We start from the raw sequence: 61,810 nt of genomic DNA, 5'->3' as shown, positions 1-61,810 counted from the left end.
ATATATTTATTTGGTCGAATTTGTGATAGCTACCTATGCGGTAAAAAAATTGTGAAAATATGCGGTTGAGTCTTTTGCTATTGTGGTTAGCTAATAGAAATACATATTGTGTTTTCGCTGTAAAACATTTTAAAAATCGGAAATGATGGCTGGATTCACAAGATGTGAATCTTTCATTTGGTGTCTTGGACTTGTGATTTCATGATATTTATATGCTAGTATTTACTTTGTGGCGCTATGCTAGGCTATGCTAGTCAGCTTTTTTACTGATGAGGATGCTCCCGGATCCGGGATGGTGACTCGTGAGAAGTTAATATGGTTCTCAATCAGAGGAAACGTAAAACACCTGCCCCTGATTGAGAACCATATCAGGCTAATACAATGAACCCAACATAGAAACACATAACATAGAATGCCCACCCAGCTCACGTCCTGACCAACTAAACAAGGCTAAACAAAGGAAATAAGGTCAGGAACGTGACAGTATGCAGCTGGAGGTTGAATGTTTGAAGGGGTACGGGACTATAGAAAGTTTGGGAACCACTGGTGTAGGGAAATGTAACAACTCTCAAATTCATAGACAATGCTCTGATAGTCTATGACATCCACATGATAATGTTTGACTTATTTTAAAGCTATATTGTCACACCTTGATCTGTTTCACCTGTCTTTGTGATTGTCTCCACCCCCCTCCAGGTGACGCCCATCTTCCCCATTATCCCCTGGGTATTTATACCTTTGTTCTGTTTCTGTTGCCAGTTCGTCTTGTTTGTCAAGTCAACCAGTGTTTTGTCTCAGCTCCTGCTTTTCCCCAGTCTCTCTTTCTCGCCCTCCTGGTTTTGACCCTTGCCTGTCCTGTCTCTGAGCCCGCCTGCCTGATCACTCTTCCTGACCCTGAGCCTGCCTGCCGTCCTGGACCTTTGCCCCACTACTCTGGATTATCGACCCCTGCATGCCTTGACCAGTCGTTTGCCTGCTCCTGTTGCTGTAATGAACATTGTTACTTTGACGCAGTCTGCATCTGGGTCTTACCTTCAAACCTGATAATTATATTCTTCAAGATGAATTATCAAGTAATTGAAATGACCACTGAACAGATGCTAGAATGTATCTTTAAGAAACCTTTCAAAGGATTTGACAATTATGGCGCTATCATTCATGTTTAATAAAAACTCATGAGAGAAAATAACAAACCCATTTTATTGACAACAAACCACAAAATCATTACTCAACATTTATGTACAACAAGTAACTAAAACCTTCATTTTACAGAAACAAATAATCTTCAAAAAGTATTTGATTTTACCATAAAATATGTTCAGTTAGGATGCTGATACTACAGAGTAGAATTTTTGGTTTCATTGATAGTTTGATGGCTTGAACAATTTCTTATGGAGCACACAGAGGGAAATCTCCTTCCACATAATTCATCATTCCAGGCATGTTTATCTTAAGAGGAAACACAGAATAGAAATTACCTCTCAAATCAACTCAGATATACACACAAAAAGTTTAATAAAAGTGTGTGTGTGTGTCAGATTTATTTGTTATACTTACTATGAATAACGTTTAATTTGATGAATGGATCAGTGAATGATAGTGGGCTTACTGTACCTCCAAAGTTCATCTGAACACATGGCTCTCTGGCACCCTTATAGTTATTGGGCTCGTCTTTCGCCCAGTTCTGATGATCAAATTTAGATCCGTCACTCCAGAACCATAGCCTGTCCTGTGGGGAAGAAGTGAGGTCTCAGTATCAAAGAAATTGCTGAATGTGCAGACTGGCACTGATACCGTTGCTTGAAAAAAAACATATTCTTCCACATTTTCAAAAATCCCAATGAATTTCAATGGCCATAGACTTCAATGGTCAAAATGATGGTCATAACATGTCTACAACCGTTTAAAGATGGAATCCGCAGTAGGGACTGACCGCCCCACCACCATTGTTATTGTTTTTGTAGCAGAGCTGAGGAGCGTTGTGCAGCATGTTAAAAACATTGCAGTGTTGGTTGTTTGCAGTAACATCTTTGTTGTTGTAATATCGCAAACGAATGTGGCTGTTTCACCATTAATGATTCCAGCTTTAAGATAACGACTTCCAAAGAATAAGAAATGACTCTCCCTATCACATTCCAATTCAGACATTGTTTCTTCAACAAAGTACACTATGCCACTGTAGGCCTGCTGGCCTAATAACTGTATACCTGTAAGAAATATAAAGGTTTATATTGAGTTTTATCCCGTTGTTCTATTAATAAACAATGGAAAAGTTACCCTTCACTACCACGAACACGCTAAAAATAAATAATAAATATATAGAATTTGTGAAACTTTAAATTACAACATGGTTCGATAAAAAAATCCAACACAATCCCAATTTATATAGTTTCAAATGTCAAATGTGTAGCCTACAGTTCAAGAATATTTCCCTTTCCACTCTTGATAAAATCCTTAAAGGTCCAGTGCAGTAAAAAACTAGATTTCCCTGTGTTGTATATGTACAGTTGAAGTCGGAAGTTTACATACACCTTAGCCAAATACATTTAAACTCAGTTTTTCACAATTCCTCACATTTAATCCTAGTAAAAATTCCCTGTCTTAGGTCAGTTAGGATCACCACTTTATTTTAAGAATGTGAAATGTCAGAATAATAGTAGAGAGAATGATTTATTTCAGCTTTTATTTCTTTCATCACCTTCCCAGTGGGTCAGAAGTTTACATACACTCAATTAGTATTTGGTAACATTTCCTTTAAATAGTTTAACTTGGGTCAAACTTTTCAGGAAGCCTTCCACAAGCTTCCCACAATAAGTTGGGTGAATTTTGGCCCATTCCTCCTGACAGAGCTTTTGTATGACGGCTGCGTGGTCCCATGGTGTTTATACTTGCGTACTATTGTTTCTACAGATGAACGTGGTACCTTCAGGTGTTTGGAAATTGCTCCCAAGGATGAACCAGACTTGTGGAGGTTTACAATTCTTTTTTGTCTGATTTATTTTAATTTTCCCATGATGTCAAGCAGAGGCACTGAGTTTGAAGGTAGGCATTGAAATGCATCCACAGGTACACCTCCAATTAACGCAAATGATGTCAATTAGCCTATCAGAAGCTTCTAAAGCCATGACATAATTTTCTGGAATTTTCCAAGCTGTTTAAAGGCACAGTCAACTTAGTGTATGTAAACGTCTGACCCACTGGAATTGTGATACAGTGAATTATAAGTGAAATAATCTGTCTGTAAACAATTGTTGGAAAAATGATTTGTGTCATGCACAAAGTAGATGTCCTCACCGACTTGCCCAAACTATAGTTTGTTAACAAGAAATTTGTGGAGTGGTTGAAAAACGAGTTTTAATGACTCCAACCTAAGTGTATGTAAACTTCCGACTTCAACTATATATATACACTGCTCAAAAAATAAAGGGAACACTTAAACAACACAATGTAACTCCAAGTCAATCACACTTCTATGAAATCAAACTGTCCACTTAGGAAGCAACACTGATTGACAATAAATTTCACATGCTGTTGTGCAAATGGAATAGACAAAAGGTGGAAATTATAGGCAATTAGCAAGACACCCCCAAAAAAGGAGTGATTCTGCAGGTGGTGACCACAGACAACTTCTCAGTTCCTATGCTTCCTGGATGATGTTTTGGTCACCTTTGAATGCTGGCGGTGCTCTCACTCTAGTGGTAGCATGAGACGGAGTCTACAACCCACACAAGTGGCTCAGGTAGTGCAGTTCATCCAGGATGGCACATCAATGCGAGCTGTGGCAAAAAGGTTTGCTGTGTCTGTCAGCGTAGTGTCCAGAGCATGGAGGCGCTACCAGGAGACAGGCCAGTACATCAGGAGACGTGGAGGAGGCCGTAGGAGGGCAACAACCCAGCAGCAGGACCGCTACCTCCGCCTTTGTGCAAGGAGGTGCACTGCCAGAGCCCTGCAAAATGACCTCCAGCAGGCCACAAATGTGCATGTGTCTGCTCAAACGGTCAGAAACAGACTCCATGAGGGTGGTATGAGGGCCCGACGTCCACAGGTGGGGGTTGTGCTTACAGCCCAGCACCGTGCAGGACGTTTGGCATTTGCCAGAGAACACCAAGATTGGCAAATTCGCCACTGGCGCCCTGTGCTCTTCACAGATGAAAGCAGGTTCACACTGAGCACATGAGCACATGTGACAGACGTGACAGAGTCTGGAGACGCCGTGGAGAATGTTCTGCTGCCTGCAACATCCTCCAGCATGACCGGTTTGGCGGTGGGTCAGTCATGGTGTGGGGTGGCATTTCTTTGTGGGGCCGCACAGCCCTCCATGTGCTCGCCAGAGGTAGCCTGACTGCCATTAGGTACCGAGATGAGATCCTCAGACCCCTTGTGAGACCATATGCTGACATATGCACATTTGTGGCCTGCTGGAGGTCATTTTGCAGGGCTCTGGCAGTGCACCTCCTTGCACAAAGGCGGAGGTAGCGGTCCTGCTGCTGGGTTGTTTCCCTCCTACGGCCTCCTCCACGTCTCCTGATGTACTGGCCTGTCTCCTGGTAGCGCCTCCATGCTCTGGACACTACGCTGACAGACACAGCAAACCTTTTTGCCACAGCTCGCATTGATGTGCCATCCTGGATGAACTGCACTACCTGAGCCACTTGTGTGGGTTGTAGACTCCGTCTCATGCTACCACTAGAGTGAGAGCACCGCCAGCATTCAAAAGTGACCAAAACATCAGCCAGGAAGCATAGGAACTGAGAAGTTGTCTGTGGTCACCACCTGCAGAATCACTCCTTTTTTGGGGGTGTCTTGCTAATTGCCTATAATTTCCACCTTTTGTCTATTCCATTTGCACAACAGCATGTGAAATTTATTGTCAATCAGTGTTGCTTCCTAAGTGGACAGTTTGATTTCACAGAAGTGTGATTGACTTGGAGTTACATTGTGTTGTTTAAGTGTTCCCTTTATTTTTTTGAGCAGTGTATATATTTCCGCTCTATGAGGATTGGAATAATTCTGTGAAAAATATGATAATGCCCTTTTAGTGTAAGTTCTGTTTGAAAAGTCCGCTGTTTGAAGTAAGTTCTTTGTTGTAATATCGCAAACGTAAGTGGCCATTTCAATATTATGGATTCCAGCTTTAAGCTAGAAATGCCATACAAACTTCAAAATGGGCAGACCGGTCTGGAATAGCTTACTTTTTGATACCATTTATACTTTTTGAACTATAAACGTTTTAAATTCACATAAAAGCTCCAAAGGATTCAGTGGGAACTATTTGGATTATCTACTGCTCTTGAAATGTTAATGCTACAAACATTAAATCAACATTGACATGTACAGGCTGATGTACAGACGGACTCAAATTATATAGATTGCTGGTCAAAAGATTGTTGATACTTCTTGTACTTTTTGAACAATAACCATTTAAAATGTGCATAAAAGCTCCATAGACTTCAAAGGCGCATTCAGATTAGCCAGTGCTCTTGATCCATTTACGATACAAGCACCAACTCAACATGGAAATGTGCAGACTGACTCAACTTACATTGCTTCAAAACAGCTTTTTTCTTCCATTAAATTTTTTGAAAACTATATAGCTTGTTCTATCCCCATTAATTTAAATGGTGTAACGCAGACTTCAACAATATAAACTGAAATCACTGCCAGATAACTTTCAGAATGTTAAAACTTAAACATATTTAGATATTAAAACAATTAATGACTTATGATGCCATAGTACTCACTATAGCCTACTATGCTATCCCACTACAACCCACTGTGTGTCAGTGGCTACTGCAGTGGGCATCTATAAGATCTTCCAATCCTAGATCTGGGGCCATATCCACAAAGCGTCTCAGAGTAGAGTATTGGTTGTAAGTTATGAGAATAGAGACATTTTACTCCTACTCTTATGGATAAAAATAAAAGCTATACATGAAGCCTCATTAGTCATAAGAGTCACACCTAGTCGGCAGATATTTAGGACACCTCATGAGCAGTCCTAACCAGTTAGGAGTTGTTACCAGCAGGTGTCTTGATAATAGAAAAAGGCAGTGAGTCAGTGCTTCCTCCACCATAGACAGGACATTGCTTTGGAGTTGTTAGCATAATGTTATGATATTTCTATATGATCAACCCACAAATAATCTAGACCTACATGCAACAGTATCTCTTGCGCTTTAGACAATGATTTCACATGAGGCCTTATTCTCATGAAATGCCTAAATACTTCTAACCACTAGGCTAATAAATAATCAGATATTTTTCTTTTGATTATTTCATTAATCTACATCATGTTATTTCAAGCGGAATATCATGTTTGGTAAAAAAATATGCAATTCTTTGAAAAGTTGGGCAATTGACAGCATCTAGGGGCTATGTCAACTTCAATAGTGTTCAGTAAAAAAATATATATATTCAAAAATATATATATATATATTATACTGTGTGACTCAGTGCAGAATGCCTATCACATTATTCAAAATATCAGAATTGGTAAAAAAATCTAAATAATTATGCATGCCAAGATATTAGGCAAGAATTAAGAGTATGCAAAGAGATACTACAGAGGGCAGTACATCACTGGGGCCAAGCTTCCTGCCATCCAGAACCTCTATACCTGGCGGTGTCAGAGGAAGGCCCTAAAAATTGTCAGACTCCAGCCACTCTAGTCATAGACTGTTCTCTCTGCTACCGGCAAGCGGCTACCGCATGGCAAGTCTAGGTCCAGGAGGCTTCTGAACAGCTTCTACCCCCAAGCCATAAGACTCCTGAATGTCTAATCAAATGGCTACCCAGACTATTTGCATTGCCCCCTCGCCCCCTCTTTTACACTGCTGCTACTCTCTGTTGTTATCATCTATGCAAAGTCACTTTAATAACTGTACCTACATGTCCATATAACCGGTGCCCCCACACATTGACTCTGTACCGGTACCCCCTGTATATAGTCTCTCTATTGTATTTTGCTGCTGCTCTTTAATTACTTGTTACTTTTTCTTATTCTTATCCGTATTTTTAAAAATGTCATTGTCGGTTAGGGGCTCGTAAGTAAGCATTTCACTGTAAGGTCTACACCTTTTGTATTCGGCGCATGTGACTAATAAAATTTGATTTGATCGTGTCAGGCGTAAATTATATGGTCCCTGACTTCACAAGTGGCCCTTGACATATTGATGAGCATACCAAAAATCCTCTAAATCTGTGAGTATACTCTAGCTGAACTGTCCAGGGAGAGTAAACATTTCACTTTTACTGTAGTAATTTTCTATTAAGGTATTTTAACTTTTACTCAAATATGACAATTGGGTACCTTTTCCACATTTGCCTGAACAGCATCATATCCTCCAATCCAGGTCAGAGGGAAATCGCCAGTCTTGATCAACACCACCGCCTGTAGAAATTGGTACTCCTCAGAGCTGTGCACAGACGCCAGGTTTGCTTCAAGGTACTTCACAGTGTTCTGCACTGAGGGGACGTGTCCTCCTCACTTACAGTGCTTTCAGAAATTATTCACAGCCCTTGACTTTTTCCACATTTTGTAGAGATTAACATGGATTTAACTGTCAGATTTCTTTATGTAATGTCAAAGTGGAAGAAAAATTATGCATTTCTTTTAAGGTGAATGAAAAATTAAAAAGTTACATGTCTTGATTAGATAAGTATTCAACTCCCTGAGTCAATACATGTTAGAATCACCGTTGTCAATGATTACAGCTGTGAGTCTTTATGGATATGTCTCTTAGAGCTTTGCACACCTGGATTGTAGAACATTTACCATTATTCCTTTTAAAATTATTTAAGCTCTGTCAAGTTGGTTGTTGATGATTGCTAGACAGCCATTTTCAAGTCTTGACAAAGATTTTTAAGCTGATTTAAGTCAAAACTGTAACTAGGCCACTCGGGGACATTCAATGTCGTCTTGGTAAGCAACTCCAGTCTATATTTGGCCTTGAGTTTTAGGTTATTGTCCTGCTGTCTGTTGGAAAGCAGTCAGAAGCAGGTTTTCCTCTAGGATTTTGCCTTTGCTTTATTTTTATTCCCCCCCAAAAACTCCCTTATCCTTGCAAATGACGAGAATATTCAGAACATAATGCAGCCACCACCATGGTTGAAAATATGAAGAGTGGTAATCATTGATGTGTTGTGTTAGATCTGACCCAAACATAATTCGTTGTATTCAGGACAAAACCTTTATTTTTTTGCCATTTTTTTCCCAGTATAACTTTAATGCCTTATTGCAAACAGAATGCTTTTGGAATATTTGTATTCTGTACAGATTTCCTTCTTTTCATTTTTTCAATTAGGTTAGTATTGTGTAGTAACTACAATGTTGTTGATCCATCTTCAGATTTCTTCCATCACAGCAATTTAACTCTGTAAATGTTTTAAAATCATGGGGCAATCCTAGAGAGGTTTCGGAAGAACTTAGTATTGTGTTTTGAGCAGACTATTGGCGATTTATCTATTTGACAATCGTTCCGTACAATTGAAATAAAGTATTTCCTTGTTTACAACAGCAAATATACTGTGGTAATTTACCCAACACGTTGTATGAATGGTAAACTAATGTTGGTGTATGCTTCTCTTATTATTTTATTTGTTTCCAATCTATGTAATCCATTAAACTGTAAAAAAAAATAAAACTGTTTGGTTTGGTTTGGTAATTTCTTATCAAGATTGGGTGTAAAATATTCCTGGACGGTGCATATTTGAAATGTGTAGCTAAATCAAGTCAATCGTGATTGAGTTTTATGATCTATATTGTTTTTATCAAATGAAAATGTAGGCTAATGAAGTTACATGTATTTCAAATGGCATACGTTATATTATATTGCCATGTAAGGTGAACTGTTTGAATAAAATATAGGCACTATAGGACTTCTATATTCGTATATATTGTTATTCAACTTTTTTTTTTACATTCATCAGCCTTACAGCTTCTGATGCTCCTGATAGGTCAATATTTCATTGTGGGCAGGAGTAGAGGATCTAGAAGCAGCTGTCTGGTGTTATAATCACTTGACATGGTAGCAAGGAGAGATCAACTGCTCTGCTAGTTTATTCTTGTGGGTTTTTGGTTGCGAACAAGCTTGCTTTAACATGCAGGTGCATGTAATCCCCGTTAGTAGTGTCGTGTCTTTGCTATGCCGGATTAAGTGATATGACATGCTATTCTATAAAATAATTTCTCTGTAATTAATATTACCTGATTGAACTAATCATGTAAATGTAATTAAATAGAAAGTCGGGCCACCACAAAATAATGTTTATAGAGCTGTTATCTTCCGAATAAACTCTTAAAGACCTGGTAATCTTTTACATCAAAAGCGGTCCATTTTTAATCGTCACCTTATTCAGTCTCATCTGAAGTCGTAGATTTCTTGGTTATCTTCACGAACCCTGGCTAACAAGTTGAATCAGCAATACAAAATTTGGTTTAATTATTTATTTACTAAATACCTAAACAATCACACAGAATTACACATACACAGGATTGGTCATACATTGATTACTAATTATGTCATAAAAGAAAACGGCCCTAGCAGACGGAACAGATATGACGGCTGGTTACACAAAAAAATGGGTTTTGGGTTTTGAATGAAAGCGCTGGAAGACTGAGGAACAAAGGAATTTGGTCTCTGATCGGACCTTGTAAAGCTATGCTATCGTAAATACAGAATCTTATGCATTCTAAATAACCGCCCATTTGGAAAAGGAAAATGCAAGGAATATTTACTCTGAGCTGTGCTTCAAAAGGTTGGTCGTAGATGGAAGGCCGTGTTGCCCAATGGAGATCTTCCTGTCCTCTGAAGAATGTCTGGTGGACGGATGCGTTGAAGTACCATCGTGTGTTTGGTAGAAGAGATACTTTGTCCGTCCCTTCCTAGCCCACGTTTACAGCTGCTGCTGCTCACTCACCGGCTAGCAGGTATCACTTCTTTAGTGAATAAGAGTTCAAAGTTCATACCAAGTTGCCATACTTTACGCTCACGCTGAAGTTGGCTTAGTTCTGTAGTTTGATATATATATATATATATATATATATTTTTTTTACATTTCACCTTTATTTAACCAGGTAGGCAAGTTGAGAACAAGTTCTCATTTACAACTGCGACCTGGCCAAGATAAAGCAAAGCAGTTCGACACATATAACAACACAGAGTTACACATGGAGTAAAACAAACATACAGTCAATAATACATTACAAAAATAAGTCTATATACAATGTGAGCAAATGAGGTGAGATAAGGGAGGTAAAGGCAATAAATAGGCCATATTAGCCCTTTCAACGTATGGACCGTCGTCCTTACGTCCTCGGGAACACAAATGTTACATTTTCGTAAAGGGCTTATATAGTGGTGGAGAGAAGGGCGTGTTTCATAGTTTACAACCAATGTCTGTTCACATGGGCGGGGCCACTGAGTTGAGCCTTGTTCACTTATGAAAACCAATTCTCTTATTTAGAAGCTAAAATTACATTTAATCTTTTCACAAATAGTTTCATATTTTAACATTTAAATTGCACAACAATTCCATGTGAATCTGATAACTAGAATGTGTAGACTATCCAAGATACAGTTGATGTTATCCTATCATCAGTAATAATGTCTCAGATGACAACTGATCTGATATCATATTCTTTAAGTACCAATGCATATTTTCAACTCGTTGGATTACCGAAATATGGTTCTGGTCCTCACCCTTTTGATGTTTTCAGACTCTCTATGTTAACAAAAGGCTTCCCAAGAGACACTCTGTAGAGTAGAGAGAGAGAGAGGAACAGGAGAAAGGTATTTATTGGGGTCATAAACCTCACCAACATGCCAACGTCATGACAGTAGTGTTTTAAGAAATCCAGCGGTAATGTGTAACACAGCTCTACATTCCGCCTGTTGGTTGCAATGCACTCACACTGTATAGCCTTAAAACATGGTTAAATAATGTTGATATTATGGATGGTCAGTCCATGCATCCATAGCTCTGTCTATGAGTTTCAGAGTGGTTACATTTTTCCAGGCCCATCCCTCAGCTTTTTTCCTAAACAGAGGCAGGGTGACCGCGTTGCTATTGTTTCAAATCAAATCAAATTTTATTTGTCACATGCGGAGCATACAACGGATGCAGACTTTACTGTGAGATGCTTGCTTACAAGCCCTTCCCAGAGAGGCAGAGTTATATATTTTTATGAAAAACCAAAGTAACGAGGAAAACAATAGACAAGAATGGAGCTCTATACAGAGAGTACCAGAACAATGGGCACTGGTACCAGGTACATAAAGGTAAGGTAAAGTTACTAGGCATTGATACAGGTTTTGGTTTTTCTGTTGATATTTTGAAGGTGTTACGCCTGCGCTGGCTTGTCCATCTCCTGAGTCGGAAGGTGTTTCACCTGTGTTATTTAGAGTTTGTCTTGTGGGAACGTAACAGCATCAGGATAACAATAATAATTAAATAAAGAACACAGTAGTAGCAGCATATGATCAATGTAAAAGTGTGTGTGTTTTTGTGATTTGTCGGTGTATGTTTTGTGATTTGTCGGTGTGTGTGTGTGTGTGTCTGTGAGTGTCAGTGTAGTGTGAGTGTGTGTATATATAGTATTGTGAGTGTACATATAGTCAGTGCAAGATAGGTTCAGTGCAGATAGTCCGGGTAACCATTTAATTAACCATTTACCTATCTTATGGTTTGTACTAGTAGCTGTCTTGGAGCCTGTTGAAACGTGAGCCGATGATCCGGTACGGATTTTCGGAAGTTAGCAGAGTGAACAGCCTGGCGTGGGTGGCTGGAATCTTTGGCAATTTTTCAGGCTGTAGAATTGCATACCTTTTTCAGGATCTGAGGGCCCATGCAAAATCTTTTCAGCCTCCTGAGGGGGAAGAGGCACTTACGTGCCCTTTTCACAACTGTGCAGGTGTGTGTATACCATGTTAGGTTCTTAGTGATGTGGATGCCATGGCACTTGAAGCTCTCGACCCATTCAACTACAGCCCATGGATGAGGGCGAGCTCTCCCTTTCTTCTGTAGTCCACGATCAGCTCCTTGGTGTTACTGAAGTTGAGGGAGAGGTTGTTGTCCTGCAAGCACACTGCCAAGTTTCTGACCTCCCTATAGGCTGTCTCATCGCCATCGGTGATCAGGCATACCCCCGTTGTGTCGTCATTAAACTTGATGGTGTTGGAGACTTGCGTGGCCACGCTGTCGTGGGTGAACAGTGAGTATAGGAGGGGGCTGAGCATGGACAGTGGCGGTCAGTTTAAAACATGTTGGGATTACACACTGGGACAGGGGGATATTGAAAATGTCCGTGAAGACACTTGCCAGCTGGTATGTGCATGCCTTGAGAACAAATACTGGTATTCAGTCTGGCCCGGCGTCCTTGCGATTGTTAGCCTGTTTTAAAGTTTTTCTCATAGAGAGTGAGACACAGTCATTCGGGAACAAAAGGGGCTTTCACGCAAGACTCAGTTTTCTATTCCTCGAACTGAGCATAAAAGCATTTACCTAATTTGGGAGTTCTGCATCCCTGGGCATCTCACTGCTGGTTGTCCATTTGTAATCCATTATCATCTGCAAGCCCTGTCACATACGACGAGCGTCAGAGCCAGTGTAATAGGATTCCACCTTCCTCTTTAATTGTCCTTTTGCATGTTTGATGCCTCCTCGGAGATCATAGCGGGCTTTCTTGTACGTGTCCATGTCCGTGTCCTGTTCCTTGTAAGGGGTAGCTTTAGCCCAGTGCAGATATTGCCTGCAATCCATGGTTTTTGGTTAGGATACATTCGTATAGTCACTGTGGGAATGACGTCATCTATGCAATTATTGATGAAGCCCCTGACTGATGTGGTAAACTCCTCAATGCTATCTAAAAAATCCCAGAACATATCCCTGTCTGTACCAGCAAAACAGTCTTGTAGCCTCACGTCTGCTTCATCGGACCACTTTCGTATTGAGCACATCACTGGTACTTCCTGTTTGAGCTTTCGTTTCTAAACAGAAAGCAGGCCTCCACCCAGTAGCCTGCCCTGAACTTAGTCACTGTCACTAGCTGGCTACCACCTGGTTACTCAACCCTGCACCTTAGAGGCTGCTGCCCTATGTACATTGACATGGAACACTGGTCACGGTAATAATGTTTACATACTGTTTGACTCATTTCATATGAACAGTATATACTGTATTCTCCTGTATTCTTGTCAATGCCACCTCCGAAAATGTATATATTTCTTAATTCCATTCTTTTACTTTTAGATTTGTGTATATTGTTGTGAATTGTTAGATATTACTGCACTGTTGGAGTTAGGAACACAAGCATTTCGCTACACCCGCAATAACATCTACTAAATATGTGTGACCAATAACATTTGATTTGATTTGAGAGTTGTGGTCAGATTTGCTGAAGGGAGGCAGAGGGAAGGCCTTATACTGTATGTGTTTCTGTGGGTTGAATATAAGTGTTCAATAAAATATTGTAGCTTTAAGCCAACAACATATCTTGTATACACTAAGTACAGTTTTACACAGGAAACCTTCAAGACATAGTTTGTATCCCAATGGCAGTATATTCCCTATGCCCTATATAGTTCACTACTTTTACCAGAGCCCTATTGCTAGATTATTACAAGGTTTATGATGTTTTTTCACTTATTTTGCACTCCTGCCATCAAAGACTTTCACAACGTCTAAACGCTACACTAGAAGAGGTCAGAGGTCAGGCCACTATAGTATCCCGATTGTAGAAGATGGATATGATAGAAGACTGGTCAGGTTATCAAGGGGTAGACTTTAGACCCTATGGTTGTGTCCCACATGGCACCCTATTCCAACCACTTCTTTTGAACAGGGCTCATAGGGCTCTGGTGAGAGGTTCCATTTGGGACATAGAATTCCATCTATTCCATCGTCCTGTTCTTCCTGCAATTCAGAAACTCACCTAGACGGCCGGGTGTGGTGAGAGAGGCCTCACACTCACAAAGAAAGGCATGCTAGCAATTCCCCCTCTCATCCCCTCTCTCCTCCTCTCACCCCCTCTTCTCCTCAAAAAGGAATGCTGCTGGTCCAACTGCATATCTACCCCCTAACACTTCAGCCTTAAGACACTGACCCATCACCTGTCCTCCTCCCTTCCCCTCTCATCTCCTCTCCTCATCTCCCCCTTCTCTCTACTCCCCTGGTCCTGCAGCATATCTCCCTTCAGCACCTCAGCCTTAAGACATTGACCCTTCACCCCATCTGTACAATTACAGAATTCATAGAATTAGAATGACAGCCATTCCTGTTCTATTGCAGCCGTGCTGGCTGGACCGGACCGATAGCCTTACAGAAGTTGTTGTTACAGGGTGTAATGTTATGAATGTCTCATTCATTGATTTTTATCAGAAGCCTGGATAATAAAAAATAATATATATTTTTAAATAGCCACTACAAACAAATAATAAAGTTAAGTCACAATTTTCATAGAGCAAATGCAAAATGTCCCATAACCCTAATTTCAGTAGAACCTTTTCTTCAACAATAAGTATTATAAAGAGGTGAATATGTATGTATTGCTCAGTTTAATACATTTTTGTTAAAACTAAAGTTTAATACACTTTTTAAAGAAGATTTCAAATTAAATCCCACTGCGAGATTATAATGAGGTTTATGTTATTTTTTGCTCTTTGCACAAAGCTTTTCACTACGATTATGTAAACAGCTAGCAGAAACGTATATATATATATATATATATATATATATATATACATTTTGTACGTGAAAACTATTTCTTAGATGCAAACTCAATTCACTTGTGCAAAAAAGGGAGGCTTGCGCTGCTGGCATATGCACCGATCAAATACAGTGCTGTGAAAAAGTATTTGCCCCCTTCCTGATTTCTTATTTTTTTGCACATTTGTCACACTTAAATGTTTCAGATCATCCAATACATTTTAATATTACACAAAGATAACCCAAGTAAACACAAAATGCCGTTTTTAAGTAATGATTTTATTTATTAAGGGAAAAAAGCTATCCGAACCTTCATGGCCCTATGTGACAAAGTAATTGCCCCCCCCCTTGTTAAATCATGAATTTAATGTGGTTAATCACATTTTTTTGAAAGCTGAGTTCAATTTCACCAGCCACACCCAGGCCTTATTACTGCCAGACCTGTTGAATCAAGACATCACTTAAATAGGACCTGTCTGACAAAGTGAAGTAGGCCAAAAGATCTCAGAAAGCAAGACATCATGCCGCGATCCAGAGAAATTCAGGAACAGATGAGAAACAAAGTAATTGACATCTATCAGTCTGGAAAGGGTTACAAAGCCATTTATAAAGCTTTGGGACTCCAGCGATCCATGGTGAGAGCCATTATCCACAAATGGAGAAAATCTGGAACAGTGGTGAACCTTCCCAGGAGTGGCCGACCTACCAAAATTACCCCAAGAGCGCAGCGACGACTCATCCAAGAGGTCACAAAAGAACCCACAACAACATCTAAAGAACTGCAGGCCTCACTTGCCTCAGTTAATGTCAGTGTTCATGACTCAACCATAAGAAAGAGACTGGGCAAAACTGGCATCCATGGCAGAGTTCCAAGGCGAAAACCACTGCTGACCAAAAATAACATAAAGGCTCGTCTCACTTTTGGCAAAAAACATCTTGATGATCCCCAAGACTTTTGGGAAAATATTATGTGGACTGACGAGACAAAAGTTGAACTTTTTGGAAGGTGTGTGTCCCGTTACATCTGGCGTAAAAGTAACACAGCATTTCAGAAAAAGAACATCATACCAACAGTCAAATATGTTAGTGGTAGTGTGATGGGCTGCTTTGTTGCTTCAGGACCTGGACGACTTGCTGTGATTGGTTGAACCATGAATTCTGCACTTTACCAAAAAATCCTGAAGGAGAATGTCCGGCCATCAGGACAATGATCCAAAACACACCAGCAAGTCCACCACTGAATGGCTTAAAAAAAACAAAATAAAGGTTTTGGAGTGGCCTAGTCAAAGTCCGGACTCGAATCCAATTGAGATGCTGTGGCGTGACCTAAAAAAGGCGGTTCATGCTCAGAAAACCCTCCAATGTGGCTGAATTAAAACAATTCGGATAGCTTTTTTCCCTTAATAAATAAAATCATCACTTAACTGCATTTTGTGTTTACTTGGGTTATCTTTGTGTAATATTTAAATTTGTTTGATCTGAAACATTTAAGTGTGACAAATGTGCAAAAAAATAACAAATCAGGAAGGGGCAAATACTGTTTCACAACACTATATACTGCTTGGACTCCGATTAAGGTGTTTACATGTACTATCAATTTGAAAGATTCAACAAAAATCCAGGTGTTTTAATCAACTTACGCTTACTTCGATCATGACCTCATGATCATTAGGATGCCGATTTAAGATAAGCAGAGTAAGGCGTTTACATGACTAATGCCATACTTGGCATACTGCCATAATCAGTTTAATATCGAATTGTTAGTGTGCATGTAAACATACTCACTTAGAGAAATGTAGATTATTCTATTTAATAAAAAAAGAAGGTAACAAACAGAAACAGAAGCCACTGTACAATATACTATGTGCAATGACATGGATAGCATCACAAATCCCTATGGGCCCTGGTCAAAAGTAGCGCTATATATATACTTATATATATGTATACAGTACCAGTCAAACGTTTGGACACACCTACTCATTCCATGGTATTACTTTATTTTTACTATTTTCTACATTGTAGAATAACATTGAAGAGATCGAAACTATGAAATAACATATGGAATTATGTAGTAACCAAAAAAGTGTTAAACAAATCTAAATATATTTTATATTTGAGATTCTTCAAAGTAGCCATGCTTTGCCTTGATGACAGCTTTCCACATTCTTGGCATTCTCTCAACCAGCTTGATGAGGTAGTCACCTGGAATACATTTCAATTAACATGTGTTCCTTGTTATTTCATGGAATTTATTTCCTTCTTAATACATTTGAGAAAAACAGTTGTGTTGTGACATGGTAGGGTTGGTACAGTATATAGCCCTATTTGGTAAAAGACCAAGTCCCTATTATGGCAAGAACAGCTCCAATAAGCAAAGAGAAACGACAGTCCATCATTACTTTAAGACATGAAGGTCAGTCAATGCTGTCGCAAAAACCTTCAAGCTCTATGATGAAAATGGCTCTCATGAGGATCGCTACAGGAAAGGAAGACCCAGAGTTACCTCTGCTGCAGAGGATAAGTTCATTAGATTTACCAGCTTCAGAAATCGGCAATTAACTGCACGTCACACTGCAGCCCAAATAAATGCTTCACAGAGTTCATGTAACAGACATATCTCAACATCAACTGTTCAGAGGAGACTGTGAATCAGGCCTTCATGGTCGAATTGCTGCAAAGAAACCACTACTAAAGGACACCAATAAGAAGAAGAGGCTTGCTTGGACAAAGAAACACGAGCAATGGACATTAGACCGTTGGAAATCTGTCCTTTGGTCTGATGAGTTCAAATTTGAGATTTTTGGTTCCAATCACCGTGTTTTTATGAGACGAAGGGTAAGTGAATGGATGATCTTCGAATGTGTGATTCCCACTGTGAAGCATGGAGGAGGAAGTGTGATCGTGTGGGGGTGCTTTGCTTGTGACACTGTCAGTGATTTATTTAGAATTCAAGGCACACTTAACCAGCATGGCTACCACAGCATTCTGCAGCGGTTCACCATCCTATCTGGTGTGCACTTAGTGGGACTATCATTTGTTTTTAAACAGGACATAATACCCCAAATACCCCTCCAGGCTGTGTAAGGGCTATTTGACCAAGAAGGAGAGTGATGGAGTGCCGCATCAGATGACCTGGCCTCCACAATCACCTGACCTCAACCCAATTGAGATGGTTTGGGATGAGTTGGAATGCAGAGTTAAGGAAAAGCAGCCAACAAGTGCTCAGCATATGTGGGAACTCCTTCAAGACGGTTGGAAAAACATTCCAGATGAAGCTGGTTGAGAGAATGCCAAGAGTGTGCAACACTTTCATCAAGGCAAAAGAGTGGCTACTTTGAGGAATCTCAAATATAACATTTATTTAGATTTGTTTAGCACTTTTTTGGTTACTACATGATTCCATATGTGTTATTTCATAGTTTTAATGTCTTCACTATTATTCTACAATGTAGAAAATAGTACAAATATAGAAAAACCCTGGAATGAGTAGGTGTGTCCAAACTTTTGACTGGTAGTGTATACAAGAATGATAGGGTGGTATTTCAGATACAGCCTTGGTAAGCCCCTGAGGGGTGGAGTGGCCCATCTCTGATGCAGTGACTTTGGGGTGAATACAGTTCATAACTAGCTAACAGACAGACAGCAGGGTTGGCAGCACATTCAAATTTAAGACAGATAATTCAAATTATTACCAAAAATTCCAGAGCTAGCTAGCTAGTTATACTGCAAAAAAAAGTCAACCTAAAGAAATCACAATGATGACAAAGGTTTTTCTACTAATGATTTGCCTTTTGAATGTCATTGTGTTTCCAAGCCTACGTCCTCATCAGTGCCAATTAGGTAGAATTAAGTAGAATCTTCAGTCGGGCACCTGTGCCCAAGAGAATCTTCATAACAATATTGTAATGCAACGTGCAACCCATTCATTTCTTTCAAAAGTTGTTCATTTTTAAATTATAAATACAAATGACGACCTTCAAATTGGTATGAACCCAACCCTGTCAAACAGGTAGCTATCGGACAGGTCCAGCAGGTCTTGAGCTGGACAGACAGAATGCAAGGGGGTTAAAGGATGAGAGAGAGAAAAAGAGGGAGGGGTCTGACTGGACAGGTCCTTTAAAAAGGAGAGTAGGGAGAGGTAGAACTCAACTCACAGGCAGGACAGAGAGAGAGAGAGAGATAACCAGTGAAGACCTCTGAAGATCTCCGAAGAAGTGAAGCTACAACGGAACATTTCAGGTGAGATTTCAACATCTGTTCATCTAATACTGTATCTGAATGCATGCCAAATGGCACCCTATTCCCTATATAGTGCACTACTTTTCACCAGGGCCCATAGAGCATATTTGACCCTGGTTAAAAGTACTGCACTATATATGGAATAGGGTGCCATTTGGGGACATGCATATTCATGTGTGCTAGGCTAATCTCCTCTATGTGGTGGAACAGATGAAACTTGGTATTCCTCAGTCCTACATTAGCTGAATCTGCTCTAATGTGATAGTACTGGAATATATCAGATAAGTGGAATGGCTGGGGGTACTCAAAGAGAGGTTTGGGAAACTTACCTACACTATGAAGTACTCACTGACTTTGACTTGATGGCTTCTCTTTCACTGTCTGTCTTTGTGTGTGTCTCTCACTTTCTCTTTCTCTCTCAGGAGACTATCACCATGGCGAAGTTGACCATTCTTCTGCTTCTCAGCGCTGCCATTGCACTGAGCGAAGCCTTAACTCTGGACGAAGCAAGTAAGAGAGTTCACCTCACACTTTACATCATTATTTTTAATGTTGTAGCAGGAGGGTGGTGTGTGTGAGTGTTTGTGTGTGTGGAATGACTGATCTACAAATAATATTGAGTAGTTATTTATGATGCCAGGTGATTTGTAGATCAGTCAGTCTCGACTCACCTTTAAAGTCGGCTGCAATTTTTAACATGCCCTGTGTCTTCTCCTTACAGATGCTATGGTGGCATCTGCAGCAAATGAAAATAGCCCATGCCCCACAGACTGGTTCCAGTTTAATTCACGCTGCTTCATGTTTGTTGAGACTGCAAGGACATGGCCTGAAGCAGAGGTAAAATGCTTACCCTCTTCTGTGAATTAAAGAAGTTCAATTGAAATCAACTTGCTTATTTGGTTTGATGTTACCTTAAAGGGGATTTTGCCTTATTTTAACAGGCATCACATGGATGTTCAGTATGTAAAATACTGAACCCCCCCTTTAAGTTATTGTCTAGTTAGAATTTTCTAGGCTTTGCAATATTTATTTAATGTGTGGAGTCAGAACTCCTGTATATTGGAACCCACAGGCCATGGGATAAGACAGAGATTAACTAATACCTTGAAGAGCCTATTTCAAAGAGCATTAGTTGTGATGGCCAATATTTAATTGTGAGAGTCCAGAACACACATTCTCACAAAGACAGGACAACTGACTAATACCTACATTATGACATGTCTTTGTCCCTGTCTACGGCTTGCTCTAGCGCCACTGTATGTTCCTTGAAGCAAACCTGGCGTCTGTGCACAGCTCTGAGGAGTCCGAATTTCTACAGGCGGTGGTGTTGATCAAGACTGGCGATTTCCCTCTGACTTGGATTGGAGGATATGATGCTGTTCAGGCAAATGTGGAAAAGGTACCCAATTGTCATATTTGAGTAAAAGTTAAGATACCTTAATATAATTTTTTTTTAGTTCAATTGGTAAAATTCATTTGTCTTCTTCTAACGCCTCTTGAGCTATCATATTACGTTACTGAGTTTGGGTAATCCAAAAGTTACCTTACTGATTACAATTTTGAACAGGTAACTAGTAATTGTAACAGAATTACATTTAGAAAGTAACCTACAGTACCTAACCCTGGGCATATGGCACTGAATCATACAGTATAATGGTTGTTAAAAGCAGAATTTTATATTCACACAGTGGTTACTTTCATTTAACAACGCTAAATGGTTTTGTAACAGTAGGCATCAAGTTACTTTCCGAAATGTTGCATAAATGCTTGAAAGGGCTATTATTTTTACTGAACACCATTAAAGTTTACATAGCCCCTAAATGCTTTCAATTACCCAATTTTATAAGCATGCCCAATTTAGGCATTTTTTTAACAACATGATAATCCTCTTGAAAAAACATGGTTTTTGAAATAATCGGAAACAATATGTGATTATTTACTAGCCTAGTGGTTAGAAGTATTTAGGCATATCATGTGAATAAGGCCTCGTGAAATCATTGTCTAAAGCGCAAGAGATACTTTTGCATGTAGGTCTAGATTATTTATGGGTTGATCATATAGAAATATCATAACATTATGTTAACAACTCCAAAGCAATGTCCTGTCTATGGTGGAGGAAGCACTGACTCACTGCCTTTTTCTATTATCAAGACACCTGCTGGTAACTCTTAACTGGTTTGGACTGGTGAGACTCATATAACCCATAAGATTAGGAGTAAAATGTCTCTATTCTCAGCCCTTACGATCAGTTCTCTACTCTGAGGTCAGACCTAGGTTTGGAAGATCTTATAGATGCCCACTGCAGTATCAACTGACACAGTGGGTTGTAGTGGGATAGCATAGTAGGCTAGAGTGAGTACTATTGCATCATAAGTCATTCAATGTTTTAATATTTAGAAATGTTTTAGTTTTAACATTCTGGAAGTTCTGTGGCAGTGATTTCAGTTGAGAATGTTGAAGCCTGCGTTACACCATTCAAATGAATGGGGATAGAACACACTTTATATGAGCAAAAAGATAGCAAAAAGCTATGTTGCAGCAATCTAAGGTGAGTCAGTCTGTACATCAGCCTGTACATGTCAATGTTGATTTAATGTTTGTAGCATTAACATTTCAAGAGCAGTAGATCATCAAAATAGTTCCCACTGAATCCTATGGAGCTTTTATGCGAATTTAAAACGGTTATAGTTCAAAAAGTATAAATGATATCTAAAAGCAACAAACAAATTACTGCAAAAAACAACCACTCTTTTTCCCTTCAGACATCATTGCACGTGTAATAGAAGGGCACATGATGTACCACCATTTTTTAACATGCTGCTCAACACTCCTCAGCTTGGCAACAAAATCAATAACAATGGTGGTGTGGCGGTCAGTGGTTCTGTTTCCCCCCACTGCGGATTCCATCTTTAAACGGTTGTGTTCTAGTTATATGTGATTTCTTTGATACTGAGACCTCAGTTCTTCTCCACAGGACAGGCTATGGTTCTGGAGTGACGGATCCAAATTTGATCACGAGAACTGGGCGCAAAACGAGCCCAATAACTATCAGGGTGCCAGAGAGCCATGTGTTCAGATGAACTTTGGAGGTACAGTAAGCCCACTATCATTCACTGATCCATTCATCAAATTAAATGTTATTCATAGTAAGTATAACAAATAAATCTGACACACACACTTTTATTAAACTTTTTGTGTGTATATCTGAGTTGATTTGAGAGGTAATTTCTATTCTGTGTTTCCTCTTAAGAAAAACATGCCTGGAATGATGAATTATGTGGAAGGAGATTTCCCTCTGTGTGCTCCATAAGGACCTGTTCAATCCATGAAACTATCAACTGAAACCAACAATTCTATTGCGTAGTGTCAGCATCCTAACTGAAAAATCTTTATGGTAAAATCAAATAGTTTATGAAGATTATTTGTTGCTGTAAAATGAAAGTTTAGTTACTTGTTGCAGACAGTTTATGTGGTTTGTTGTCAATAAAACAGGTGTACAAATTATTTTCTCTCAGGAGTCATTATTAAACATGAATGATAGTTCCATAATTGTCAAATCCTTTGAGGTGTTTCGTTAAGATAGTCTAGGATCTGGGAGACTGTTCAGCGGTCATTTAAATTCTTTGATATTTTTTCAATTATTCTTAGAGAATATCATTTATAATTGATTCTCTTGTATAACCCAAAAGGTTGTATTACTCCACAAACAACATGAATGTAAACAAACAATGTATATTGCTTTAAAATAAGTCAAACATGATCATGTGGTTGTCATAGACCGTCAGAGCGCTGTCTATGAATTTGAGAGGTGTTACGTTTCCCTACACCATCCATTCTCTCTATACCAGTAATGGGTCAGCCGTTTGGCTGTTCTTAGAATCACAGAATGTAGCTTTTTGTTTCCAAACTCTCACTGGGTATAGACATGTGTGAGTACAATATGTGCTTGTTAGAGCCAAATATTTTAGAGTTGTATGGAGTGGTGTGATACTCACAGTGTGACATGTTTATTCCCTCTGTTAACAGCTATGTAGTATAATTACATCAACATGATCATGGTAATCAACACATTTAGGTTTGTTATTTGCTACTTTGTACTTGCTGAATGAGTGAGAATGTGAATACAATGTAGTATAATATAATATTATAGCCTAGCACATCATGTTACATTACATTGTTAAACACAAAAACTGTTTCCAGTGACAAGTTGATGAGAAGACCAGTCAATAGTAATGTTTGCAGCTGTACATCAAACAACATCTGCCAGTTGAATATAGACAGAGTGGGACAGTAAGTTTTGTTCGGGGTATTCTACACAAAATGTTGGTTTACTTCTTTATTATGTACAAAACTTCACAATGTAATTTTACATTGACATCATTATTGAAAGATTATTAATGAGATCCTATGTACGTTATATATCGTCATCAATAATGGTGAAAGCCTATGTATAATTGTAGGCATCATGGGACGCGAACCCTCATCAAATGACACTTGAAGATAACGTGCCAACCACTGGTCTTGCTAACCCATGTTTATGATAGACAGGAGACAGTACAGGCAGACAGTCTCAGGCGGGATGACATCACAATGGCTACCAGAACTCACCTGCAGCTCACCTCTGCTACATTCCCACCTCCAGGGGGCCCCCATTGATTTTGTTAGTCTCTCTCACTCAGGTATCATATTAACATAGCAAAATGTGTAAAATTGCCGGAAATGTGCTTTAAAACTGCAAACATTTCTCTCCACCCTATGGCAAAATGTGTACAATTGCAGGAAATGAAATTAGAAAATCTTATCTTCGCCCCATGGCAAACTGCTTGGAATTGCCACAAACTTTCTTTAAACCTGCAACATTTTCCTGTTGTCATTTTAAGTTCCAATGAAACTGCTACGTTTCTGACCAAGTGCATCATTGAAACAATCTGTCAGTCCCCTCGCTACATTATTACATGTTTGATCCATGTACAAATAGGCACACGGGAATACATATGTAAGGTATAACTTTCCCTTAATCAGAATCTAGTTACCAATTCATGATTAACTAGTCCAACACATTAATTAAAATGTATATGTTTTAATCAAATAATAATTCCACAACACAAGCTATTAAAAAATGTCTGCACCACATGTACAGTTGAAGTCGAAGGTTTTACATACACGTAGGTTGGAGTCATTAAAACTTGTTTTTCAACCACTCCACAAATGTCTTGTTAACAAACTATAGTTTTGGCAAGTCGGTTAGGACATCTACGTTGTGCATGACACAAGTAATTTTTCCAGCAATTGTTTACAGACAGATTATTTCACATAGAATTCACTGTATCACAATTCCAGTGGGTCAGAAGTTTACATTCACTAAGTTGACTGTGCCTTTAAACAGCTTGGACAATTCCAGAAAATTATGTCATGACTCAAGAAGCTTCTGATAGGCTAATTGACATCATTTGAGTCAATTAGAGGTGTACATGTGGATGTATTTCAAGGCCTACCTTCAAACTTAGCGCCTCTTTGCTTGACATCATTAGAAAATCAAAAGAAATCAGCCAAGACCTCAGGAAAAAAAATTGGATACCTCCACAAGTCTGGTTCATCCTTGGGAGCAATTTCCAAATTCCTGAAGGTACCACGTTCATCTGTACAAACAATAGTACGCAAGTATAAACACCACGCAACCGTCATACCGCTCAGGAAGGAGACGCATTCTGTCTCCTAGAGATGAACGTACTTTGGTGCGAAAAGTGCAAATCAATCCCAGAACAACAACAAAGGATTGTGTGAAGATGCTGGAGGAAACAGGTACAAATGTATCTATATCCACAGTAAAACGAGTCCGATATCAACATAACTTCAAGGGCCGCTCAGCAAGGAAGAAGCCACTGCTCCAAAACTGCTATAAAAAAGCCAGACTACGGTTTGCAACTGCACATGGGGACGTGAGCCGATGAAACAGTACGGATTTTCGGATGTTAGCCTGGCATGGGTGCCTGGAATCTTTGGCAATTTTTCAGGCTGTAGAATTGCATACCTTTTTGAGGATCTGAGGGCCCATGCCAAATCTTTTCAGCCTCCAAAGGGGGAAGAGGCACTTACGTGCCCTTTTCACAACTGTGCAGATGTGTGTATACCATGTTAGGTCCTTAGTGATGTGGATGCCATGGCACTTGAAGCTCTCAACCCATTCAACTACAGCCCATGGATGAGGGCGAGCTCTCCCTTTCTCCTGTAGTCCACGATCACCTCCTTGGTGTTACTGTAGTTGAGATAGAGGTTGTTGTCCTGCAAGCACACTGCCAAGTCTCTGACCTCCTTATAGGCTGTCTCATCGCCATCGGTGATCAGGCTTACCCCCGTTGTGTCGTCATTAAACTTGACGGTTTGCAACTGCACATGGGGACAAAGATCGTACCTTTTGGAGAAATGTCTTCTGGTCTGACGAAACAAAAATAGAACTGTTTGGCCATAATGACCATTGTTATGCTTGGAGGAAACAGGGGAGGCTTGCAAGCCGAAGAACACCATCCCAACCGTGAAGCAGGGGGGTTGCAGCTTCATGTTGTGTGGGTGTTTTGCTGCAGGAGGTACCGGTGCACTTCACAAAATAGATGGCATCATGAGGTAGGAAAATTATGTGGATATATTGAAGCAACATTTCAAGACATCAGTCAGGAAGTTAAAGCTTGGTCGCAAATGGGTCTTCCAAATGGACAATGACCCCAAGCATACTTCCAAAATGGCTTGACAACAAAGTCAAGGTATTGGAGTGGCCATCACAAAGCCCTGACCTCAATCCTATTGAACATTTTGTGGGCAGAACTGAAAAAGTGTGTGCGAGCAAGGAGGCCTACAAACCTGATTCAATTACACCAGCTCTGTCAGGAGGAATGGGCCAAAATTCACCAAACTTATTGTGGGAAGCTTGTGGAAGGCTACCTGAAACGTTTGACCCAAGTTAAACAATTTAAAGGCAATGCTACCAAATACTAATTGAGTGTATGTAAACTTCTGACCCACTAGGAATGTGATGAAAGAAATTAAAGCTGAAATAAATCATTCTCTCTACTATTATTCTGACATTTCACATACTTAAAATAAAGTGGTGATCCTAACTGACCTAAAACAGGGAATTCTTACTAGGATTAAATGTCAGGAATTGTGAAAAACTGAGTTTAAATGTATTTGACTAAGGTGTATTTAAACTTCCGACTTCAACTGTAGGTCCACAGTTCAGCACCAGGATAGCACACATGACATCACTACCTTAACCTCAGCTTTGCATGAGTCCTTTTTTTGTTGTCATTTTAGCAGACGCTCTTATCCAGAGGAATTAGGGTTAATTGCTTTTCTCAATGGCACATCAACAGATTGTTTACCAACGCTCTTAAATGCTAGGCTACCTGCCAGGTCCTTCAATGTGCAAAAGAAAACTGGCCAAATTAATTTCCCAAAAGGAATCTGGTACATACATTTGTGTTAAGTAATAATTTGTTAATTCATTCTCAAAGGGTATATGCTAACAAGGCTTGTGGATGGATGCTCATACACATGGTCTACTAAGACCCTTTTTAGCCAGTCTCAAAAGCTAAACATTTTCCAAAAGCATTTTATCAGCAAGAATACACCTTCAATGTTTACATGTCACATATGATCTATTTGGAACCATGTGCACACATGTATTTATTTATTCTGGTAAACATTTTTACCACAGTAACATTCCACACAGCCTACAGCCTTACATGGACTTTTAGCCGGTATTGTTGTGGCACTGATAATGGGGTAGACTCTGGCTGTAGCTGAGAGAGAGAGAGAGATCCGTGTTTGAAAAACTAGTGGTAACTTGTGGAATAGACACCGGCTGGAATGCGGATTTAACCAATCAGCATTCAGGATTAGACTCACCCATTGTATAACATTATATAATATCACATTGTAGCCTATCATAGCACATACTTTATGTCAAATCAGAGAGAAGGTTTTATTGCATCATCAAACTTCCTTCAAACACCAAATAGCACCAGCCTGGTTCTATGAGGATCTATGCACTCAAAAACAATGTTTGGGTTAAAATCAACCCAATTTGTGTTATTTGGTAACCCAGCGCTGGGTAATTATTGGACAGAACATGCTTATTTTTACCCAGCGAGTTGGGTTGGGTGAATAACCCTAAATGTTGTGTTGTTGGGTTAAAACATGGGTTAATTTAGGCAGCTGGGTCTTGTTAAATGTAATCCATAGGTTATTTTCAGGAGGTGTGGTTTTTTAGACTTTCAGGTAGTACCATCTTAAGTTGCACATTGCAAATGTCAATGTTCACTAAATATGTTAGCACATTACATATTCTAATATAATATTAATACAATTAGTATTTACATATTGTAATAAAGTGGTATTTATCCCAATGTTGGGATTTGCATACTAGTAGGCTCTAAGGAACTCATGTGTAAGATACAGATGTGTAAGATACAGATGTGTACAGATGTGTAAGCCTTATTAAAGCTACAAAACTGTCAGTGTTCAACCTTAAACAGTGATAACACTATAATATAACAGATGATCCTGTTAGCAATTTATTTTATTTTCAATAACACAAACTCCAAAGCAAATCAGGGGGAGAAAAATAGGTTTATTCAGAGAGGACAAATCAAGATGTTATGCTGGGAGTCAGATGTTCAGTCTCCCCTGTCCTCAGCTTTTCCCCACCGAACAAAGGAACAGGATGCCATTTTTAACCCCCCACCCTAGCCTGGGGTTGACCAATCAGAAGTCTTTGCAGGACAACTTGGCCAATGACCAAATAACAAGTATCCAACTCCAGACTCAATGTACAGACCAATGAAAATGTTGCCCACGTAGCCCACATCACTCGGAGTTCAGGAGTGACATTCCACAGATTCTGAACAGATGTTGAACTGAACCCAACTCCTATTTAAAATTCGCTAATGACCATTAGTACTCTAGTTTTTAGTCCTCTCAAACTCTGCGTTGTGTATTTATCTTCAAAATATACTTACAATCCAGAATTACATTTTCTCTCATGGGTGGCCAAAAGTTACTATCTGAAAGCCAAGCTCCTACTAAGCTACACCTCCAGTCAACTGATCTGACCCTCTGAGTCATATCTCAGTAATCCAGCATCAATAATCCAGCATCAACCAAGTGACCCAATGCCTGCAACCCAGCAGTTGGGTCATCCAAACAACCCAACATTGTTTTTAGTCTAGGCAGCCAAATTACAGATGCCAGATCATTTTGATGATCTAGGAAAATGAGACGAGTATGATATATTTACAAAATAGCAGTCATAACCATTAGCATTAAAAAGTAGCCCGTTTTAATATGAAACTTCTAATGGTTTGCAAACAATTACGATTGTCTGCAGGCAATTCTTTCTTGTGAATGATATTCTATTAATTGCATTTACAAGCCTACAAGTGAACATGTCAAAATAGCATACACTCCGCATGGATCTAAAATGTCTGTGATAATGTCAATATAGAACGCAACAAATACATTCTACAACTGTTTTGAAAAGATTCCTAAATGTTTTATCAAATCCTTCTAAATCAATGTTGATGTAATAGGAGTTGTCACCCTATGCTCTAGGACTAGCCAGAATACTTTGCTGCAGTCTACAAAACAAGCGAACTCATTAGAATGTATCTCCAGCAGTGCTCTCAGGAGGTGGCCCATCTAATTCATCCAGGCTCAACATTCCTTATGTTACCATTGCCCCAGGTGTATGAAGAGAACACAGGGGAATCAACATGCAAATCAAGAAGCCGCCCCTGTTATCCACCTGTACCAGGACCTGAAAAGATAGTGCATGTATCAGGCTGCATACAGAATCCCCCAGGGACAGAAACCACAGGGTCACATTTCAGTTTGAGAAGTCAACCAGTTCTGTTCACAAGTACTCTAGTTTGGAAGCTTGGGAACAACACTAACACACTTAATACAATATGTTACTCTGTTTAAAGACCAACTCCAGTGGAGACATTACTGTGATTTGTCATGTGGTTTCCCTGAAAAGTGACATTTCTGATGTGGGTTTGATGCCGTTGGGTGCATATGTTTAACTGAAAATGTATATTGATGTGCCTGCAAGGAAGTTAGCGTAGACTTGGCAAGCATCTTTGTTTAACCATATGTTTTCAATAAAATCTACTTTGTATTACGGAATTGCCTACATTTCCCCAACCAAGAGCATGTTTGTGGTTAGCCATTACAGTGTCAAAGATAGCAAGACTGACCCTCCCTCCTCTGATTGGTTATCATGGTGCAACTTCAATCGGACATTGATAAATATTAATAGGAAATAAATAATGATGGAATTCTTAGCCATAGCCTCTGCTTGTTTTATGGACTTTGCTGCTATACCTTCCATGTTGACCCATAGTGTCAACACTCACCCATGCAAAGCAAACTATCAAGGGTACTTTTAATGCAACACTTCAAGAGACCTGAAAATAATATGTTTGTGGTATTGGTTTACAGAGGTTAAGAAGGTTCCTTGAACCATCAAGATCTAAGTGTAGCCACATGATGTTGAAAAAGAGACAGGGGAACGAACTGCCACTAAAATAGCAGTGCCATTATGCTTCTGTGTATTATCCGTGATGGACGGGAAAGCAGGATATCAATTCTTAATCTCTCCCTGCTGGTCATGGTTACACGCCCTCAGCAGCGGACTGCGGAAAATGGATTCCGCCTTTTGGCTCAAGCTGAGCAGTGTGCTCGCAGGCGAAGCATGCGGGTTGCCAGAGTGGGGCCTTTTACTGGCAGCGGTGTCTTTTGCCTCAACATGTGCGTTGCCAGAGTGGGGCCTTTTACTGGCAGCGGTGTCTTTTGCCTCAACATGCGCGTTGCCAGAGTTGGGCCTTTTACTGGCAGCGGTGTCTTTTGCCTCAGTATTGTTCTATTCTGAGAGGATGACAAGTTCAAATATTGTTCTGGATGCCTGGCAAGCACATACACCCTCCCCTTAACAATCTTACAGAATCAACTAAACCCACTGGTTTTGACCTACATATTGTGGATGTTAACAGTCAACTACAGAGAGTGTAAATCCCACTCAAATTTTTTTTTAGAAAATATATTGCTTCTGAGTTGCAGGTTTGACCATTTCAAATGTATATGGTCATGTCAGTTCACATGAAGGTAGGAGAAAAAAAGGGCACTCCACATCTCCTCTTTAAATCAGAGCAAACCTTTCTACTGTCATTCAGAGTACAAATCAACTATCAAAGTGATTTAGAACATGGCATATTCATCTACCAGTATGATTAATTCAATACAAGTAGCCTTGAAGGAGATCAAAGGGCAGGCCCCTTTGCAGCCAAACCCAACTGGAGAATTGGGCTTGAAGATCAAATTGGGTTTGACTAGCCAGTTCTATTTCCATGGGAGTCTAACTGTAAAGCCTCTCAGTAGGTCATTAGCAAAAGAGAGTGCCTCTGGACAGTGTAGATGAGGTGGTCCGTTAGTAATGAGGAAAGAGATGGATGATCCCTGGACTTTATCCAGAAGTAAGGGAAGCTTTAGGTCAACTACAGAACTGAACAGATTGGAAAGTATTGCCTGCAATGTGAGGAGAGGTTACTGTAATGTTCTGCAATTCGGCACATTTTTACATTGGGCAGAGAGAACATTTTGCGGTTTTAAAACGAATTACTTAAAATTCTACAAAATGTGCCTTGTCATGGGGTTGAGAAAAAAATTCAGTTTAAAGGTACTTTTCTGCAGTTCTACAAACGTTTGCATGGGATAGAGAAAAAATATTGCAGTTTTAAAGCTAATTTCCTGCGATGCTATACATTTTGCCATGACTTATGCCATGTTCATCTGATATCTGAGTGAGAGTGACTAACAAAATCAATGAGGGCCCCCTGGAGGTGAGCGCCCCTGGGCACGTGCCTTGTATGCCCGGTCAGTATTTCAGTCACGATTAGTGCAAGGTTTAGGATAGCTGGCTACACTAATACTTAGCCATCTATAAAATGTTAGCTGCCATGGCTAATTGAGTGACTGTCACTGACTGACATAAGAGGAAAACTGCTGATGCACAACCACATTTGGAAATAAGTTGAGCCCCCAACTGACTTCCTGAAAAGCTTATCAAATCAAATCAAATGTATTTATATAGCCCTTCTTACATCAATTGATATATCAAAGTGCTGTACAGAAACCCAGCCCAAAACCCCAAACAGCAAGCAATGCAGGTGTAGAAGCACTTATCAGCCACTTATGTCTAGAAACGGCACCGGGCTTAGGCCTATGACCAGTGCAGAATTAAAATAAAATAAAATTACAAGTCAGGTGTATTCAGGATGCTTTGAACGTTGAATGAACATTCAAAACTTGACGACTTGGTTTGAAGTACAAAACAAGATACTTGAGGCATTTCAATATAGCCTTATCTTACTTGTATTACTTACAACACTGTACAGGACATATCTTAAAACAAGTAGATGTAGAGGCAAACCTTGGAATGAGTGGATTAAATGAAGATAACAGTAGTGTTCTTGCTGACACAAGCACACTAATTACCCTACCCATTACCCATTGTAAGGAATGACTTCCCCTGACTTATACAGTATATTACCCTACCCATTACCCATTGTAAGGAATGACTTCCCCTGACTTATACAGTATATTACCCTACCCATTACCCATTGTAAGGAATGACTTCCCCTGACTTATACAGTATATTACCCTACCCATTACCCATTGTAAGAAATGACTTCCCCTGACTTATACAGCATATTACCCTACCCATTACCCATTGTAAGGAATGTCTTCCCCTGACTTATACAGTATATTACCCTACCCATTACCCATTGTAAGGAATGACTTCCCCTGACTTATACAGTATTAGCTATTGTGAAATACCAAATAAGTTCCACAGGAAAATGTGAGTTGGTCAAGTTTGGAGGCAAAAATGCTGACTGGAGCTTGCATTTGGTCGTTTTTTATTATTGTTCATTTGTTCAACCAACAAAGGTTGTTTTGTTTTTAATTCAGGGACCTAGGAAATTCTTGTTTTGAAACTCATTTGATTAGAAACGCCTTACGTGTATAAATTCCTGTATGTCTCTTGAACTAATTGAGATAGTGGTTGCCTGACACAGAATAAAGTCCCATCGTGCTGAGCTCCGTATGCTGTCTTGTCTTATCTTGATGTTCCACTCTACGACCCCTCCAAACGGCGCGTTACACTTCCAAAGCCTTTTTGTATTCCTCGACTTTTGAAGATCGTAACTCAGCCTCATAGAGACTAACCGAAAATATCCACATATGCATCGGAGACACGTCTTTCTTGTGGAATGTTTGTTTCTAGCCTAAGCAAAGAACAGGGCCATAATTGATCGCTTCATATAATCGGAATACATTTTTGCCCCTTAAAATATTTACATCAAATCAAATTGTATTGGTCACATACACATGATTAGCAAATGTTATTGTGGGTGTAGCAAAATGGCTTGTGCTTAATTACATTTTTTATTTTACCCTTTATTTATACAGGTTTTTCTCATTGAGGTAACATCTATTTTCCAAGAGAGACCTGGTCCAATAGCAGCAAGGGGAACAACGTTTCAGGCAAAACAACTTACATACACTAACACAACATTTAGCAAAACTATAAACACACAACGAAAACATTTTACGTAAAAACACGAAAGTCTTAAAGACAATGTCCTAAAGACAATTACACTCTTCTATGATATATACATCAATCAAGTGTTTAAACTCAACCAACAAAACTAGATCATCAAAAAGCTCCGACAGTGCAGTAATATCTAACAAGTAATTTCTAACAAATTACACAACATATACCCAATACACAAATCTAAGTAGGAATGAATTAAGACTATATACATATGGACGAGCGATGTCAGAGCGGAATGGACTAAGATACAGTAGAATAGTATAGAAAAACAGTATATACATATTAGATGAGTAACGCAAGATATGTAAGCATTATTAAGTGAATGAGATACCATAGAATAATATAGAATACAGTATATGCATATGAGATGAGTAATGCAAGATATGTAAACATTATTAAGTAACTAACATACCATAGTATAGAATACAGCATATACATATGAGATGAGTAATGCCAGATATGTAAAAATTATTAAAGTGACTAGTGTTCCATTCCTTAAAGTGGCCAGTGATTCCTAGTCTATGCCTATAGGCAGCAGACTCTAATGTGCCAGTGATGGCTGTTTAACAGTCTGATGGCCTTGAGATAGAAGCTGTTGTTCAGTCTCTTGGTCCCAGCTTTGATGCACCTGTACTGAACTCGCTCTCTGGATGATAACGGGGTGAACAGGCAGTGGCTCGGGTGGTTGATGTCCTTGATGATCTTTTTGGCCTTCCTGTGACATCGGGTGCTGTAGGTGTCCTGGAGGGCAGGTAGTTTGCCCCTGGTAATGTGCTGGGTATACCGCATCACCCTCTGGAGACCCTTGCGGTTGCAGGTGGTGGAGTTGCCGTATCAGGCGGGATACAGCCTGACAGGATGCTTTCAATTGTGCATCTGTAAAAATTTGTGAGGGTTTTAGGTGACAAGCCACATGTCTTTAGCCTCCTGAGGTTGAAGAGGCTATGTTGTGCCTTCTTCACTACACTGTCTGTGTGGGTGGTCCATTTCAGTTTGTCAGTGATGTGTATGCCAAGAAAATTTAAGCTTTCCACCTTCTCCACTGCGGGCCCGTCAATGTAGATAGGGGCTGCACCCACTGCTGTTTCCTGAAGTCGACGATCATCTCCTTTGTTTTGTTGACATTGAGTGAGAGGTTGTTTTCCAGGCACCACACTCCCAGAGTCCTCACCTTCTCCCTGTAGGCTGTCTCGTCATCATTGGTAATCAAGCCTACTACTGTTGTGTCTTCTGCAAACTTGATGATTGAGTTGATTGAGTTGGAGGCGTGCTTGGCCACGCAGTCATGGGTGAACAAGGAGTACAGGAGGGGGCTGAGCACGCACCCTTCTGGGGCCTCAGTGTTGAGGATCAGCGGAGTGGAGGTGATGTTTCCTATCGTCACCATCATTAGGAAGTCCAGGACACAGTTGCACAGGGCGGAGTTCAGACCCAGTGCCTCAAGCTTAATGATGAGCTTGGAGGGTACTATGATGTTGAATGCTGAGCTATAGTCAATTAACAGCATTCTTCCATAGGTTTTCCTCTTGTCCAGATGGGATAGGGTCGTGTACAGAGTGATGACGATTGCATCGTCTGTGGATCTATTGGGGCGGTAAGCAAATTGAAGTGGGTCTAGGGTGTCAAGTAAGGTAGAGGTGATATTATCATTGACTAGCCTCTCAAAGAACTTCATGATGACAGAGGTGAGTGCTATGAGGCGATAGTCATTAAGTTCAGTTACCTTTGCCTTCTTGGGAACAGGAACAATGGTGGCCATCTTGAAGCATGTGGGGACAGCAGACTGGGATAGGGAGAGATTGAATCTGCCTGTTAACACACCAGCCAGCTGGTCTGCGCATGCTCTGATGACGCGGCTAGGGATGCCGTCTGAACTGGCAGCCTTGCGAGGGTTAACACGTTTAAATGTTTCACTCACATCGGCCACAGAGTAGGGGAGCCCACAGTCCTTTGTAGCGGGCCACGTCGGTGGCATTGTGTTATCCTCAAAGTGTGCGAAGAATGAGTTTTGCCTGTCCGCAGCAAGATGTCGGTATCAGCGACGTGGCTGGTTTTCCTTTTGTAGTCCATGATTGTCTGTAGTCCCTGCCACATATGTCTCGTGTCTGAGCCGTTGAATTGCGACTCCACTTTATCTCTATTCTGACGTTTAGCTTGTTTGATTGCCTTGAGGAGTGAATAACTACACTGTTTATATTCTGTCATATTTCCAGTCGCCTTGCCATTGTTAAATGCGGTGGTTCGCGCTTTCAGTTTCGCACGAATGCTACCATCTATCCACGGTTTCTGGTTAGGGTAGGTTTTAATAGTCACAGTGGGTACTACATCTCCTATACACTTCCTTATGAACTCAGTCACCGTATCCGTGTATGCGTCAAGATTATTTTCGCACACTACCCGGAACATAACCCAGTCCACGTGATCAAAACAATTCTGAAGCGTGGATTCCGATTGGTCAGACCAGCGTTGAATAGTATGAAGCACGGGCACTTCCTGTTTGAGTTTCTGCCTATAGGACGGGAGGAGTAAGATGGTGTCGTGGTCAGATTTTCCGAAAGGAGACTGGGGGAGGGCCTTGTAAGTATGCCGGAAGTTTGAATAGCAATGGTCGAGAGTCTTAGTAGCACGAGTAGGACAGTCAATATGCTGATAGAATTTTGGTAGCCTAGTCCTCAGATTTGCTTTGTTAAAATCCCCAGCTACAATACATACAGCCTCAGGATGTGTGGTTTCCAGTTTGCATAAAGTCCAGTGAAGTTTTAGCTACAGTGACAAGGGTATGCTTATTGCCCTTTTTTCTAAAGAGGGGTATGGCTGCCCCCATATACCCCTTCAATTTAAGCACTGGTTTTACCTCTAAAACAGCTCTACCCATATAACATTCAATCACAGCGTCTAAAGCTACAGTATGACTAATACAGATTCCATCTGAGCCTCAGTGTGAGTCATAATGAGCTGCTACAGAGCTGTGAATTCATTGATCTTGCTAAACAGCAGTGCATGTGTTTTTTTTAACAGAACCCCATGTGCTCAGACAAACTGTCAGTGGAGATATTAGTAGGCTAATCCTACTCATCTCTCTATGAATGGTTCTCAGCTCCCGCCTCTCCAGTCCCAAACACCCACGTTGGCTCCCTCAGACAGCATGTGGCCTAGTTGTCAGCTACAGTTCCCTTATCTCTCTGTAATCCTAAAGTTAATTCAGTCACTTTCATATCCCGGATGAGAGGAGTGAATGGTTCAAGAGGCAAAAAGCAGGCCAAAATGTCAAGGAGGAAGATTACATAAGCCCAAACTGTGTTGTATCCCTTACTAAAAACCTTATAACTCAAAAGGCTGGTATACAATTAGGCAGCACGTTTTATGTCCAAAGACAAAAGCCTTGTTGAAACCTTTACTCAACCAAATGAATAGAATAGCCAACAAGGTAAATATCTATACTATAGATACAGTATACGCAGATATGCTGGTTTCATGTTTTACCACAGAAGGAAATCCTTGTTTTTATGGAGCATCATCAGTATGGGTGGCAAAGGGTTTGATGATTGTATTTATACCATATTAAATCTCACCTCAGAAAGATCAATAGATCATAGATATCAAGCCTACAGCAGTATGATGTCTGAGCTTTGGCCCATGCCTGGTGCTGTGTGTATAATTTATGGCCTTAGAGATTGAGATTGTTTCCCAGTTCTCTACCTATTGACTGAAACTCCCCTACTAGCCTCGACACCGCCAGAACCTATCGACCACAGCCTCCTCATCCTGGTTTGCCCATAGCCAGTCCTCCCTCACCCTCGCCCCGACATCAGCGACTCCCGCCCCCAGGCCTCAGGCCCACCCCGTGGGAAATCACAGCTGCTCTAAAACTGTCAGAGAAGTTAAAAAGCTCCTCCTTGAAAATACTCTTTCATTTTACAATTCTTTTCCCTCTTCCAGATCCCGATGTCTGGGCTATTGGGATGGGAAGGCGAGGGGGATGGAAGGCAACAACTCTCATCTGAGTCCGCTGTGTTACTCATTCTTACACACAAGCTTTTACATGATCTGTAAATTATACATGAGTACACAGAGCCCGGTGTCTGCCCCTGCATATTGAAGGTACTATACACAGCCATCTTACCTTTCATTCATTTTCTTTCCAAAAATACGAAAGTTCTTCTATTAAAGTTCCAGTTATTCTTTTCTGGGATCCACCCATTCTTAATTCATGCCTCATCAATCATTTAACAGCACTATTGTTCGACTGACTACAATTATTTATACACTGAGTGTACAAAACATTAGGAAAGCCTCCCTAATATTGCGTTGCACCCACTTCTGCTCTCAGAACAGCCTCAATTTGTCCGGGCATGGACTCTACAAGATGTCAAAAGTGTTCCACAGGGATGCTGGCCCATGTTGACTCCAATGCTTCTCACAGTTGTGTCAAGCTGGCTGGATGTACTTTGGGTGGTGGACCATTCTTGATACACGTGGGAAACTGTTTAGTGTAAAAAAAACAGCAGCGTTGCAGTTCTTGACACACTCAAACTGGTGCGCCTGGCATCTACTACCATACCCCGTTCAAAGGCACTTAAATATTTTGCCTTGTCCATTCACCCTATGAATGGCACACATACACAATCCATCTCTCAATTGTCTCAAGGCTTAAGTATACATACAGTATGAAATGAGTTAAACAGTATGTAAAAGTTATTAAAGTGACCAGTGTTCCATTATTGAAGTGATCAGTGATTCCATGTCTATGTACATAGGGAAGAAGTTTCTAAGGTTCAGGGTGGTAGCAGGCTAGTGACAGTGACTAAGTTCAGAACAGGGTACTGGGTGGAGACCGGCTAGTGATGGCTATTTAATAGTCTGATGGCCTTTAGATAGAAGCTGTTTTTCAGTCTCTCGGTCCCAGCTTTGATGCACCTGTACTGACCTCGCCTTCTGGATGATAGTGGGGAGAATAGGCCTTGGCTCGGGTGGTTGATGTCCTTGATGATCTATTTGGCCTTCCTGTGACATCGGGTGCTGTCAGTGGTCCTGGAGGGCAGGTAGTTTGCCCCCGGTGATGCATTGGGCAATGTATGTCATGGAAAGAGCAGGTATTCCTGTATATGAGAAGCACAAAGAAACAATCATTATTGTATGAATCCAAATTATTGCATGAAGCCATCCCTTGTATAAATCTCTGGGTTTATATAATAGGGTTTATAGTCAACTGTAATATTTGTGATGCATGTATGCAGAGTTTCTATCAAGCTTTAAACATCTGGAAGGGTCTGTGACTGTTGACAGGATACCGCTAACCTAACTGTCTGGCTGGGACTTCTGCATTTAGATTAAATTCTGAGCAAAGACCATACAGTCTTCAACCTCCCCTGGCCGGAGCTGGAACTGGACAGCAGTGATATCCCAAGATAATGAAATAATGGAAATAGAATTGTGGCCCTACCAACTCCTGATAAACCCACCTTATTATGCACTTCTATTTACAGAAAACAGTGACCTTGGCTGGCCTGTGTCTATTGTAACAGGATGAAGGCCCCTCAGAGATAAGGCTCTGTGTGAATAGCCGTCAGGGGGATCGGTCCTGTCTTTAGCTCCATGGGGCTGGACGGGAGGGGGTGTAATGGCAGGTGTCTAAAGAGAGAGAGGGTGGGACAGTAACCAATTGCAGTGAATTCCAGCTAGGCAGCAGGGAGAAATGGAAGCAGAGGTGTGCGTCGTGGGAATCAGTTGGACCGCATGGGGAAGTCAAGTTCTCCTGTCACTCCAGCTGTGAAAATGAATTCTGTCTCGTAGCTGCAGTGTAAATGCTGTTGCCGTGGCACTGCTTATTTACAGAGAGCTCCAAAAGTATTGGGACAGTGACACATTTTTTGTTGTTTTAGATTTGAAATGATCATACCCCAATTTCATAGCCCGAAGACATGCTAACCTCTCACCATTACAATAACAGGGCAGGTCGGCATTTTGGGGAGGGGGGTTATGATATTTGTGAGTCTAACTTTCTCACTCATCATTATTCACAATTCATTCAGGGTTATCCGTAATCATGGTAGCATCCACATGAATCTAGAAGTGTTTAGAAACATATTCTATTTTTATTTACAATAAAAGTGACTCTAAATGACACAATACATAATTGACCATTCATTTCTATTGGGCACAAAATAATCTGAAACACAACCAAAACAAACAGCAAATGAGTCACAAGCTTGATGTAGTCGTGGCTTGCTATGAATATGGGACAGAATACTTAACATTTTACTACTTTAAAACACATATAAGTGAATTTGTCCCAATACTTGTGGTACTCTAAAATGGGGGGACTATGTACAGAAAGTGCTGTTAATTTCTCAATTGTTTACTCGATATGGATGAAAATACCTTCAAATTAAAGATGACAGTTTGCACTTTAACCTCATAGTCATTGTATCATTTCACATTTCAAAGAGCTGGAGTACAGAGCCAAAACAACAAAACATTTGTCACTGTCCAAACTGCTTTTGGAGCTCACTGTACATTTACTTGTGAAAGTTAAGCAACTTTGGAAATAAAGGACGTGATGAAACTATATTGTTTTCCAACAAACACACAGTTTAGTGAGCTCATGCATATGATCGGTAAGCGAGGAAAAAGTAAGCAAGGGAGAGGAATCTGAGCATTGACCAAGATATCATTTAAAAAAATGTAATACACATGTTCCAATCTACATTTTCATATGTTATTCATAAATGTTTCTGTAGATGTGTCCCCTCCACTGTCACAAACACCATGGCTCTCCTGGGCAACAAATAACACAATTCATTTTCACTTAGCTCTAGTCCTTTGCTACATTGCTAAATTAATTTAGCCAAAGAATATAGCAGCTTGGGGACAGTTGCGTTGCATGTTACTAGCGGAGGAGAAAACACATAACACTATTCCCTTAAACTGGATTATCATCTCCAGGGTGTTTTCATTTGTTTGTGCTCCAGTAAGCATGGTAATTTAATACATTTTCACTTAATCATATTTTGGCACTGGTGTGAAGACCCACGTTGGATCATTATCCATAGCTTAGAGCAAGGACAACAATGGCGTGATAACTAGCTTTATCTGTAAACATGTAAAACAGGTGCTTTTGTCTAATGGCTAACAAAAACTAAATATACACATTTAATGTGCTGTGGTTGACTTTACGCCGGGCTTGCAGTCTGATGAGCTGCATAACTGATCCTGTACAAATTCTGATTTCGTTCTCACATAGTGTAAAATCAAATCAAATCAAATGTCTACATTTTAAGTATATCCGTTGACCTGGCTATTTCGAAAATAGATACAGTAGCTAGAAGGTGAAAAAATCAAAGGATAAAAAACAGGTCTTCTTTGTCTACCTTGTTACTGTAGATTATATTACTCACCAACATGATAAATGAACAGGTTATTAATGTCATTAAAGGTAACCGCATAATCAAGTGTTGTTTTGCATCTGCGACAAAATTCTAGATTGTAGAAGAATGGAACGTTTTTATGTCACCATGATTTCTACGACAGTCGACCTAATCCAATCTTCATTTACATAGTATAATGTGTTTCAGAAAGAAGCAGGAGTCATGTGGGCTAAGAGTGTGCGACCCGGGAAGTCATTGTAGTGAGTAATGACCTGCTAAAGGCACTGATGGTAAGCTTATTAGAGTAGCTTCTCTCTCACCTTCTACTGCATTTGTGACACTTTCCGAGGAGCAAGAGAGAGGTATCCAATTACCGCGAGCGATGAGAGCTCTGTCGACCAAGAGTACACCTTTGTTCCAGTGACGCCAGAAGCATGAAATGTGCCACACTGGTGGAAAAGGCCACGGGTCATGGAGAGTGCTCTGAGCCTGTTTCAAGGTTCGGGGGAGGGAATATGGCTCTTCTTTAAAGGGTGAACAGGGGCACAGTGGCACAGGTTCTAATCCTGTTAAAACTCTATGAAAGATGACCTTTCTATTTCCTGCATGTATTGTGTCTCAGTCTACAGGCTCCACGTTCCCTTTCTCCTGTAGGTCACCATAAGGTCAGACACATAACCACAGAAGTGCTGCCGTAACGCTGTCATAGCATGCCATAAAAATTACATCACACATATCATAACTGTTAATGACCAGCCATAACCTGTCACGATGCACAAGACATTGAGTAGGCATTTTGACAGTGCAGTGATGGCACTTGAGCCGTTTTTTATGCATTGTCAAAACGAGACCCATTGAGTCATGAGTTGTATTGGTTGATAAATGCTCCTATGGATCATGAGCATGGTGCAGTTGTACTGCAGCCACCCAAGATCAATAGAGATGAAAGAAAAATCGCTGATATAATGAAGCCAGTGGCCAATTGGAGAAGTCGTATTTTCTAGTACTTTGGGCTCTATGGTTTTATCCTTTTACTGTATGCTAAGACTGTTCCGGATGCTTGAATCTTACCAAGAAAAAGCGTGTTACTTGTTAGAAATGAAAGGGACTTTCATATCAAGCAATATTATGTGGAGCTTTATTGGGAAAAACCTAATTAGCAGTTGCTATGTTTTAAATAGTGTTAATTATGGTACTAACCAAACTCATAACAAATCCTTTAGGAACATTGGATTTAATTATACTTCTGACCCGTGGAGAGGGAATTTGTACCTCTCCCTCAATGAGACAATTGTCATTTCTGGGGAAAAAAGCACTTCTGTAGAAGTGAACGGCACAGTTATCCAAGTGTGATCATCAATGGCACATTTCAGTGGTCGTTGTGAATATGGTGATATTAATTTAAAAAGGCTTATGTTTTATTCATGACTTGATCAGTTCCAATGTTCCTCTAAAGACTTGGTTCAATAAGAGGGGCACAGCACAGCTATTTCCAATTTCTACTTTCTCCAAACAGTCTCTCTCTCTCTCTCTCTCTCTCTCTCGATGTAAAATGACCGAGTGCAGAAATTCTGGCAGCTATACAAATATTTTGAAAGCAGTATTGGCACACATCGTTGCTCACCAAGGCAACACAGCCACATTAACAGATTTGAACTGAAAATATTGATCTCAGGCCTTCAGATTGAATAGGAGTTGGCTGTCAGAGAGAAGAGAAGGAAAACGGATATATCTCCATGGCAGAATCATATCATTGGGCCTGAAGCAGTGTAGCACACTGGCACAAACTCAGCTGGAAGTGGCTTTTCTGTGAAAGTCTGATGGGTTTCAGGATTTCTGGTCATTTAGTGAGCCATGATTCAGTATCTCATGAGGTAATTATAAACCAGGAAACCATTTATTTCCTCGCATCGTTAACAAAGGAGCTGGCATAGCCCTTCTGATGAGAATGAAGAAAGAGTCAAGAAGGAATCGCCGTCAGACAATACTACAGCCAAAGAGGATCAGCCACAAAGGTGTCTGTAGAATACTGAGTCAAAGTAATTTAAATGTGTATTTCCTGGCCTCAAGATACAAGAGAAAATTGCCTACCTTTGTGCCCTAGCCTAGTTAAAAGAATAAAGTATATTTTGTTTGTGACTCCCTCTGAAAAAAAACAAAAAAACTGTTGCCCGCAACAAATTCAATTAGGCTGGTGCAAGGAAACCAGTGTTGTCTTTCCCTTATGACTATTTCTCAAGTGACCTCAAGTCTTTGCTATGATTTTGAAGGTTTTATTTGGCATTGTCATAGATGTGTGTGGAATGATAATTATGCACTGCCATTTTAAAGGGCATTTAAGATACAGTGGAGAGGTGTTCGATTTCTCAGGAATGTGCACGGTGTGCACATTTCTGAGGTGTGCAAGTCATGCAATCGATTAGACACTCATTGTGCCAAATTCAACAAATCTCATTGGGATTTATGAATATAAAACATGGGTAGCTCTTGCATGTAAACTATCAAGGGCCAGGCAGAGCCACCAAAACATATCATCATATCATGGGGTGCCCATCTGAGGCTGTGTAAACTTCACTAGAGTAAAACCCATCTGAGAGAGAAAGCAGAAACAGCGTCAGGCCATTAAAAATAGATGGAGTGTAACTTCTCTCTGTTCACACGCAGTCCCACTCTACTAGCTGTGGTTTTGAAGTGTGCTGATAGTCCTATGTACTTTCTGCAAAGAGAGTGGGGCTGCGCAACTATGTAGGATAAAATGACCTAACAATGTCTTAAAGTTTTTTGTTCTGTCACAGATGACATCAGAACAAGAGGGAGGGAGCACAGCAGGATGTCAGGGCCTCAGTGGAGGTTGAGGTGTGAAGCTGTGAGAGAAGGATGAGCTCAATCAGTGAAAGATTATACAGCATGTGAGGCTAGGTAGCATGCTGTAGCATGAACTTATACCTAATTAAATATACATTAGCATGTACACATACATGTACAAACTTGAACAAAGAGAGACACCTACAAATAGTGCATGCATTCAAATCTGTATTCCAGAGGTTTGGGGATACAGGGATAACACAGAAAGCAGGGGACAAGAGGATATAGTAAGTAAAGGTAATAATCTCTTATGGAATAAACACATGAATTTCACATTTGATCATGTGATAACGTGATTTAATGTGACGTTAATGTAATGACATGTGACAACATAAAACTACACGTGACAGCATGTGAGCAGATGTGAGAACATGATGTCATGTGAAATTAATGTGAAATAAATGTGACAACATGTGGATGGAAAATGTCAACATGTGAGAATATGACACAAAACATCAAATCAAATTGATCAAATCAAATGTTATTTGTCACATGCGACGAATAAAACCTTACCGTGAAAAGCTTACTTACAAGCCCTTATTAACCAACAATGCAGTTCAGGAAATAGAGTTCATTAAAAATGTACTAAGTTAACAGAAGTAAAAAGTTAAATAAAAAGTAACACAATAAAATAACAATAACAAGGCATTATACAGGGGGTACCGGTACCGAGTCAATGTGCTGGTGTACAAGTTAGTCGAGGTAATTTGTACATGTAGGTAGGGGTAAAGTGACTATGCATAGATAATAAACAGCGAGTTGCAGCAGTGTAAAAACAAAGGTGTGGGCGGGGTCAATATAAATAGTACCTGTGGCCATTTGATTAATTGTTCAGCAGTCTTATGGTTTGGGTGTAGAAGTTGTTAAGGAGCCTTTGGGATCTGGTAGCAGAGACAACGGTCTATGACTTGGGTGACTGGAGTCTTTGATAATTTTTTGTGCCTTCCTCTGACACCACCAAGTATATAGGCCCTGGATGGCAGGAAGCTTGGCCCCAGTGATGTACTGGGCCGTAAGCACTACCCACCAAGCGGTGATGCAACATGTCAGGATGCTCTCGATGGTGCAGCTGCATAACTTTTTTGAGGATCTGGGGACCAATGCCAAATATTTTCAGTATCCTGTGGGTGTAAAGTTTTTGTCGTGCCACCTCCACGACTGTCTTGGTGTGTTTGGAAAATGATAGTTTGTTGGTGATGTGGACACCAAGGAACTTCAAACTCTCGACCCGCTCCACTTCAGTGAATTGGAGTGGGTCGAGGATTTCCGTGATGGTTGTGTTGATATGAGCCATGACCAGCCTTTCAAAGCACTTCATGACTACAGACGTGAGTGCTACGGGTCGGTAGTCATTTAGGCACATTACCTTCGCTTTTTTGGGCACAGGGACTCTTGCACTATGGCGAGCGTGATCACACAGTCGGCCAGAACAGCTGGTGCTCTCATGCATGCTTCAGTGTTGCTTGCCTCGAAGCAAAGCCTTTTATGGCCTTTAGCTTTTCTGGTAGACTTGCATCACTGGGTTTCCCTTTGTAGTCCGTAATAATTTGCAAGCCCTGCCACATCCGAAGAGTGTCAAAGCCGGCGTAGTAAGATTCAATTTTCATCCTGTATTGACACTTTGCATGTTTGATGGTCATCTGAGGACATAGCGAGATTTCTTAAAACCATCCGGATTAGAGTCCCGCTCTTTTAAAGCGGCATCTCTAGCCTTTAGCTCGATGCGGATGTTGCTTGTAATCCATGGCTTCTGGTTGGGATATCTACGTACGGTCACTGTGGGGACGAGGTCGTCAATGCACTTATTGATGAAGCCGGTGACTGATGTGATATACTCCCCAATGCCATTAGATGAATCCCGAAACATATTCCAGTCTGTGCTAGCAAAACAGTCATGTAGCATAGCATCTGTGTCATCTGATCACTTCCATATTGAGCGAGTCACCGGCACTTCCTGCTTTAGTTTTTGCTTGTAAGCAGGAATCAGGAGGACAGAATTATAGTCAGATTTGCCAATTGGTTGCACATGTGACATGAAGGTAGAAATTAGGTAAAACGGATTTAAGTGTGCCTGCATTAAAGTCCTTGACCACTAGGAGCGCCGCTTCTGTGTGAGCATTTTCTTGTTTGCTTATGTCCTTATACAGCTTGTTGAGTGCAGTCTTACTGCTTGTGCTTAGTGCTTGTTGTGGTAAATAGACATCTACGAAAAATATTGATGAAAACTCTCCTAGTAGATAGTGTGGTCTACAGCTTAACATGAGGTACTCTACCTCAGACAAGCAATAACTCAAGACTTCGTTAATATGAGACATCGCGCACCAGCTGTAATTGACAAATAGACACAAACCCCCACCCCTCGTCTTACCAGACGTAGCTGTTCTGTCCTGCCTATACATGGAAAAACCAGTCAACTGTATATTATCCGTGTCGTCATTCAGCCACGATTTGGTGAAACATATTCACATTTTTAATGTCCCGTTGGTGTGATAGTCTCGAATGGAGATCTTCCAGTTTATTTTCCAATGATTGCACGTTGGCCAATAGAACAGATGGTAGAGGCGGGTTACCCACTCGCCGACGAATTCTCACAAGGCACCCCAATCGTCGCCCCCTGTATTTCTGCCTTTTCTTCATGCGAATGACAGGGATTTGGTCTCGGAAAAGCAGTATATCCTTTGCATCAGACTCGTTAAAGAAATAAATCTTCCTGCAGTTCAAGGTGAGTATTCGCTGTTCTCATATCCAGAAGCTCTTTTCGGTCATAAGAGACGGTAGCAGCAACATTATGTACAAAATGAGTTACAAACAGAGCAGAAAAAACACACAAAATAGTACAGTTGGTTCGGAGCCCGTAAAACAGCAACCATCCCCTCCAGCGCCATTATCATGTGACAACATTTGAGCATGTGAAAACATGATCTCAAGTTATTTACTTTTTACAACATCGGGATGAAACATTTCAACATGTGATACCATGAAATTACATGACAACATTTGAGCACATGTGAAAGCCGAGATGTCAAATAGAAAACCTTTAAAGGCATAATTTGACATTAATTCAAACAGTCATGGTCCCCTACATGTGTTTGACACATGTTTGACATTGTGTCATGGTCCCCTGGAGCTGAAAATACACTGATTACTTGGGACTCAACCTCTTTTGATATTTGAACTTCACTTGCCTGCCAGCTACCTTGAGTTCCTGCTGAGCCACCAGGTCTATGGACATAATGGAGAATGGCCATATATTTATTGCCAAGAATACATTTCTACACTTTGTCTGAAGTTGCAGTAAAAATTATGTAAATATATAAATCAACTTGAAAGTGTTATTTCTATAAATATGACAGTATGCTGCTGTATTCTGATTTCAATTACTGTAAAATCTTGTAAAATGTTGTACTGTGAACAAAATTGGGCCTCAGTCTTAAATGGGATTTGAACTAATTACCCCATGCTCTTTACCAACCTGTAATGTCCAGCTACAGTGCAGCTACACCTCCAGATCTGTGTGAGCATAAATGAGATATGGCCACAGACTTATTGGCAAGAATGCATTTCTGCACTTATACAATTATCCTCGCCAATGTAAAACTAACAGTGCTCAAGGACTCTTGACGTAGAGTATACACTAGTTATTTGTGGATTTGAACTTGCAACCTCTTACATTGGAGTGCATCAAAGTTTCTGTTGTGCCAACAGGTTCATACTTGTTGCTTGGAATATATATTAACACACTCTCACAGAGTTGTTCCCTGGAGTAAAAAAAGGTTAAAGGTACACTTCACAGCTACACATATAAACTCATGTGATGGACATTTTTATGTTTGTGCTTTTTTATCTAACAATTTCTATGTTTGCGCTTTTCTATAAACCAATTTCTGTGTTCATGCAAGTGACTGATTGAACAAATCTTCACTATCAGTATCTGCAATTTGGCAGTACGCCCTGAACCTTGTTTAGAGAAAGGGATATCTCAGTTTCAAGGTCTCACCTTAGAGAGAAGAAGCCTCATGAGGTATTGGACTGTCACATGCATGACCCAGTATTGGTCATCACATGAATGAAGCAAACATGAATTATGAATGATGAATAAGCTAAATCATGCAAATATAACTCAGTATATAAGGGAACCAACGGGACTGCCCCATTAGAGCTTCTGACAGACGTTCACTATGGTGCATTAAGTTTGTTGGAACCTCTCCAGCTCACTGACAATACACAATTATTAATTTATGATTAACTTTGAGTGTCCCTAGGTAATAATTTCCACAACACTGTCATGATGTTGCCCTGTTGGGTGAGGTTTATGACCCCCATAAATACCTTTCCCCCTTTTCTCTCCACTCAGAATGGACTCTTGGAAAGCCCTTTGTTAACATAGAGAGAGTATGGTAACATCAAAAGGTTGGGGAAAGGCACAGTGTTTCTGTAATCCAACCAGTTGATGTGTCCATTTGTACTTAAAGAATATGATGTCAGATCAGTTGGTGTCTGGGACATTAAATCTGATGATAGGATGACATAAATTATATCTTGGAAAGTCCACACATTCTAGTTAGCAGATTCACATGGAGTTGTTGTGCAGTTTAAATGTTTAAATATGAAACTATTTGTGAAAAGATTAAATGTAATTTTAGCTTCTAAATGAGAGAATTGTTTTCATAAGTAAACTACGCTCACTCAGTGGCCACACCCAAGTGAACAGACATTGATTGAGAACTATGAAACAAGCTCTTCTCTCCTCCAATACAAAAGCCTGTTGACGGAAGTCAACCTTAGCTCCCGACGACGTGAGGACTGATGTCCATATGTTTAAAAGGGCTAGTTTCAACGGGGAGGTGACGATCACCATGCTGGAAGGATTACTTTTGACTAGACCAGCCAGAATAAAGCACAAGCTGAGTATGGAAACTTGGTATGAACTTTTAACTCTTATTCACTAAAGAAGTGATACATCCTAGATGTCAAGTTATCAGCTGCGGCTGTAAACGTACGTTGCCTAGGAAATGACAGACAATCCTATGATAAGACAGGGTACTTCAACGTATCTGCTCTACAACACTACGACCAGAAAGATTGTGCAAAGGACAATGGCGATCTCTGCTGGGCAAACCAGTCTTCCATCTTCGATCCACCTATCGAAGCGCAGCTCAGTGTAAATATATATCTTGCATTTTCCTTTTCCAAATGTGCGGTTATTAGAATGCATAAGATTCTGTATTTATGGTAGCATAGCTTTTCAAGGTTCGATAGAGACCTTTTGTCCCTCAGTCTTCCCACTCTTTCATTCAAACCCAACCCTCTTTCTTTGGGTAACCAGCCGTCTTATCGGTTTCGTCCGCGAGGGACTTTTTATTTTATGACATGATTAGTAATCGATGTATGATCCATCCTGTGTATATGTAATTCTGTGTGATTATATAGGTATTTAGTAAATAAATAATTAAGCCAATTTCTGTATTGCTGATTCAACTTGTTAGCCAGGGTTTGTAAAGATAACCAATAATTTTACGATGTTCAGATGAGACTGAATAAGGTAACGATTAATAATTGACTGCTATTGATATAAAAGATCTTCAGATCTTTAAGATTAAGAGACAACAGATCTATAAACACTCTTCTGTGGTTCCCCCAGTTATTAACGAGTTAATTGTTGCATGGTTTAATTCAATCACTTAATCAATCAAACATTAGGTAATCGATTTTATAAAATAGCCTGTCATATAATGTAATCAGTCAGAGACACGACAACCCTCACACGGCAACCCTCACATGTTCAGTACCTTGTAGGTATGGGAGATTATTCTACTCAATATGTTGACGATAAGGTACGATCATCACTGCGCTTTCAAATATAGGTGGGGACAATGTACTGGTTGGGGCTCATTAGCATATTTGGGGGTGTGGTTAAATGTATGTGTATTTGTGCCAACCATCAGTCGAAGTGTTGGAGCAATTTAAGTGTTTGATGGATAGGCACATACAAGTTGAGCAATGACTTTGATGTGGTTCTGAAAATGGTCTACATATTCCAATAAGGGCAATTTGTTGATAGAAGTTACTATGAATTTGTACTTTCTTTAACTGGAAACTACTTATCAGTAAGTTTTTGTGTAAGTCACAATAACTTACAGGAAAGATGTTACCAGCTATCCACAGGACACCTGCTGCCACTAGCTGTCCTTGCCAGTATCCTGCTGTGCCTTCACTGATGTTTCTGTTGACAACAAGTACATCACTTGCTGATTTGCAGAATATTGCAGGAGTGGCTTATTTGAGGTGTTAAGCTAGCTCTTTTTGATGTCGCATGAGAGGGAATGTCATCCAATATTCCTAAATATTACGTTTTTATACTGTCAGTTCTGTAGCTTTGTTAAAGGCTGACAGAATTGCATGTGACTTTAATTTAATATTTTTTTCTACTTGTTATTGTAATACTCATTTACCAGACCATCAGGTAAAGAGTACGACAGATTAGCTGCAGTAAGTTCCTGCAAATGTTTCAATACGCCACTTGCAACTAGTTAAAAGTAAGTTATTGAAAATTAAACATGAACTTCCTGTGAACCCGAGGCCATTCCTCTTTCAGAAGAAGCACAGGAACAGAGAAGTTACTGATTGTCATAAGTTCACACAAATATTGCATAACTGACTGTGTCAACTTTCATCAACATAATAAGGTAAAGAGTATGACAGATTAGCTGCAGTAAGTTCCGGCAAATGTTTCAATACGCCACTTGCAACTAGTTAAAAGTAAGTTATTGAAAATTAAACATGAACTTCCTGTGAACCCGAGGCCAAGCACAGGAACAGAGAAGTTACTGATTGTCATAAGTTCACACAAATATTGCATAACTGACTGTGTCAACTTTCATCAATATAATAATAAAAAGACTTACTCTGGTACAACATTTCCACTTACGGTTGGCACAAGTACAACATATTTTAGATCATGCTAATGAGCCCCTGCCAGCACATTGCCCCCATCTACATTTCTAAGTGCAGTAGTGTTTGTATCTAATCCTTATTTTGTAACCAAGTGGGAGATGGGAATTTACCTCATACGACTCAGTAAAATCCACTTTTGGTAATTGGTAATTACTAGTGGGAAATGCATCTATCATCCCTGAGCTCTGACTTCTCCCGCATGCTGACCTATGACTTTACCTCCTAAGGAAATGACCTTGATTAACAGCATTTTTTCGGCAATTAAATGTAACAAAAAGCAATCTATTTTTTGAACCCAATACAAGCTGTTCTGTATATGGTTGATGCAGCTTTTTGGCCATTAGCTAATTGGCATTTCTCAACGAGTTCAAAGCACATGAATGCATCCGACTGCTATTTCCGACTTCACAAGTGGTAAATTCCCACCAACCACATGGTTACAAACGCAGCATTACATTGAATACATTGGGTAGAAAAAATGACCATTATACTAGATTTACATTATTCAGTGTTTCTATAGAAACAAGGCAAAACTTTGTACCACCAACTTTAGTTTAATGTTAGGCAGTACTGAGGTATCTTGTGCTGAAGGTTGAAACTGTTACAGGGGTGGGCAACTTCAGTCCTCGGGGGCCTGATTGGTGTCACACTTCTTCTCCATCCCTAGCAAACACAGCTGATTAATCAAATTGCATTCTATACTGAATATCATGATTAGGTGATTATTGGAGTCAGGTGTGTTAGCTGGGGCTGGGGGCAAAACTGTGACACCAATCAAGCCCCTGAGGACTGGAATTGCCCACCCCTGTAACTAGATTATCCACCCATATACCCTAAAATGTACCAACCAGTACCATGTGAGTTCCTATGTGTACCTCTGAAGGCGCCTTATGTGCACCTTTGACCTTTTTGTACACCAGGGAACAACACTGTACCGTAACCATACTCTTATATGTGAGAGTGTGTTACTGTATGTTCTTGGTAACAAATAACCATCTTGTGGCACTGCTGAGACATTAGTGCACTCCAGACTAAAAGGTTGCAAGTTCAAATCCTGAGAGAATTTATGCACATTTAGGGCTAGATTCTATCAGATCTGCACCAGCTATGTGGGTGTTGGCAATCACGTGTTTACGCTTGATCTGATTTGTCAAGTGTCCCTGAGGTCAGCTACTTTTTAGTTGGTGTTGTCAGATATTTGCATAATTATTGACCTTATTCTGGTAAACTTTTAGCAAAATGCAGAAATGTATTCTTGCCACTAAATCTGTGGCTGATATCATGGCCATAGACTTGGTGGTGAAGCGGGAAATTCAAGTTACAGCCATCCCAGAGGTTTTTGTGTTCAAATCCTACAGTAGGTGTGGTTGTGTCCCAAGTGTGCTAACCAATGTTGAGGTCAATTCCATTTAAGTTCCAGTCAATTTAGAAAATGAACCCAATTCCACATTTTCCAGTGTTGAAAATAATTGGAATTGGAATTTCTGTGTACTTCCTGAATACAGTTTGTTGTTGTACAGTATGTTTACTGTAAAATACAGTTCAACTATAGAATTACGTAAAAACTTGTTTCCACTATTTTCGCCACAACTCAGTAACTGGTAACTTACTATAAAATTACAGGATTTTTTTCTAAACAGTTTGTGCCATAAGTGCATCTAAACAAGTATACTGTGTTTAAATGCAATTGCAAGTGAGGCATGACATTTCACTTGTGATAACATGTGCTTTTGTAACATTTCATACGTGACATTTCAGTTTAGCTTGGGCTCACGTACACGATGGCGTCACGACACTCGTCTGAAGGTAACCCGGTACCAGTAACAAAAATGAATGGACGTATGGAGGAAGTTTTGTGGCAACAAATATAAGGAGTTAAAAGGAGTTATATATGTGTTGCAAATGTTTTTCAAAAAAATTACTGAAATGTTACATTTACATAAGTATTCAGACCATTTACTAAGTACTTTGTTGAAACACCTTTGGCAGTGATTACAGCCTCGAGTCTTCTTGGGTATGATGCTACAAGCTTGGCACACCTGTATTTGGGGAGTTTCTCCCATTCTTCTCTGCAGATCCTCTCAAGCTCCTTTCAATCCTCTCAAGCTCTGTCAGGTTGGATGGGGATCGTCGCTGCACAGGTCTCTCAATCGGGTTCAAGTCCAGGCTCTGGCTGGGCCACTCAAGTACATTCAGAGACTTGTCCTGAAGCCACTTCTTTGTTGTCTTGGCTGTGTGCTTGGTTTTTGCTCTGACATGCACTGTGGGACCTTATATAGACAGATGTGTGCCTTTCCAAATCATGTCCAATCAATTGAGTTTTCCAGAAGTTGTAGAAACATCTCAAGGATGATCAATGGAAACAGGATGCACCTGAGCTCAATTTCAAGTCTCATAGCAAAGGGTCTGAATACTTATGTAAATAGATTTGCAAAAATGTCTAAAAACCTGTTTTCACTTTGTGTTTATGGTATTGTGTCTAGATTGATGAGGGAAATGTTTTATTTAATCAATTTTAGAATATGGCTGTAACGTAACAAAATGTTGAAAAAGTCAAGGGGTCTGAATACTTTCCGAATGCACGGTATATGGATCTACACAGCAAATGGCCTGGGACATGGACTTATGATAAGACAAATGTTTGTGTTAATTATTATTGTGTTAAAATAAACCTTGATCAATGTACATGCACAAACATAGATATTGAAACAAACATTTCAAAAAATTAACCTGTAATAGAGCATGCTGGGAAATATGATAACGATGGACATGGTTTTGGTTCAAAGGGAAGTGGGAGTTTCAGGCCCCTGCATCAGGGTAAAACTAGTTACTCAAACTAAGGCTTATGTAATATTTTGGGTATTTTGTCAAATAAAAATTATAATTAATGGTAACTTATTCACTTAGGAACTCAGTTGGTGATGTCCATAAGATTAAAAATGGATGAATGCAACGCTTATGTCTCTGTCCTTAATAAATACTGTCATGGGTAGTATACAATTTACCCGAAAGGCAAGGCACTCTGGGAAATATATGAATAAGGCTTTACACTAAGCAGTGTTAATATTATTATTATTTTTACTCTGGAGTATTTGCTGTGCTGTATAGTGTCACAACTTATTTAGACTTATCTTTAAACAAAATCATTGGTTGATTGGTTTGTCTTGATTATCTACACCTGGGGCCTGTTCAGGAGTATTGTGTAGATCAAATATGACTGTCAGATAGATTGAAATATTGGAGGACATTGTGTGTGCTCTATTCATTCTCTTTCTATCTGCAACGTGCAGTTACAGATACAGCTCTGCCATTAGTTGAAGGTAGCAAATCCAGTAGTTTCTGAAAAGTGGTCACTTCCTAAGATCTGTATGTGTGTGTGTGTGTATATACTGTATATTAATTAAAGTAGTTGCTTTCTCAGATCTGTATTCAAACAGTTAAAAAAAGTAGTCGTTTTTTGGATCTGTATTCAAATAGTTGTAGTCACCTCCAACGGGAATATTTGTTGCGCCCAAAAAATTACTTCTTTCCACAAAGCACATTTTAAAATATAGTTATCCCAGGTCTAAGGTTTTTCCATAAGGAATAGCAATGAGACATGGGAGAGTGATTTCAAATCAATTGAAAGCCCACTGAGTGGCATGAGCAAACAGCGTGAGTAAAACACATACACAACAAAACAACAAACCAAGCTGGTGATTAGGGCATGGGGAGTAAAAATGACTTGACACAAGTTGATACTGGAAGATAGATGACCTGAAAACCAGAGCATAACACAGTGACAACAGACTTCTTTTGAATATCCTGATACGCTACCACATGGGTAAAATCGAGACTCTGTGTTTCCAAAATAAGGCTAATTTAGGCTAACTGTATATAGGACAGGACAGTGACTACAGGTGCACTTTTTTCAGTTTGCTGGTTTATAGAATAGCAAGCATGTATAAGTATAGAAAACGGTAACCATCTCTCATTAAAGATGCACTCAAACATGTTTTACATTTCAGCCAGTAGTGAGACAAAACGGGTCCCCGTTTTTTGTGTACTACATCATCCATTTGTGTACTACATCATCCATTTAGTTTGATATATTTCACATTATGCAATTTGTACAATATGTTACTAATATGTTGTTTTTAAGATCCCGGAAGAGTGCATCTAAGTTGTCCATACATATCCCATGCTTTCTCTGGGTTTTCGGTATTCGGATAAATAACGGATCTTGTTCAGATTGTTCCAAAATACTTTCAGATGTTTACTCATACTGTACGGCCGTCAATTTACTTCCTTTGCCACCAATAGTTTTAGCAGCCAAGACAGTGTTGTGTCACCGAGGTCGCATCATCCCTTTCTGACAGTGTAGGTGAGGTCTCTGTCTCCTGTCTTACACAAGCAGTCTGCAGGCTTGGCAGCACGGCAAAGGCTCTCTGTGATAGCTCGCTATGTTTGCTGTGAGGATCAGAGTCTTAAATGCTGGAGAGAACGGAGGAAAAGATTTGGACACAAACAGTCCTATTCCCCAAGGCCTTGTCAATGGCAGGATTAGGATTAGACCTCTCTCTCTCTCTCTCTCTCGCTCTCTCTCTCACTGCCAAGAGTTTCATGGAAACGGGGTAAGGGAGAGGAATTCTGCACAGCAAGGTCCATCCCTCTCTCACCCAGGGGCGGACTTAGTGATTTAGAGGCCCCAGGCAGAGGCCACTCTGATTTTCTTTTCAATATCGACCAATGCCAAAAATTGTTCTTCATTTTAGGGCCTTTTTAATAATTCTAGCACAGATACACACTGCAACCAAGTTTCTATGTTCATGAGGCTAATAATAAAACATGTCAAATGACTTGAATATGAATATTTTTTATTTGCATCAAAAAGTGAGTGAAATGCATAAGAACGGAAATGGAAAGTTCGGGAAAACATCAGGGACGATCATCAGGTAATAATTGTGTGTGTATAAAAAAGATAAGCATTGTTTTCAATTGCGGTTTTGTCACAGCCCTTTTATGCACTGCGCAGCTCGTGTGCATCATAGAGGGAAATGCAAGACATGTATGTGTTTCTGAGGGTCATGGATTTCAGGAATGCGGTCATAATAGCTAATAGACCCAACCTTTCAGAAGCTAGAGCCACATTTAGTTGAAGAAACTGCTTCATTTGTCACACCCGGACACGGACACAACCGCTAAAATGCGCAAAATGGAGGTTACTCACGCGCAGTGGAGGGACTCGGGCAGAGGAGGAAGGCAAGATAACAGAGAATTTCTGTGAAAAGAAAATATTCCAAGTAGACAAGGCCCCTGATGATGTGAGGCCTCAGGCAATTGCCTGATTTGCCTAATGATAAGTATGCTACTGCTTCGACTTTCGTCTAGCTCCCTCTCTTGAGAACTGTGTCCTTGGTCCTTCAATGTGGTGTTGTCAAGAGGATGTGTGCCTTTTAAAAGTGAATGGACCACACACAGACACTATCTGATAACGTCATCTGTAATTGGTTGTCATCGTGTTTACCACCCTGACAGTCGTCTCTAGTCCCTCTTTGATGGTTTATTCTCTGCACCATTGTCTCTCAATTTTTCTAGTAGAAAGAGAGTAGTGTTTCAATATGACTCGGGGACACTTTGTCCATGGCTTAGATATATGAGACTCTCCAACACAAAAACCTTCATTCTGTCAGTAGGGCTTCGGTCCATTGTGAGCACACTTGTAACCGACCGCCTCGATTCAGTCTTATGTAGCAGAATTTTAAATTGTGTTTTTTTTACATTGGATAAAAGTAGAGACTCATGTTCCAGAAGGCATTTCTGCCCAAACAAGTATTTTGATAGAAAAATTATGTTTACGTTCAAATGCCACTCCTGTGAAATGGTGATGTGCGGCATATTCCTAGTCACTTTTAGTCTACCAAACTACTCATTTGAGTGATAAGATTAAAAGAGATGTTTTAAAAAAAGAGATGTCAGCCACATAGTCATCTATCTTAAGGTCATCTGACTGTTAAATAGCCATCACTAGCCAGCTTCCACCCGGTTATGCCCAGTTAAGAACAAATTCTTATTTATAATGATGGCCCACCCCGGCCAAACCCGGACGACGCTGGGCCAGTTGTGTGCCGCCCTATGGGACTCCCAATCACGGCCAGTTGTGAGTCAGCCTGGAATCAAACCAGGGTCTGTAGTGATTTTAGCAGTGAGATGCAGTGCCTTAAACTGCTGCGCCACTCGGGAGCCTAACATAATCATATATTTGGAATCACTGGCCACTTGAATAATGGAACACGAGTCACTTAAAGTAAGGTTTAAATAATGTTGACACACTGCTTTACTCATCTCATATGTATATATTGTATTCTATTGTACTGTATTTTAGTCAATGCCACTCCGACATTGCTTGATCTAATATTAAAAAAAAAATAATTATCCATTCTTTTACTTTTAGAATTGTGTGTATTCCTGTGAATTGTTAGATACTACTGCAATGTTGGAGCTAGGAACACAAGCATTTCACTACACCCGCAATAACATCTGCTAAATATGTGTATGTGACCAATAATATTTGATTTGATTAGTACAATAAACTGTCTCATTTTGTAGTAATACTTTGCTTACAACTGAGTTTGCTTAAAAACGATCATTAATAACCTTGAGTCATACAAGTTCAAATAAGGGGTGCTTATGGTGCTTCTATTTGTCCTGTTTCACACATGTACAAGTGTGTGGTCTGAAATGTAAATTTATTTATTTTTAAATATCTCACTCCCCCTGAGAGTGGGGTCACGCCCAGGGAACAGATTTTATTGACAGTGACCCCGGAGCAATTAGGGTTAAGTGCCTTGCTCAAGAGTAGATTGACAGATGTTTCACCTAGTCAGCTTGGGGATTCAAACTAGCAACCTTTCTGTTACTGGCCAACACTCTAACCACTACGGTACCTGCCACTGGTCTCTACAGAGTTAGGTAAGTCACTGTATTATTTTTTTTGCACCTTACTTGTGGAATAATCTGACATTTTCTATAATTGGATGTTTTGTTGCCTCTGGGGCAATTCAGACTGCTGATTGAGGACCTTTTTACTGAACAATGTGTTTGTTTTCTATGTTTTGAACTGTCTTGCACTGAATCTATTCACACACACTGGACTCTACCCACACTTTCATACTTACCCCGACACCCCAACACACACATACTCACAAACAATACATATGCTCACACACCCATAACATGCGCACACATGCATACTGATGCCATAAACACTTTGGGTACTGATGTCACTGCACAGACTCGGCACAGGTACTCCCTGTATAGAGCCATGTTATTTTTTACTTGTTATTTGTTATTTACTGTGTATTTATTCCTCGTGTAACTATTTAAATATTTTATTTTTTATCTTTAACTGTTGGTCTACTACACGTGTTGTTTAAGAAGCATGTGACAAATACAAATTGATTTTCATTTGATTGTGTTATGTAATTGTGTTTGATATCTTTGTAATAACAGGGCTCATCTGTAGTCTGTGGTCTCATCATGACACCCTGTCAGAATATAGGTTAAATAAATACATCTGTATTCGCTTGATTTCAATGACCAAGTTTTAAGTATTAATAGCACATGCACAAGTACGGTGAAATGCCTTTCTTGCAAACGCAAAACCCAACAATGCAGTAATCAATAACAATGTATTTCTAGAAAAAAAACGGAACAAATAAAAATATGAAATGCACAATAAAGTAAGTAAGTAAGCATTCTATATACAGGAAATATTTAAAAAGTCAGTTCCAGATACTGGAGTGATGGAGGTAGATATGTATAGGGGTAAGGGGACTAAGCAGCAGGATATAAGATAAACAAAGAGTAGCAGCAGCTTGTATGTGAGTGGGTGTGCGTGTGTGGAGTCAGTGTAAATATATGTGCATATCAAATCAAAGTTTATTTGTCTCGTGCGCCGAATACAACCTTACAGTGAAATGCTTAACCAACAGTGCAATTTTAAAGTTAAAAATAGGTATTAGATGAACAATAGATAAATCTTCTTCAGACTAGGGTCTATTTTTCTGCACTTCCTGTCTGACTGACGTGCCCAAAGTAAACTGCCTGTTACTCAGGCCCAGAAGCCAGGATATGCATATAATTGGTACCATTGGATAGAAAACACGTTGAAGTTTGTAGAAATGTTAAAATAATGTATGAGACTATACAATTGATATGATAGGAGAAAATCCAAAGAAAAACCAACCCGATTTTTTGTTTTGAGAGCCCATGCTCTTACAATGGAACGCTATGGGTCATATTCAATTCAATTTCAATTTTATTTTATATAGCCCTTCGTACATCAGCTAATATCTCGAAGTGCTGTACAGACACCCAGCCTAAAACCCCAAACAGCTAGTAATGCAGGTGTAGAAGCACGGTGGCTAGGAAAAACTCCCTAGAAAGGCCAAAACCTAGGAAGAAACCTAGAGAGGAACCAGGCTATGAGGGGTGGCCAGTCCTCTTCTGGCTGTGCCGGGTGGAGATTATAACAGAACTATGCCAAGATGTTCAAAAATGTTCATAAGTGACAAGCATGGTCAAATAATAATCATGAATAATTTTCAGTTGGCTTTTCATAGCCGATCATCAAGAGGTGAAAAACAACAGGTCTGGGACAGGTGGCGGTTCCATAACCGCAGGCAGAACAGCTGAAACTGGAATAGCAGCAAGGCCAGGCGGACTGGGGACAGCAAGGAGTCACCACGGGCGGCAGTCCCGACGCATGGTCCTAGGGCCCAGGTCCTCCGAGAGAAAGAAAGAGAGAAGGAGAAAATTAGAGAGAGCCAAGATTTTCAAAATGTTCATAAATGACAAGCATGGTCAAATAATAATCAGGAATAAATCTCAGTTGGCTTTTCATAGCCGATCATTAAGAGTTGAAAACAGCAGGTCTGGGACAGGTAGGGGTTCCATAACCGCAGGCAGAACAGTTGAAACTGGAATAGCAGCAAGGCCAGGCGGACTGGGGACAGCAAGGAGTCACCACGGCCGGTAGTCCCGACGTATGGTCCTAGGGCTCAGGTCCTCCGAGAGAAAGAAAGAGAGAAGGAGAAAATTAGAGAGAGCCAAGATTTTCAAAATGTTCAGAAATGACAAGCATGGTCAAATAATAATCAGGAATAAATTTCAGTTGGCTTTTCATAGCCGATCATTAAGAGTTGAAAACAGCAGGTCTGGGACAGGTAGGGGTTCCGTAACCGCAGGCAGAACAGTTGAAACTGGAATAGCAGCAAGGCCAGGCGGACTGGGGACAGCAAGGTGTCATCATGCCCGGTAGTCCTGACATATGGTCCTAGGGCTCAGGTTCTCAGAGAGAAAGAGAGAACGAAAGAATTAGAGAGAGCATACTTAAATTCACACAGGACACTGGATAAGACAGGAGAAGTACTCCAGGTAACCAACTGACCCTAGCCCCCCGACACATAAACTACTGCAGCATAAATACTGGAGGCTGAGACAGGAGCGGTCAGGAGACACTGTGGCCCCATCCGAAGAAACCCCCGGACAGGGCCAAACAGGAAGGATATAACCCCACCCACTTTGCCAAAGCACAGCCCCCGCACCACTAGAGGGAAATCCTCAACCACCAACATTACAATCCGGAGACAAGGCCGAGTATAACCCACAAAGGTCTCCACCACAGCACAAACCAAGGGGGGGCGCCAACCCAGACAGGAAGATCACGTCAGTAACTCAACCCACTCAAGTGACGCACCCCTCCTAGGGACGGCATGAAAGAGCACCAGCAAGCCAGTGACTCAGCCCCTGTAACAGGGTTAGAGGCAGAGAATCCCAGTGGAGAGAGGGGAACCGGCCTGGCAGAGACAGCAAGGGCGGTTCGTTGCTCCAGAGCCTTTCCGTTCACCTTCACACTCCTGGGCCAGACTACACTCAACCATATGACCTACTGAAGAGATAAGTCTTCAGTAAAGACTTAAAGGTTGAGACCGAGTCTGCGTCTCTCACATGGGTAGGCAGACTGTTCCATAAAAATGGAGATCTATAGGAGAAAGCCCTGCCTCCCGCTGTTTGCTTAGAAATTCTAGGGACAATTAGGAGGCCTGCGTCTTGTGACCGTAGCGTACGTATTGGTATGTACGGCAGGACCAACTCGGAAAGATAGGTAGGAGCAAGCCCATGTAACGCTTTATAGGTTAACAGTAAAACCTTGAAATCAGCCCTTGCCTTAACAGGAAGCCAGTGTAGGGAAGCTAGCACTGGAGTAATATGATCAAATTTCTTGGTTCTAGTCAGGATTCTAGCAGCCGTATTTAGCACTAACTGAAGTTTATTTAGTGCTTTATCCGGGTAGCCGGAAAGTAGAGCATTGCAGTAGTCTAACCTAGAAGTAACAAATGCATGGATTAATTTTTCTGCATCATTTTTGGACAGAAAATTTCTGATTTTTGCAATGTTACGTAGATGGAAAAAAGCTGTCCTTGAAACAGTCTTGATGTGTTCGTCAAAAGAGAGATCAGGGTCAAGAGTAACGCCGAGGTCCTTCACAGTTTTATTTGAGACGACTTTACAACCATCAAGATGAATTGTCAGATTTAACAGAAGATCTCTTTGTTTCTTGGGACCTAGAACAAGCATCTCTGTTTTGTCCGAGTTTAAAAGTAGAAAGTTGTCAGCCATCCACTTCCTTATGTCTGAAACACAGGCTTCTAGCGAGGGCAATTTTGGGGCTTCACCATGTTTCATTGAAATGTACAGCTGTGTGTCATCCGCATAGCAGTGAAAGTTAACATTATGTTTTCGAATAACATCCCCAAGAGGTAAAATATATAGTGAAAACAATAGTGGTCCTAAAACGGAACCTTGAGGAACACCGAAATGTACAGTTGATTTGTCAGAGGACAGACCATTCACAGAGACAAACTGATATCTTTCCGACAGGTAAGATCTAAACCAGGCCAGAACTTGTCCGTGTAGACCAATTTGGGTTTCCAGTCTCTCCAAAAGAATATGGTGATCGATGGTGTCAAAGGCAGCACTAAGGTCTAGTAGCACGAGGACAGATGCAGAGCCTCGGTCTGACGCCATTAAAAGGTCATTTACCACCTTCACAAGTGCAGTCTCAGTGCTATGATGGGGTCTAAAACCAGACTGAAGCATTTCGTATACATTGTTTGTCTTCAGAAAGGCAGTGAGTTGCTGCGCAACAGCTTTTTCTAAAATTTTTGAGAGGAATGGAAGATTCGATATAGGCCGATAGTTTTTTATATTTTCCGGGTCAAGGTTTGGCTTTTTCAAGAGAGGCTTTATCACTGCCACTTTTAGTGAGTCTGGTACACATCCGGTGGATAGAGAGCTGTTTATTATGTTCAACATAGGAGGGCCAAGCACAGGAAGCAGCTCCTTCAGCAGTTTAGTAGGAATAGGATCCAGTATGCAGCTTGAAGGTTTAGAGGCCATGATTATTTTCATCATTGTGTCAAGAGATATAGTACTAAAACACTTAAGTGTCTCTCCCGATCCCAGGCCCTCGCAGAGCTGTGCGGATCCAGGACAGCTAAGCCCTGGAGGAATACGCAGATTCAAAGAGGAGTCCGTAATTTGCTTTCTAATGGTCATGATCTTTTCCTCAAAGAAGTTCATGAATTTATTACTGCTGAAGTGAAAGCCATCCTCTCTTGGGGAATGCTGCTTTTTAGTTAGTTTCGCAACAGTATCAAAAAGAAATTTTGGATTGTTCTTATTTTCCTCGATTAAGTTGGAAAAGTAGGATGATCGAGCAGCAGTGAGGGCTCTTCGGTACTGCACGGTACTGTCTTTCCAAGCTAGTCGGAAGACTTCCAGTTTGGTGTGGCGCCATTTCCGTTCCAATTTCCTGGAAGCTTGCTTCAAAGCTCGGGTATTTTCTGTATACCAGGGAGCTAGTTTCTTATGACAAATGTTTTTCGTTTTTAGGGGTGCAACTGCATCTAGGGTATTGCGCAAGGTTAAATTGAGTTCCTCAGTTAGGTGGTTAACTGATTTTTGTCCT

General features: G+C 40.3%; 1 protein-coding gene and 1 long non-coding RNA gene across 2 annotated transcripts; one reads left to right on the top strand and one right to left on the bottom strand.

The window, feature by feature from the left end:
* Positions 1–1,343: 1,343 nt before the first annotated feature.
* LOC139577815 (uncharacterized) lies at positions 1,344–7,442 on the bottom strand. Its single transcript, XR_011675416.1, has 3 exons — positions 7,310–7,442; positions 1,615–1,729; positions 1,344–1,449 (listed from the first exon to the last, which is right to left on the bottom strand). It is a non-coding gene; the product is annotated as an uncharacterized lncRNA (long non-coding RNA).
* An 11,388-nt stretch (positions 7,443–18,830) lies between these two features.
* Positions 18,831–22,446, top strand: LOC139578196 (ladderlectin-like). Its single transcript, XM_071405499.1, has 6 exons — positions 18,831–18,942; positions 19,365–19,452; positions 19,664–19,779; positions 20,192–20,341; positions 21,917–22,031; positions 22,193–22,446. Exons 2-6 carry the CDS (start codon positions 19,377–19,379, stop codon positions 22,282–22,284), a joined length of 549 nt encoding a protein of 182 aa, XP_071261600.1. The 5' UTR covers positions 18,831–18,942; positions 19,365–19,376; the 3' UTR covers positions 22,285–22,446.
* The last annotated feature ends 39,364 nt before the right edge of the window (positions 22,447–61,810 follow it).

The sequence above is a fragment of the Salvelinus alpinus genome, chromosome 6, assembly GCF_045679555.1.
Source record: "Salvelinus alpinus chromosome 6, SLU_Salpinus.1, whole genome shotgun sequence".
NCBI lineage: Eukaryota > Metazoa > Chordata > Actinopteri > Salmoniformes > Salmonidae > Salvelinus > Salvelinus alpinus.
The sequence above is the reverse complement of the archived record's forward strand: the minus strand, read 5'-3'. Positions and strand labels throughout refer to the sequence as shown.

What these genes read in the sequence shown, in the direction of transcription:
- LOC139578196 (XM_071405499.1), top strand. Translation starts at nt 19,377, where the DNA reads ATGGCGAAGTTGACCATTCTTCTGCTTCTCAGCGCTGCCATTGCACTG. An exon ending in GGACATGGCCTGAAGCAGAG is followed by an intron (nt 19,780 to 20,191) that starts GTAAAATGCTTA and finishes GGCTTGCTCTAG; the next exon opens with CGCCACTGTATGTTCCTTGA. An exon ending in TTCAGGCAAATGTGGAAAAG is followed by an intron (nt 20,342 to 21,916) that starts GTACCCAATTGT and finishes TCTTCTCCACAG; the next exon opens with GACAGGCTATGGTTCTGGAG.